The 72,089-nt window shown below is 46.1% G+C and overlaps 1 protein-coding gene and 1 pseudogene across 1 annotated transcript; both read left to right on the forward strand.

Moving 5' to 3' along the window:
- The first annotated feature begins 19,815 nt into the window (after positions 1-19,815).
- Positions 19,816-37,592, forward strand: LOC120677859 (annotated as a pseudogene).
- Positions 37,593-59,375: 21,783 nt separating this feature from the next.
- Positions 59,376-60,146, forward strand: LOC120677860 (uncharacterized mitochondrial protein AtMg00810-like). Its single transcript, XM_039959063.1, has 2 exons — positions 59,376-59,665; positions 60,026-60,146. The coding sequence occupies exons 1-2, from the start codon at positions 59,376-59,378 to the stop codon at positions 60,144-60,146; spliced, it is 411 nt and encodes a 136-aa protein (XP_039814997.1).
- The last annotated feature ends 11,943 nt before the right edge of the window (positions 60,147-72,089 follow it).

Below are 72,089 nucleotides of genomic sequence, written 5' to 3' on the forward strand. Positions count from 1 at the left end.
GCGCTCAGAGTGGGTGTTGCACATTCATGCCTCGAAGGCCGAACAGATCTCAGAAGATTGAACGTTTGGAGCTCTCCTATTGCTAGAAGAATCGATGGGATGATGATTGGGCTCAATTTTGGTTTTATGCCAAGCTTGCCTTCCCTGGTTTTGAGGATGCAGCCGAGGTTTCTTATCCTTTGGCCTCGAAGGTGGAATTAGTTGAGCACATTAGCCAGGCTGAGTTTTAGAAGTCTGCGGCTGGATACAAAGATTGTCTAGACACATTTTCAATAGTTGCTGCGTTGATAGGTGGGAGGGACTTGATTGAGGAGTTTGTTTGCGCAAGGATTTGGCCTTTGTCTGCTGGATGGGATCCTAGTTCTTTTGTGAGTGTTAAGGTCCACAATTCGAAGGAGGCGCTTCCCTTTCCGAAGGTAGATCTGGTCAAGCCGCCTGGTCAGTCTGACGAAGCTATTGTGGCATAGGTCGAGCATAGAGCGGCTGAGCTGGCCAGACCATATCTGTCAAAGGAGTACGATTCTTTTGTTGCTTGCTGTTTGGGGAGTTGCCGGGTGAACCGGTCTCTGGTTGTGATGGGCGTGAAGTATGTGGACCGAGAGGAGCCTAAGAAGCCCGAGAGGAGAGGGAAAGGGGCTTCGGGTGAGGAGCCCGTCACAAAGAAAAGGAAGATGTCTTCTGTAGACATCGGCTCTTCGAAGGCTACCTCGAAGGTTTTGGTGACAAAGCCGCCTCGCCCTCCTCCGAAGGTCATGCCGAAGAAAGGTAACCGCTTGACTCGGTACCTTCGGAATGTTTCTAGTAGTGAGATGTGTAGTGAGTCTTTTTTACGGGAACTTGAGGAGATCATGAGTCAATCTCCCCTTCGGGGGGAATCTATGGAACTTTATCTTGATTAGTTTGGGTCTCTCCTTTCAGGCCCGGACAGTGTTGGTGAGGTGGTCGTGAAGCTTAACCCGTCAAGCAGCGTGAGCCTGAGAAGTGTTAGCTTGCTAGATTTTGATGAGGATGGTGCTAACATAGACCTATTGTGCTTGTTGGTGAGGCTAGTACTGGGCCGAGCCCTATGCCCTCGAAGGTTGACGCGAGGGTTGCTGTTGTGCCGGCTGCAACTTCTAGTGCACAGCCTTCGGAGGCGCCGGGAGGTTCTGGCGAGAAGACTGACGCTGCTGCTGCTGAAACTCATGAAGGTTTTGCGAGGGCGGAAGCGGGGTTGAAGGGCGATTATTCGCGTGATGAAGGACAATATTGCTTCAATGATCTAGGTGGGATTCTTCTTCCTCGTCCTGTTAATTTTCAAGGGCCTGATATTGACCCTTATCTTCCTTGGGTTCGTGAAGTAGATGTTTCCACCATGATGATGACGCTGAACCACGAGATCAAGTTTGGGTCCACAGAGGTTCCTTTACCTTCGCAGACCGCCTCGGTCGTGGAAGGGCTGTTGTTGGAGAAGGAGCTCTTTGATGTCGAAGGTAATTTTGTTTGCTTTGGTGAAATGTATGTGGTAGGTTGTGTAACGGCTGTGCTTTTTGTAGGTTTTCAGAAGGAACTCGAGGCTTATGGTACTGGTGATCTTGGCCGAGTGGTTGCGGCGATGAACGCGAAGGCTCTTGTGGCCGGAAGGGTTTTGCTTCGAAGGGCGAAAGCCGAGTCGGACAAAATGCTCGAAGGTTCAGCTGAAAGACTTAAGTTGGTGACTGAAAATGATCGATTAAAGAAGGAGATCGCCATACTTCAGAATCTTGACGATCTTCGCAAGAAACAGATTGAGGATCTAGAGGAGAAGGTTAGAGGTTAGGATATTGTTCTAGCGGAGGCACAGAAAGAGCTGGACTCAAGGGAGGAAACCATCGAAGGTTTGCGGCAGGAGATCGTCAAGGGGGTTGACAGTGTTAAAAAGGCTGAAGGCCTTGCTGTTCAACTTTCTGCCGAGTGCTCGAAGAAAGACAAGCAGATTGAGAAGCTACAGGAAGAAGCTCAAGAGAACATGCAGTTGCTAAATGATGCGACTAATGAAATTAATGAAAAAAGTGATGCCATCTATGAGGCTTACATGGACGCTCTTGCGACCTTCGGATCTGAGCTTGAGCCTTTGGCGAGGTCCGAAGGTCTGGGAGTTTCTGGTTTGCTGGATTGGATGCTCCAAAAGCTTGCTGTCCTTGGGAATATCCTGACGAACATTTCTGATAATTCTGCTGTTGTCTCGTGCGAGAACGCTTTTGCGTTGCTTGAGCACGAAGGTTGCCAAGATATGAGCAAGATTGCGGACGCTGGGTATCAATTCCCCGAATCTTCGGAGTTGCAAGCTTGTTCCAGCCGCATTCAGGCGGTGAAAAAGGCTTTTTTGCAAAGGTTTTGGCTGTCAGCTGGGCGTCAAGTTGTACGAGACATAGCTCGCCAGCGCCTCGAAGAGGTGAGGGCGATACTCTTTGGTTTCGCTTTATTTGTTGATCATTTTCTAACTGCTTGTTCTGTAGTCCAAGCGAGCTCGTGAGGCCGCGAAGGGAATTGTCAACGAGGGTGTGGAGCCTGGAGAACTTACTGGGACATCGGGTCAAGCTGGAGATGAGGACGAGGAGGAAGATAACCCGAAGGTTTAGGACTGTAGTCTTTACGAAATGAACTTGTTATTTTGTGATGTGAATTCTGATGTAAATATTCCCACCCTAGTCAGGCGGTTGTGCCGGCAGGTCGAACAATTTCTGTGGCGCCGCTTCGGGTCGGGCGCGATGGTGTTGCTGCGCTCTGGACAGATTGGGAGCATTTCAGCTTCGCCCACCTGGGTGCGAGTGTTGCCGAGTTTTTGAATGCTAGCGGTGCTAGGAGTATCTGAACTGTGACGAACGATATCTTAGTTAGGGAAGATACTATTGATCTTATGTAAATAGTCGCTATGTTTGCTATGTTTGTTCTGCTGTCTTTTTTTTCGCGGTTTCCTGCACTTGCTTTGTGCGTGGCGGCTGTTTTTGTTGGCTTCGGCTGCCGGGCTTTGAAAAAACATCTCCCTCGAGGGTTCGTGGTGGTTAGGGATGAGCGAAGGCTATTTGGGCTTCGTAACCACATGCTTTAGACAGCATGGGCAAATTATTTCTAAGGGAAAAACGTCTCCCCCACCTTGCACATGCTAGTCGAAGTTGTGAAAGTCCGCGTGCTTTAAGCGGCACGGGCAATTTTACTTGAGAAAAACATCTCCCCCACCTTGCACGTGCTGATTGAAGCTGCGCGAAGGCTCTTGTGGTTTGTTATGCTTTAGTTTTTAGTGTGAAGGTGTTGTGGTTTTGACGCTAAGTCGACAACCCCTTGCCTTTTGGTGCTTGTTGCACTTGAGTTTTAAGGCGAAGGTGTTTTGGCTTCAACCTTTGGTCGGCAGCCCCTTGCCTTTTAGTGCTTGTTGCACTTAAGTTTTAGGGTGAAGGTGTTGTGGCTTCGACGCTATGTCGACAGCCCCTTGCCTTTTAGTGCTTGTTGCACCTTAGTTTTAGGGCGAAGGTGTTGTGGCATCGACGCTAGGTCGACAGCCCCTTGTCTTTTAGTGCTTGTTGCACCATAGTTTTAGGGTGAAGGAGTTGTGGCTTCGACGCTAGGTCGACAACCCCTTGCCTTTTAGTGCTTATTGCACTTAAGTTTTAGGGCGAAGGTGTTTTGGCTTCGACCTTTGGTCGGCAGCCCCTTGACTTTTGGAGCGAAGATTTATGCCTCTTTTAGATAAGTATGCTGGGCTCGAGAGGGAAGCAAGCCTAGCTGACTTAGTTTTGCAATTTTATATCGAGCGATGGTCGAAGTTTGCGATTTTAACGTTGCTTCGACTGTTGAGAGCTTCGGAGATAGGGGAAAACATTTTCATTCATAGTGATGAAATTTACAAAGGGTCCGCCTCATTAAAAACCTCACCTCCTGAATGGAGTCTCCTTTTGTGAGGAAAAGAGTACGGCCCAAAGGTTCAAAGAAAAAGAAATGTAAAAAGTTCCTAATGAGTCTGGACCTGCTTATAGATTCGCAGTCCAACCCTTTTTACAATTGGCTAGATGTAATACTTTTTGAGACTGTCAGCATTCCATGAATGTGACAGCTCATTGCCTTCGGAGTCGGCCAGGTGATATGACCCAGGCCTTTTGCTGGAGATGACAAGGTATGGGCCGTCCCATTTTGGCTCCATTTTCCCTGCATTTTCTGCGTTTGGCTTGCGCTTGAGGACCCAGTCTTCCACGGAGATGTTCTTTTTGATCACCTTCTTATCCCTCCATTTGGTCGTTTCTTTCTGGTATTTATTCAGATTAGAGGCCGCTTGTAAAATGTCGAGCTCTATCAGGTCTGAGTCGTCCGGAGGTTCATTGCCTTCGGGTGCAGAGATTGCCCTTAGACTCTTGTTCTTGAGCTCTTCTGGGCTCATAGCTTCGGCGCCGTACAGGAGCCTGAACGGGGTGAATTTGGTGGTTCTTGTTTCGGATGTGTTGTGTGACCACACAACCTTCGGGAGTTCATTCACCCATTTGCCCTTTTTCTGGTCAAAAAGGCATTTTTTGATGCTTGTGAAGATAACGCCATTGGCGCGTTCCACAGCCCCGTTAGATTGGGGATGGTAGACTGAAGCGAACATGAGTTTAGTTCCTATGCTTCGGCATAACTCTTTGAATAGCTATGAGTCGAATTGTTTGCCGTTGTCTACCGTGACTTCCTTTGGAACTCCGAACCTGCATATGATGTTTTGCCAGAAAAATTTTCGAACTATTTTGGAGGTAATGTTTATCAGGGGCTTAGCTTCAACCCATTTGGTGAAGTATTCAATGGCCACCACTGCGTATTTGTAATTTCCTTGTGCTGTGGGCAGAGGGCCTACAAGGTCCATTCCCCACCGCTAGAGGGGCCAAGCAGGGGCTATCAGTTGCAAGGGTTCCGAAGGTTTGTTTGATTTTGGGCTCAACTTTTGGCAAGCTTCGCAAGTTTTGACACTTTCTCTGCGTCTTTCAGCGCAGATGGCCAGAAGAAACCCTGCTTGAATGGCTTGGCTGCGAGAGGTCTGATGCCTATGTGGGATCCGCAGATGCTAGCGTGGATCTCTTTCAGAAGTTCGATGCCTTGATTGACTGGGATGCATTTTATCCAAGGGGTTACTACCCCTAACTTGTATAGTTCGCCATGTGAAATCACGTAGCCTCTTGCTCTTTGGGAGAGTCTTTTTTCTTTTGCTTCATCAGTGGGCTTGTAGTGTCCCCGAAGGTACGCAATTATTGGCACCCTCCAATCTTCGCTAAAGATTGTGTTGATTCTGCTTTCTTTCTTTGGCCTGGTCGAAGGTGTAGAGATTTCTTCGAAGAAAACATCTGGTGGAAGTTGCTGCTTTCTGGCCGCTGCCTTTGCGAGCCTGTCGGCTTCGTCATTCTGGGCACAAGGGATGTGGATGATTGTGAAGCCCCTGAAATGTTTTTCCATTGCCCTAACGGCTTCCAAATACTGGATGAGCTCAGGTTTCCTGGCTTCGGATTCTTTTTCTATATGGTCTGCAATGACCTTCGAGTCTGTCTTGATGATACAGTTCTGGTGCCCGAGTGCCTTCATTTTGCGAAGTCCGAGCAGAAGAGCTTCATACTCGGTTGTATTGTTTGTCAAAGGTGCCGACTGATCGAAGTTGAGACGGGCCGCGTATCTTATTTTTGCTCCCGAAGGTGATTGAAGGATTGCTGTAATGCCGACACCTTCGTTCTGCCAGGCTCCGTCACAGTGAAATGTCCATGTTTCTGTGAGCTCTTCTTCCTGAGCTTCGGGCGATGTCCAGTCTACTATAAAATCAGCCAGAACCTGGGATTTGATTGATGTTCTCTTTTCAAAGTCAACTACCAGTTCTGATAGTTCCGAAGCCCATTTTGCTATTCTTGGCGAAGCTTCTCTATTGTGTAGCAGGTCATGTAGGGGTTGATCGGAGATGGCTATAATTCTGTGAGCTTCGAAATAGTGGCAAAGCTTGCGGGAGGCCATGATAACTGCATGGGCTATCTTTTCAAGTTCTGAGTAGTGTAGCTTGGACCCAGCCAGAGCTTCGGATGCAAAGTACACTGGGTGCTGTTTACGAGTGCCATCTGTCTCTCTTTCGACCACTAATGCGGCACTAACAGCTTTCTGAGAGGCCGAAGTGTAAAGCAAGAATGCCTCCTTTGTGTCTGGGGAGGTTAGTTTGGTCATGCTCTGGAGGTATTGCTTGAGGGAGTTGAAAGCTTCTATCTGCTGCTCGCCCCATTCAAATTTCTGGGAGCTTCGGAGGACCTTGAAGAACGGCAAGCTTCTGTCTGCCGAGCGTGGGATAAATCTGTTCAGGGCGGCGATTCTGCTCGTGAGTTTTTGCACGTCCCTTATTGATTGTGGCTCTTCCATGTTGCAGAGGGCTGCGATTTTGTCTGTGTTGGCTTCGATGCCTTTGGTTGAGACCAGGCATCCTAAGACCTTCCCCTTGTGGACCCCAAACACACATTTTTCAGGGTTAAGACTCAGGTTTGCTTTCCGAAGGTTCGCGAAAGTTTCTGCAAGATCTGATATGTGATCTTTTCGTGCTGCGCTGATGACGATGATGTCATCGACATAGGCTAGGATGTTTCTTTTCAATTGTGATTCCAGAACTTTGGAGGTCATTCGTGAAAATGACTGGCCGGCATTTTTTAGACCTTCGGGCATTCTTACGAAGCAGTAAGTGCCGAAGGGGGTTATAAAACTTGTTTTCTCATCGTCTTCCAATCTCATCCAAATTTGGTGATACCCAGAGAAACAGTCCAAGAGTGACATCAGCTGGCTGTTTGCGGCATCATCAACGATTTTGTCAATTCGTGGGAGGGGGAAATCGTCTTTTGGGCAGGCTTTGTTTAGGTCGATGAAATATATGCACATTCTCCATTTGTCATTCTTTTTCTTGACGGGCACTGTATTCGCGAGCCAAGTTGGGTACTTAACTTCGCGGATGACCTTCGCATCCAGCAAGCCTTGTACCTCCGCCTTGACGGCGACAACCTTTTTATCGGACATCTTTCGTGGTTTTTGCTTTTTTGGATTTACACTGGATCTGATGTCGAGACGGTGCTCAACTATATCTCTGCTGACTCCACGAAGGTCACTGGCTGACCATGCAAACACGTCCTTGTTTTTGTTCAGGAAGTCGAGTAGTTTTTCTTCTTCTTCGGATAATGTTGCACTTATCGTTACAACTTTATCCGGGAGGTGCTTGTCAAGGGGTATTCTTTTGACTTCACAGCCTTCGTTGAAGGTTACTTTCTCTTTACTGGGCTTTTGAGGTTTGAGGACATGTACATTTCTTTGCCCCGGAGCTACTCCTCGCTCTATGTCCCTGGCGAGCTGCTGATTGCCGCGCACAGTGATAATGCCTCTTGAAGCCGGCATTTTCATGCACAAGTATAGTTGGTGCACAACTGCTTCGATTTTGTTTATGAGCCTCCGTCCGAAGATGGCTAGATAGGGGTAGTTCATCTCGACAACATCGAAGGTGATGTGTTCGATTCTTAGATTGGTGATGTCACCGAAGGATATAGGGAGTGAAATTTTTCCGAGGGCCTCGACCCTTTTCCCTCCGAATCCAATTAACGGAATTTCGGCTGGCTAGAGGAGGTTTCTATCAATGTTCATTCTATCGAAGGTGCTTGAGAAAATTATGTCGGTGGAGCTGCCAGTGTCGACCAATATTTTTTCAATGGTCCAACCTTGAATGTTGGCTTCGATGACCAATGCATCGGTGTGGGGGTAGCTATTGAGGCTCATATCCTCCTCCGAAAAGGTCATCGGCATGTGAGACCAAGGTGTCTTCTTTGCCGGGCCATCAACCAGGATGCTTTGGACTTGTCTGAAGTAGTCCCTACGCTCCTTTTGTTTTGGAACTCTAGGGTGGAGCCTCCAAATATGGGCATGATCAACTCTTGGCTTAGCCTTCCTTGCTCCCGCCTCATGTTGGGGTTCTTCGGTCTCCTTTCCCGAGCGAGTTTGAATTGCCTTTGCCGTCTCCGGAACTTGAGGTTGCCCCGGCAATTTTCCTTCGTTGCTAGATAAGCGTCCGGTGAGCTGGGCTACTTGCGTTTCTAGCATCTTCATCATGTTGAGTACTTGAAGGTTAGAGCTCCCGACCTCCGTCACCTTGCCATCAATGTTCTCCAAGATCTTGTCCATAGCCTTGAACTTGGTGACGGTGTCCTTGTTGATCTTTCCTTGCTCCTCCATGAACTTCTTCAATTCTATACGAAGAGGCACCGAGTTTTGAATGGAAGAGCTTGCATTAAATTGAGGTCTACCTTACCCGTAGCGGAAGTTGGGTTGCGGGATCCATTCTCCCTTCTTCATGTAGTCGAGCATCTTGGCTTCCTCCGGGCAATTCTTTTGGACATGGCCGTACTCTCCACATTCTTCACATGTAGACCTTGCTTCGGCCGCCTTCAAATCAATAGCTTGGGCTTCTCTCTTTTCCACTTCCATCTTCTCCAACCTTCTCATGAGCGAATCGATCTTCCCTTCTAGCACTTCTTCTCGTTCCACTTGCAATACACTCTTCGCGGCGCCCACGGCTTGGAGTGGTTGTTGGCGCCCCGACGATGCCCATGCGTCATTGTCCGCCACCTTCTTGAATAGCTTGAAAACTTGAGTCGGCGTGAGCTCAATGATCGATCCTCCTGCCGATGCGTCAATAATCCCCCTTGATGCAGAAGTGAGGCCTTGATAGAACTTCTGGACCACATCTTCCCTTGAGAACTTGTGATGAGGTACGGCGCGGATGTAGTCGTTGAAGCGCTCATAGGCTTCCGCAATAGTCTCCGTCGGGGCTTGCGCGAATGTAGCAATCTTGTTGCGCAAAATTTGGGTCTTGCTTGGCGAGTAGAACTCCGTCATGAACTCCTTCATCATGGACTCCCAATTTTGCACCGTGTGTGCCGGTAGAGAATGAAACCATTGCAGCGCTCTCCCAAGTAGAGAGAACGGAAAGAGCCTCGCTCTCATTTGATCTTGAGTCATCCCTTGCATGTCGAAGGTGCGGCATAGTTGGAGGAACGCTTGAAGATTTAGATTAGCGTCTTCTTTTCCAGTGAAGGGCGAGCTTTGCACCATCCTTATGATTGAAGTCTTGATCTCGAATGGAACTCCGATGTTGTTGAGATTTTGGATCGGCAAGTCCCGAATGTCCGGAGTGCATAGCTCTCCGATCGTACGCTCCTGCTCCGGTAGCACCATCCCTTGGTTAAGTGGCGCCTCCTTTAGACTTGTTGGTGGAGTCGCTTTAGGTGAAGACGATGAACCGGCGACTTCTTCTTTTGGATCTACTAGTTCCAGCTTCCTTGATCGTGCTTCTCATCTCCTCTGCCTGTAAATTTTTTCTGGATCATCCACAAAATTTTCGAGTTTGCTGGAGAGGCTCCCGTCCATCTCCTGTTAGGGGTTAGTGAAAAGAAAAATATATACGAGATCTAAAAGATGAATATACAAGATCTAAAACATAAAAAAAATAAAGCAAACTCTAGATTAGATTGATTTTCGTGGAATAGATCCATTTTTTTAGTTAGCACAAAAAATAAGAGATCTAAAAATGTCAAAAAGAAAAATCAAGAAAAAGAAATATTTACGAATGCAAGTAAGATTGGATCTTAAATCGATGGTTCCCCGGCAACGGAGCCAGAAAGCTTGTTGACGCTCCTTAGCGCCCTGATTTGTATACCGCAAGCGCACGGTTCGTGTAGCTTTTCCTTTAGAGTATTCCCCCAAGGTTTATCAATCCACGGAACCAAAGATACAAGAAACAATCTACTAACATAGAGATTCCTTTGTGTTGAGATGGTGAAAAACAAATCTAATCTACTAAAACGACAAACACCGACGGTAGCAAGAGAAAGTTAGAGATAACCAATCTAGATCACCTAGATCATGCATATGTTGTAGTTCCAGCTAGATGTACTGAAGCAAGATAGATGTGAATCTCAATGAAAAGCATCTTTAAACCCAAAATCTCCAATCCGATCCTTCGATACCCCCATCTACTAAAGAAACGTCATGTCACGACGCCCCCCTTTGGACGAAAGCACCCTGAAGCAAGTCGAACCCCCTTTGGTAGTTCCGCCATGAACCTCTAGCCACCATGACTACAAGATCATGCTAAGCGATCTATCTCGATAATAGATCTAGGATGAAGCAAACCCAAAGAAAAGAACGAAACCGAAAGAGAGAACATGGTCGCTAAACATTCGGAATCACAAATAACTTCACCATGAATGATTGTACATCACAAGATCACAACCGGGGCCCTACCTTGATCTTGATGATCCTAGCTCTAGAACTCCGACGTGGTCTTCCTTGCAAGGTTCCCACGTCGGCTAGGGAAGCCCCTAGACAACTAGCACGACCCTCGGCTCTCCGAGAGGTGTCCCTCTATCTTCTCTGCTCCTTGGCATCGTCTCGCAAATTGATCTCTGCTTGAGCCTCGGGGAGGGGTCTTTAAATAGCCCCAAGAAACCCTAGGTCGAAGGGGAGGCCGAGAAGGCCTGGAAAAGGCCTGGGCCGGCTCAATGGGCCCAGGCCGGCCGGCCTGGCCCATTTCCTTGCCGCCTCGCGTCCTCCTTTCTCACCAAGTCTTCTGGAGTTTATGCCTTTCACGATTGCACCCCGTGAGATATCTTCGAGGAAAAGATAGGATGGAAAATCCTTCCTTAAATCTCTCTTTGCTTTGCTTAACCCCGAAGTATCTTGATCTTATCTTGTGGGCTTTGTCCTTTGGGCTTCATTGGAGGGTGGATGTGCATGAATGGGCCTCTAGTCTTCATGGCCTTTGATCCTTTGTTCGGGCTTTGGCCTTCGTATTTCTTCGTGTCATCGCGTGATCGTGGGCCTCGTCATTTCATGCTCCAAAATTGGTCAAAAACCTGCAAAAACGAAGTACCTCCATAATATATGTGCAAATGCGAAAACGACCAATAATCGGGCCGAGGTTAGGATGGTTAGTGATTTTGATATTAAATTCATGCCATTATCAAAGTTAAACAGGGGATAAAATGGATACTTAAGGAGCACCAACAGCATACAAGTCAATGAGTGTTCTAGGTGGCTCCCTAGACAGATGCGAGGCTAGCTGTCCGGGTAGTAAGCCAGCGATGCACTTGGCAATTGCGTCCTTTTCCAAAAATTTGGAATCAAAGCTTTCTTTTGGATGAACCTCCAGAAGTAATCATAGAGGGGTTCTTTGTCTCCTTGGAGACGAAGTTTTCTATGGTGTATGGGTCGAGTCTCCTGAAGCCTTGGAAGTCTTGTCTGAGCCTCGCCTTTAGCTGAGGTCAGCTTGTAATGGAGCCCGAGGGTTGGTGAGAGTACCAGTTTGCTACTGGACCTTCGCAAGCCATGATGAAGGATTTTGCCATGATAGGGCCATCACCGCCAGCCGAAGCTATGGTAGCTTCGTAGGCCATGATGAATTGAGTTGGGTCTTCCGAGCCGTTGTATCTGGGAAGCTACATTGGCTTGTAGCCCAGTGGCCATGGAGTATGCTGCAAGGCTGCAGAGAGTGGCGAGTTGGGGTCATATGTGACAGCCGAAGGTGGGACGTAATGGTCTTGGAGGGTATAGTTGGTTCGGATGTTGTGGATCTCGTTCTGATGGGGGGCTCCCAACGGAGGTTGCTGTACATTATTGGTATGAGTACTCGCGCATTCTTGCTGCATTCTGTCAATTTCTGCTTGCATGGCTGGTACTTTGCTCTTGGCTTCGGCCAATTGGTTTGCTCGGTTCAGAGCGTTTTGTTGGACAGCCAGTTGTTTGGCGAGGATATCTTTCTGTTTTTCCAAGGCCTGGAGCTGGAGGCTCAGGGCGGTGAGCTCATCTTGGTTGGACCCTGAGGGATCTGTACCTTCGGGAATTCCGTTGGGTGGGTGGTTGTCATTTGCTGGGGGTTGTGTGGAAAGGTCTTCCTGAGAGGTTCGGGAATCATGTTGGGCGTCGCCCACGGGTGGGTCTGTGGCTTTCCTCTTTGTTTGTGCCATCGAGGGTTGGTTTACGAGCTGGGAACACGGTGGGCGCCACTGTTGGGTTCTTCGCTTCTTTACAACCCAAGCAAAATGCATACACGAAGGTGGAACTGAGCAAAACAGCAGAGTTTCGCCCTCATGTAAACATGTGTCGAGTTCAGGTTGGTTAGGGGATATTTATACCCCCAACCTTTATTACATAATGACCTCAATGCCTCTACCTGCCCAGAATATTCATAGAATATTCCGGGCCGTAGGTCATTTTACAGGTTGCAATGTACAAATTGTCTACTCTATCCGATTCGTGCTCGGGACGCTATCCCAAAGGTTCTCTGCAACCTTCGGGTTAGTGCCGGACCTTCGGGAGCCTTCTTGGTTCTTTGGAGAGTCTCTGAGGCTTCGGGTCCTCGGGGTGACCTTCGGGCTCCGAGAATCTTCGGTTTCATCCGAAGACTTTCGGCCGCATCACTTGACCTTCGGCCGGAAGGGTGACCTTGGGGCTATGGCGACCTTTGGTACCTTCGGCTTCCGTCCTGCAATCTAGGGCAACCTCCGGTATGTGCGGTGGTGATCCCCAACAATATGTACCCACATTTTAGTCCTTGTTAGCTCTAAGATAAATTGCAATGCATAGTAGGTATCTCCTTTCATTTTGTAAGGGGACGTGTCTATCTGTCACTCGAGTGAAATCCCGACTCTCCTCGTTTGATTTTTTGGACCGTCGGATCAAAATCCAAAGATTCTCCTCAATCTTCTACCTCCACTCTACCTTCTTTCTAGGCTTCTTTGCCCCTGCCGCCGCCCATAGGGTCTCGCCGAAGCTCCGATGAGACCCTAGTCCGTCTACGGCAGCCCCCTCCACCCTCCACTACCCCCACCCTGGCCTTGTGCCACTACTGTCACCACCGTTGTCGCCCCCACCCCTACCTGGCACAATTGACCTCCTCCACCACTCGGGTTGGCGGCGCCACCGCTGCCAGCCTCACCCAGGGGCGGAGCCAGAAAGTCATTTTTTCCATTGTTAGGGGGGGCCAACCATACAAATTTATATAAAAATTTAACCAAAATTTAAATTTCTAGTGTAAATTTTTGGATCATAGGGGGGGCCAGGCCCCTGCCCGCCCCCCCCCCCCGCCCCTGGCCTCACCACCCCGTGCCCACCACCTCAACCTAGCAGGCCTGCCGCCACCGACCTTCATCTATAAACTCTTGGTGAACTCTCCAACCAACCCAACAACTCAAATCTCTAAATCCCGAACCACTAATCTCATAGGAGTTAATCCACCTCGCCGGAGCTCGAATTCAGCTCTCACTCGGGTTCAAAAAAAAAATCGAGTAGAGATGCTTCATATCACTCAGTAGGTGAGTGATAGCTTTTCCTTTTTGCAATGAGGGTTGCCTCATGAAAATCTATATTCGGCAACAAAATTCAAAAGAAGTTTGGCCGAGAAACTTTCAACATCCGAAACACATGTCTATATTGTGAAGTTGGAATCCCACGGCCTCACGGGCCTTCACCGGCCGAGCGAGGCCAGCAGCGTAACCCGGTCCATCTCGTACCCACACATCTCCCCCGGCGATGCCGGCTCGCCGCAAGTCGCGACCCTCCTGAACTGCTTCGTCTCGACGTCCACCGTGTAGACGTGCGTGTCCGGGTCACCGCCATTCCTGGCCGTGAAGATGACGAGGCCGCTCTTCTCGCAGAGCCACCGCAGCCTCACCGTGTGCACCCTCATCAGCGCCTGCTTCATCGTCCACTTCCAGTCCAGCTTTTCGCCCGTCAAGCTGGCGCCGCGGATGTCTCCGTCGCCGTCGCCGCCGCCGCCGCAGTAGGCACGTATCGTCTCGCTGTCAGCTTCCACCCGGAGCATCCGCCCGTCCGGCGTCACTCCCAGCAACCGCTCCGCCTGGCTCGAGGGGCGCTGCCGCGCAGCGGGGGAGAAGCCGGCCACGGTGTGCCGCGGCGGCGTCTTGCTGCCTTTGCTCTTCGCCGCGGCGGACGCCGCTGGCGGCGGCTGCAGCAAGGAGTCTAGCCGCAGAGCCACGGCGAGGCGAGGCCAGAACACGACCCCGTGGTGCACGACGGCGGCGTGCGGTCGGACGGCGAGCTGGTTCCTGCCTATCCTGGCGCCGGTCACCACGGCTTCCGGCCCCCAGCTGCCCGCGTCGGAGGAGTAGCACCGGAGCGCCGTGAAGCTCCGGCGGTTGTAGAGGAGGAGCACGCGGTAGGAAGCGTGATGTGAGGCGCGCCGGTCCTCGCCGCCGTGTTCGTCAGCCGCGGTGATCACCGTGCACGCGTAAGGCCCGGTGGGGCTGTCCTTGCCGCGCAGGGGCGGGAGCACGTCGACGCCGCCGCAGCCGGCGGTCACCGGGTTGCAGGCGCCGAGCCTGACGGCGTGGGTGGCCCTCGAGCTCGCGCGGCGGCGGAGGTCGAGGACGAGGCGGCCGTTCCGGGACGCCGCCACGCGGGAGGCGCCGCCCACGAGCGCGGCGAGCGAGGGCTGGATGCTCGCGCCGGCGACGGATAGGGGCACGAACCGCGGCGGCGCGGCGGAGGCGTCGGTCCGGGACTGGAAGAAGCCGAGCGCGAGGCTCCGGACGAAGGGGTCCGAGCGCGGCGTCGCGCGGCGGCAGATGAAGGCGGCGTCGGCGGAGACGAGGCGGCGCCAGCGCCGGCACGTGGCCGCGCAGCAGACGAGGTCGGCGGTCGCGGCCGCGAGCGCCGAGAAGACGAGGAGGAGGGCCTCGTCGCTGAGCGGTAGCCCGTCGTCGTCGTTCCCCGCCGCGGCGCCGCCGCCGCCTCGGCTCTCCCGCTTGAACGGCTCGCCGCGCCGCACGGAGAGCCGGCGGCTGGCGCGCGCGGACTTCGTGGCGGCAGCGGTGCGACGACGCGCTCCTCTCCGTGTCGGCGGCATGGTCGGTGGTACGGTGGTCTAGGCGCTAAATTGGCGACGAGAAGAGAAGGGTGCTTGGATGGAATCCGCTCTCCAAGAATTCAGTTCACTCTAGCAGTATTGACGATTCCTCCAACGAATTCCAATCCGGGCTTCGTTTCGATTCCGTCGAGACGAGGACTCGGGCTTGTTTAGATCGAATCGGGGTCTTGTGAATGGGATGGCCCCAATGCTACCTTCACAATTCTATTTAGCCTTTTATTTTTTAGCTCAAAATTAAATAAGATTATGATTTTATTTTTTTAGAACCCGACCTTTATATTATCTAGACAAAAAGTTAAGACTCTTTGCCACCCGTACTTGTGATCAGGATTCCTGGGAGTTCGCAAAAAGGAATAACACACTGCTCGGGCTAATTTAACCATGTTTGTTTGCAGATGGGGAAGGAAATTAAAGAAATCTAAGGATTTTTTCCCTCTTTTTTCTTGTTTTAGAAGCGGCCGGTTTGTTTGCAGATGTGGAAGCAGATTAAAGAGACAAGATTTTTTTTCCTTTTTTTAAGCGGCCGGTTCGTTTGCAGATGTGGAGGAAAGAAACACAAGAATTTTCAGGTCTGAATCCACACGGTTGCCACAGCTCTTCATCCAGATGAACCTCGAAGCTGAACTCTGGGTAGTAACAGGGGCAAATAATCTAGGTTGCTTGTCTAGTGAGTAGCCACTCAGATGAAATAATTCATCCAGATTAAGTTCTTAGTTATCACACATACAAGTACCTCTGTCTATACATTTCCAATTTGTACCTTACAATATGTACAACAGTTAGATAGCAGCCGTCTATATAAGTTCCCATAAGCAATATAAGCTGATGTGACCACCATTAAATAAGAAAAGAGTGTGTTGCTGTCTATTATCTCGTCTACTGCTCTGGTTCGTGCTCCCATGCAAAATAACATCAACTAGAGTAAGTCTTAAATATTACATAGACAGCTAAACAAACAACAATTGTCTAAACTGTTGCAAAGCTGTCTATTTAACTGTCCGCGTATATCAAATATACATCAGTTGTTTAACTGTTGTACATGCCCTTACTAGGGATCCCGTAAAGCACATCGGCGAGTCAGACTAGGCACGTTGGTGAAGCCCATTATACGTAACGTAACAAAAAGATGTAAGTTCACGAATATGACATATGCCAAGTAGGCACTATACTATTTCCATTGAAATACAAATGAACATTCCTAAGCAATAGCATCAAAATAAAGGAATTCAAAAAAAAAGAGTATCCTAACTACAGCTTCCATGAATTTCTAAAGGTCAAAACCGTCACCACAAACAAAGAGTCGAGCGGGTCACTAGGATCAATTTCCCCCACAAATCTCATAAAAAACCATCAAATTTGAAGTGGATTTGGCTACACCTAAGACTCTTTGGGCCTAGTATGTGTATGTTGTGGAGAGAGAGACTTGCGTCTAGCCGGCCTGATAGTAGACCTTAAGGATGGATATGGATAGCTGAATATCCGACCATATCCGTATCCGCAAAGAAAAAGTGACTAGTGAAATAATTTTAAACTTATCTCTATACCTAATTACTTAAGGATGTACACTATTTAAATTATTTAGAAACCTAGATGACTAATAATATATTTATTTAAATTAGTAATGATATAAAATTAACTTTAACTATTTAATATATTTATTTAATGACAAAATTATTTTATATGAGTTAAATTAATTATTTATTTAATGGTGAAATCTTTTTTATATATCTTAATAATTAATTATTTAATTATTTTTTATACAAACTGCGCGACACCCTCGGCAGCAACCAAATCCATCGCTTAGCTTGCTGGATTAGGCACAATATGTCATTCATGAAGGACTAAGGCCCTCCTTTGCAACGCTGCGAAGAGAGAGAGCGCGCGCGCAAGGCTAGTTATATTTTCAGACGAATTTTAAACGCTAAAGGTAGCTCTGTTCTTGGGCAGGCGGATTACATGGCAAGTTTCCAGGTTGGCTACTAGTAACACACCATAATTTTGCTTTCTTACAAAAAAAAATTATGTTTGTTGGCGACTCCAGAATAAAATAGTTCGGCCATGACACTTTCAATGCTCATTTCCGCTGGAAAACAGACTGCTGATTTCGGCTAATTCAATAGTATTCTATGAGAGAGAATATGCTAGAACAAACTAAAATAAGCTCAAGCTCATGGTTTTCAAGGACCCTAGGGCAAACCAGACACCATGAGCTCTTTATGCCCTTCACAATGATGTGGTGTTGCTTTTAAAAAAAGAGTCTCGAAATGAGTGAATATATATCAACCTCAGATGAATGGACATCAAAGCTATCAAATGTGCTTGGAATACACATCAAATAAATAACATTGATTTTAGTTTTTCTCTTCCCAGACCTGAGATAAGCTGTGAGCGGTAGTTGGCGAGCAGAGCTGACAAGGACAATGAAATAATTTTTAATAGAATTGGCACTTGGGCAAGTTCTTGCCCCACTCCACATTTTCTTGGCATCGCTTGAAATAAGCATCGCCTTCCACTATATGCAGAGTAATACCTCAATCCTCTCTCTCCTTTCTTAGCATCACTCAAGCCTCATGTTGTGGAGGGTTTTAAGCCAAATATGTTTCATTTAAGATAGTAATTAAAAGGAAGATAGAAATTCTAATAATATACGTAATTCATGTGGAAGTTCAGAAGGCCTATGTGACTAGCTGCGTGCCTAGCTTCCTGCTTGTATACTCCGAGTTAGATTAAATATTACTACCTATTAAATACAAGATCTTGGACCCCCTGCTCCGTGGAGCCTGGGTGGCCCTGGCTGCCCACCCCTCTAAGCTGGCCCTGGAGAAGGGACAGAAGGGAGACTATATATACCTTGAGGTGGAAGCAAAGCTGAAAAGAAAAGAACGAACCAACCAACGACAGAATCTTCTCGCCTTCATTGTCATTCCATCACTTTAGCACAAAACAGTAAACAAACAATACTTTTCTCTCAGCACATCAGTATCTGTGTATCACTCTGTTCGCTTGGCTTGTCAGTCAATCAGCCAGCAGTACTTTTCTCTCACATCAAATCAACAAAAGCCACCAACCACCAGCCAATAAGCAGTACTTTTCTCTCATAACAAATTAGGGCTTTGCTACGGTACTCCGAAATGACTGTGGACCGTAGATCTTGATGGTTAGAATGAAGTATTACCTCCTAGGAGGTAATAGTATTTATATATTTTTAATTATAAAAGTAGAAAAAATATAGGAACTAACTTCCTATTGGATCTAACCTCCAAAATCATATACCGTGACTGTTTCCACGTGACACATTGATATGTGCATGTAACGAATTAATTTGTGCAGGAAGAGCCATCGGCAATACTATCATGTTTAGAATTGAAGCGGCCATTGCATCTCTAGCTGAGTAGCCGCCTGCGGAGTGATCACAATTTGGGCTATTAGCTATGCAAACGTAACACGTACATATGTGCATGATGGCCGTTTATATATTTTTTCATTGTTTTTTGTTTAACGTGAATGCATTGACATGGGTTGATACTTGACACTTTAGAGGAAAATAAAATAGACACTTGACACTTTAGAGGAAAATAAAATAATAGGTGAGTTGTAATATCCTTTCCCTAATGTGACATGGGTGTGTTGTAACATTTTGTTCCTAACATGATATGGGTGAGTTGTAACAATTTTTCCTAGCGTGACATGAGTGTGTTATAATATGTTTTTTGTAATGCAATATAATAACACGTGACATGAGTACTAACCCAGTGTTTGATCAAGGAAATAATAGATACTTAACGTGTTATGCATTATGCATGTGACCCTGTTTTTATAACATGATTCAAAAAAAAGAAAAATATGGCATATGAATGTTACATTTTTAAGATACATGTGACCCGTATACACGTGACAATTGTTTTGAAAGATATAAATAATTTGTTACTTTTTGAAAGGTACACATACATGGAATCAACTATCTGATTTTGCTCGAAACCTACAGCCAGATTAGATTTAGATCTAACTGAAACATAATATGTTTGTACACTTTTTATTTTTCCAACCGGCAACAAATAAATGTGACATATACTACGTGTAGATTCCATTCAACAACCTCCGAGCAAACAAGGGGAGCAATCCACGCCAGATTCCACCTGCATGCATGGCTGCATGCATGATAACCGAAATAGCATGTAATATCTTTTTTACATTTAATTAATTGGTTTGTCTCTTCTAAAATTCAAGGGTCTAGATTTATTGAAGCTCTTACCTCCTATGAGATAATTGGAGTACCGTAGCAAAGCCCAACAAATTAGCACCAGCTACCAGCCACAGCCACAGCCACCAGTTACAAGCACAGAAAAAGGTGGCTCTCTGTAAGCCTAAATTAATAATGGCAATAGCGTCCCAAGACTGTTTAGCACAACTGGACTCTAATCTAAAAAAAAGAAGATAAAAGTGAATTGGGGACACGCAACGCAAAGCAAAGCATCACCCCTTGCTAGCATCACCCCTTGCTTGACCTGTTGGTGTTGGAATGCAAACAGACAGCGAGCAAAGCAAAGCATCACCACTTGCTTGGCCTGTTGGAATGCACAACAGACAGCGAATGAGCCACTGACCCACTGTATAAAGGAAACACTACAAACTCCCCCTCTGGTTTATTTCTCTCAGCCGAAACACTTGGCAGCGAACAAAGTACAAGAAGTTGGTCCAGCTACTCTTGCATCCGTTTCAAGCTGCCGGCGTCTCTCCACGCAGTCGCAAGGTGAGAGAATTCAGTACGTATACACCCTGTGGCAAAAGCAAACTGGATCTTCTTGCACTGTGAATTTAGGTACTTCATCAACAGTTAAGCTGCTGTTTTTTTTAGCTGATCGATCTGACGACGACTTCATGGGCTACACAGGGTTTGCAACCAGCCATGAATGTGGCGACGGGGGCCCTGGGCTCCCTCCTCCCCATGCTCGGCGAGCTCCTCAAGGAGGAGTTCAAGCTGCAGACGGGCGTCATGAAAGACATCGAGTCCATCCAGCGAGAGCTGGGCAGCATGGACGCTGCCCTGCGCAAGGTAGCGGAGGTGCCACGGGACCAGCTCGACGAGCAGGTCAGGCACTGGGCAAACGAAGTCAGAGAGCTCTCCTCGACGGCGATGACATTGTTGACTCCTTCCTAGTGCGCGTCGTCGGCCATCAGCTCACCGAGCATAGCTGGTTCAAGCGGCTCATGGAGAAGATGGCAAACGTGTTCAAGAAGGCCAAGGCTGAAAGCGATCGGGTGCTCTAGACTAAAAAAGGGAGGGGTGAATTAGGCATTATTAAAACCTTAACTTATGGCTCCAACTAGTTTGCACAAAACTTAAACTAGATCAATCTATCTAGATGTGCAACTACGGTTCACCTTAGTGTGAAACCCTCATCCCAAAAGAGTTTTGCAACCTATAGCCAATCCTAGCAAGATACTACACTAAGAAAGTAAATACACACAAGTTGCAATATGAAATGCGGAAGCTTAAATGGAGAGATGAGAGGAAGCGAACTCTCGACACGAGGATTTATCCCGTGGTTCGGATTGCCACAAAGGCGCCCCTACGTCCACGTTGTTGAAGCACTCATGAAGAGTATCGCTTCCCGGCAATCAAGTCTCTTCTGTGAATACAACCACGGTCACTTTGATCCCGATCTTCACTAAGGGAGATTGCCCACGAAGGAGGGGTTTCCGTCCCCCGCACAATGTCGTCGACGCCGCTCCACACCAAGCCGGAGGGTCGTTGACTTGCCGGCGAGCCACCAATTGCTCCAAGGGGCCGGCGCACCGTAATACAAGTGTGGTTCACTCTAGAACCAGCCACAAGGATCTCAACCTTACTTGTTCACTCACTCAAGAGCTAATCTAGCACTCACACTTTACAAAGCTAGTGCTAAAACCTAAGGATATGATCAATGAGCTCTTGTATGGCTTGGAGGTGTTTTTGGGTGTGTGTATGACTTCTAGCAACTTCAGCAATCTTCAAATGGCCGGGGGAGCACATATATATAGGACTCTAAGTCGAACTAGCCGTTTGTAGCCGTTGGCACAATTCTGCGTAGGCATCGGAACTTCCGGTGAAGAGGCGTCGGAACTTCCGGTCACTCACAACAACTGAAGCAGCCGTTGTCTTGCTGACACAGTTGCAGCGACTCCAGAGACCATCGAATGAACCGATGCTATGGGGGTCGGTTCAACCGGTCACAACAGCAACTGGACTAGCCGTTGGACTTCTCTCTTCTGCTGACGTCATTACACCGGTGCTCTGCTCCGATGGACCACCGGTTCAACCGGTGCTGAAGACTTGGCTCCTGCGTGCTTGACATCGTCTCTGGAACATAGTACATCCAATGCAACGACGCCTAGCTTGACGCTGTCGGTTCAACCGGTGACTTGGCTATCTTGACTTGGTCTTCGCTTGATCTCTATTTGGTGCTCAGATTTGCACCGATGCCAGGGCGTCGGAACTTCCAACAACCATCGGATGCTCCGATGCTGCATGCATCGGTTCTTCCAGTGCTCCTGTTTTCTGCAGAACTCATCCAATTCAACGTTTCTTTGAGTTCTTTCTTCATGTATTGCTTTGCATGGCCTTTTTACTTTATCCCTGGGATCTAGAAATGTTCACTTAATAAAACTATTAGTCACATTGATTGTGTTATCATATAATCACCAAAATCACTCGAAATAGCATAAATGGTGCCACGTTCGTTACAAAGGCTCGCCGTCAGATCGCCACTGCAATTCGGGACATCAAGGCCCGAGTCCAGGAAGTGGCTAACCGGCGTGATCGGTACAGGGTCGCCGACAGTGTTGGCACAACTTCACCTGTGCCGACACCTACGGCGGTTGACCCTCGCCTATTGGCTCTGTACAAAGATAAGAAGGAGATTGTTGGTATCCAAGGCCCAATGGACGACATCATCAAGAGGCTCACTGATGGTGACGACGATGATGCGTCAAAATGCCAACTCAAGATTCTCTCCATTTTTGGGCCTGGAGGCTTGGGTAAAACAACTCTTGCGAAAGCAGTGTATGATAGACTCCAATGGCAATTTGTTCGCAGGTCCTTTGTTTCGGTGGGTCGTAATCCTGATGTGAAGAAAGTTCTCAAGGAAATTCTCCTTCAACTTGACAAGGAAAAATATATGAATTCCAATATGGTGACATTTGACGAAAAGCAGCTCATTGACGAAGTGCGTGGACTACTCGAGGACGTGAGGTACGTAAGAGATTTACAACTCTCTATTAGTAAGCTACCTCCCATTGAAGTTTTCACCAATGAGCCTCATCAAATTTGGTAAAGAGCCCATAAAAAAAATTGGTAAAGAGCCTCATGGAAATTGCCTGTATACTTCATTTGCATGGTGGCATCCAACTTACAACATGCATGTATGTTTACATGGAGTTTGTTTTTTGTGTACTAGTGCAATGGTAGTCTAAGTGGGTAATTTATAAGCACATACAGATTATGTATTAACAGTGGTCTAAGTCGGTAATTTATAATAAGCACATACTTTATAGTCATTTAACTTTTATTGCTCACGCATGCTTGTTCCATGATATACATGGTAGCACACAATATGTACGTTTGCTTGTATTGGTTATTTTAAATATTGACAGTAGTAGAAAAGGTAATATAATTTAGAAGCATATAGATGTATAATTTATGGTTATATTTTCATAATAGCGTATGTTGGTAATTGGATGTAAACTTGAGAGGCCATTTAATTTATTTTAAATAATATCTTAGGTTAGTAATTTAGATGCAAAATAAAGAGTTACTTTAGAATTTTAGCTTATCTATCATAGACAAATGCAAATTTTAGGGATCACTTTATATTATTTTTCAAAAGAGTAAAATGCATCGTGGGCACTTGAACTTGCAGCGCTGTGTCAAATAGATCCATGAATTTAGAAACCAGACATCTAGCCTCCCGAACTTGCGGACCCGTTCACCCCAGGTCCAGCCCGGTTTTGCATGGCTTGCATGGTACTGTGCGGCCGGGATTTGCTACAATGACCCCGGATTGCTATAGTAATCGCGGTTTTGTTTTTCCCTTTTCTAATTTATTTCGGCTGAATCTTCGAAAAATCATAACTCTTCGATACGACATCGGATGAAGATAGTTTTTATATGAAAATTGTAGCCCTCGATGAGATCTACAACTTTCTAGTTTTGAATTTTTCATTTGATGATGTTAAAGTGCTCAAAAAAATTATATAAAATTACAGCACCATAATAATCGCGTACTTTTGCTTGTCGCACTAGAAAATTAATATATTTTTTTTATTTGTTGTCAAATGAAGACACTTGTATACTAAAATTTTAGCACTCTAAAAGATCTAGATTCTTATAGTTTTAAGTTTTTATATTTGAAGTTGTTAAGATGTCGATAAAACAGTATAAAGCAGTATATTAAGTACGCGAAAGATGTTGAGGCTTTATACTGTTTTATCAATATCTTAACAACTTCAAATGTAAAAACTCAAAACTACAAGAATCTAGATCGTTAAAAGTGTTAAAATTTTGGTATACAAAGTGTCTTCATTTGACAACAAACAAAAAATATATTAATTTTCTAATACGATAAGCAAAAGTACGCGATTATTATGGTGCTGTAATTTTATATAATTTTTTGAGCACCTTAACATCATCAAATGAAAAAAATTCAAAACTAGAAACTTGTAAATCTCGTCGAGGGCTACAATTTTCATATAAAAATCATCTTCATCCGATGTCGTATCGAAGAGTTATGATTTTTCAAAGATTCAGCCGAAATAAATTAGAAAAGAAAAAAACAAAACCGCGGTTACTGTAGCAAATATGGGGTCACTGTAGCAAATCACAGCTGCACAGTGCCATGCAAAACTGGACTGGGGTGAACGGGTTCGCAAGTTCGAGGGGCTAGATGTCTGGTTTCTAAGTTCATGGACCTATTTGACACAGCGCTACAAGTTCAGGTGCCCACGGTGCATTTTACTATTTTCAAAATGTCAATGTGGGAAATTTAGAATCAACACAGATCCTATTAAGTGATCATTAGAGTCTACCAAATTAATTGCATGATGTTTATGTTTCTTTGGGAAATTTTAAAATTAATTCCATATTTTCTAACACGTCCCATAAGGATTAATGTACAGGCTAAAAAAGAACCATAATAGTAATAGTAAGACAGATGGTGAGTGGTGCATGACTAAGAGCATCTTCAAAAGACTAGGTACATCCCTAGCTAAAAATAGAGCTTTTTTTTAGACCAAAGACCTGGTCATGGTCCTGCTTATATTGAAAGCGAGAGTTCAGGCTAGTGAAACCAGCACAGTAGCGTCAACAAAAGGCTCAGAAGCCAAGCACCTGAGCGAACACTACAGACAAACAGGGAAAGCAATGCTGACGCAGCAGCAGCGGGAGACAACTACATCAACTAAGAAAGGATCAGAAGACTTCTCCCATATCCACTGTCAGCAAATCAGCCGAAGCCCTTCCTTCAGTCTTCCGAGTGTCTTCTCCCGCTCTATCAGGTCCTTCGTCGCCTTCAGCTTGATCCAGTGCTGCAGAAAGCCGATTATTTTGTGAGGTAGCACATTAGGAGAAGAGATCAGTTTATTAGAAAACACCCAATCATTCCTAGTTTTCCACAACACCCAAGTAACCCCGGCCAACAAGAAAATAAGAGCTCTGCGTTGTGCCCCCCTCCCCCTAGGTGGCTGAGGCATCTCTGAGAAAAACTCCACCAATGATGTAGGGCTGGATGTCCACCCTAGCACATCTCTGACCCAACTCCAGGTGAACTGAGAAGTGGGGCATCTGAAGAACAAGTGATCCAGGTCCTCAATTACTCTGCAAAGTTTGCATTCCTATGGGCCATCCCATTTCCTGTTCTTCAGCTGCACTGCCGTCTGGAGCCTATCATGATAAAGCATCCACAGCAAAATTTGAATCTTCAGTGGTAATTTAGTGTTCCGGATATCAATCAGCCGTTGATCTCGGCAGCCAGGGTCGGTCATAAACCTGTAGAGGGATCTGACCGTGTACGATCCTTTGGATTCAAGCGACCAGCTCACCCTATCCTGCTGGTCTGATAGTTCCTGGCGCCCAAGAGATGCTTGCAGCTGCAGCCAATCACTAGCTTCTGCTTCACCAAGGTTCCTTCTGAAACAAGGGCACCACCCTCTCTCCGCCACCTCCCAAACCAAAGACTGTTGGTCAGAGCAGATGTTAAATAATCTCGGATAGAGGGGTTTCAGGCTGCAGTCGCCCAACCAAACATCCAGCCAAAATCTAGTGGTTCTGCCATTCCCAACTAGTTGTGTCCTCCCAAACTGGTACCAATCTTTAGCTTTATGTAGCCCCTTCTAGAACTGCGAGTTATTCTTGTGGCGTTTCTGAAAGAAACCGTTATCACCCAAATACTTCTTCCACAGCAGATTGATGCATGGGCTATCCTCTCCACACTCAATCCTGAAGATCCATCTAGAAAGAAGTGCAATGTTCATAGCTCTGGTATCTATGAATCCGAGCCCCCCGAATTCCTTCGGCTTATCCAACGCATCCCACTTGATCATATGGTACTTTTTCTTTTTGCCAACTCCCTGCCAAAAAAATCTGGCACGCGCTGTGTCTAAACATTGTTGTGTACCCTCGTGGAGCCAGTACATGCCCATTAAGTACTTAGGAATACTCGTGAGACAGGAGTTTAAAAGAACAGCTTCCCCCCATAAGATAACTGACCACATTTCCAAGTCTCAATTCTCTTTTCCACTTTATTCGCAGGCCCACTCAGACTATCCTTAGACAGTCTATCTTTATCAATAGGGACTCCTAGGTACTTCATAGGAAATTTACCTATTTTGCGGTTAAAAACTTGGGCAACCGATGTTGCATGATGAGTGTCCCCCCCCCCCCCCCCCCCCCCCAATCACAAACACCTCACTTTTGTTATAGTTTATTCGTAGTCCAGACATCTCTTCGAAGCAAAAGAGAATGAACTTTAGATTGGTAATGTCTTGAGCAGTGTCTTCAATAAAGAGGATCATATCGTCCGCGTATTGTAAATGGGTCAAACCTCCCTCAACCAGATCCGGCACTACACCCGAAATCACTCATTTATTCTTAGCCTTGATCAGGATTCCTGAGAGGGCGTCAGCAACTAGATTGAACAGCAAAGGAGAGAGGGGATCACCCTGACGTACCCCCTTATATCTTCTGAAAAACTCAACCAGCTCACCATTCAAGTTGATGGCTACTCTACCCCCCGACAAAGCAAGCATCACCCAAGCAATCCATTTGTCTGGGAAGCCTGTTTTGGACAACGCTTCTCGCAAAAAGCTCCAACTAACTTTGTCATAAGCTTTTTCAAAGTCTAATTTTAACACCACGCCTCGTCTATTTCAGACCTTCAAGTGGTGTAACACCTTGTGAACCATGACCGCCCCATCTAAGATGTTTCTACCAGGGATGAAGGCAGTTTGGCTTTCACTGATCACCTTACTAGCCACCCTAGTCAGCCGGATCGTGAGCACCTTTGTGATAATCTTGTAGATGACATTCAATAGGCAGATTGGGCGAAACTGCTTGATATTTTAGCGCCCTAGAGTTTAGGAATCAGCGTGATAATTCCGTAGTTGAGCCTAGATAAGTCAAGTTCCCCCCGATGCAGAGTATTGAGCATGTCCATAAGGATCTCTTTAGATTGATCCCAAAATTCTTTGAAGAACAAGGTGGGAAAGCCATCCGGGCCAGGAGCGGAGTTGCTTTTCATCTCCTTCAGAGGAAACTCCAGCTCCTCCATGCTAAAGGGTCTGATTAAAGAAGCCTTGTCCACCTCCGATAACTTGGAATCAGCCCAAAAATCATTGGAAAGTTGAATTTCTGATTCAGGTTCACTACCAAACAGATTTTTGTAGAAGTTTGTGATATGTCATTTCAGCTCTTCAGTTTCAGATATGATATGCTCTCCACTCTTCTAGAGACTTGATTGTACATTTCCTCTTGCGTCCATTCGCCACCCCATGGAAATAGCCGGTGTTAGCATCACCCTCTAAGAGCCATTTTCACCTCCTCGTCTCTGCCAAAAAAATCTCCTCTTCTTTGTAGATTTCTAACAGAAGCTCTTCATAGGAGTATCTCATGGCCCATTCTTGAGCTGACAGGTCTCGTTTTTCCGCTTCCTCATCCCAAAAGTTGATATTCAGCAAAAGGTTCTGTTAATGCTTTCGCTGTTCACTACCCACATTAGCACCCCAACCTTTCAGCACTTTCCTCAGACAACCAGAAACCTTGTGCCAATAATCTAAAATATAACTGTCAGTTCTGTGCGGCCATTTATTCACCACCCAATCGTGGAAACCGTCATGTGTCAACCAAGAGGGTTCAAATCTGAAGATTCTTAAACGCCAATTAACATTATCTCTAGAGTCCACTAACAGCGGATTGTGGTCCGATCCAATTCTAGTAAGAACTTGAACTATGGAAAGAGGAAAAAACGCCTCCCAATTACTAGTCACCAGAATTCGGTCCAGGACCACTTTGATGGGGATTGATTGGTTGTTGGACCACGTATAACCCCCCCTCCCCGATTCTGTGCAGTTCCCTCTAACAGATATCTACCCAGTGGATTTCTCCTCAGCCCCTCGGACTAAGTTGAAATCCTCCCTGATAAGAAGCGACTCATGGGCCTCCTCCACCACTAAATACATTTTACCTAGGAAGTCAGACTTTTTGTTATCCATGACAGGACCGTACACATTCACCAACTCCCAACAGGAACCAATATCTTTCTGTCGAATGAGCACACTTTGAGAGAAAGATCTATTTACTTCCCTAATCACCTCCAAATTGTCCTCCTTGACCCCAAGAAGAAGCCCCCCTGAGTGGCCAGATGTCGGGATCCAGGACCAATTGAATTGGAGGCCTCTGTAAAGATTCGCAAGCTCCCTGTCAGTAAAATTCTTTTTCAAGGTTTCTTGCAAGCAAACCCCCTCCACTTGATATTTATGGACCATCTCCACAAGCTGGGACCTTCTCCCCTTCTACCCCAAACCTCTAATATTCACACAAGGAGCCTCATTTCCTAATACTGGGATCAGTTTTGCCCATTCCTTCAGTTTTCTGGTTGCCCAGAGGGTCAACTTCTGAAGTTAGGATAAGCTCCTCAACAAGCACACTCTCTACCAATTTAATGTGTTCCTCATTGAGAGGGAATTCCTCCTCCTCTACCTCCTCCTCTATAATCTAGATTGAGTTTTCTTGATCAGCCAGATTGCTGGCAGCAGCTGCCAAGGCCGCTTGTGCTACTTCTCTGGCTTTCAGCAACTGTATTCTTTTGTCAATGGTATTAGGAAGCTCACTCAAACAGATACCACTATCAAGGGCCATAGTGTCCAAAGAGGAATTGTCAATAGAATTGAAAAGTGACAAAGGATGAAATGTTACCTTCACTGTAGGCAGCAGCCACTCTCTTCTCAGCTCTGATGTGTGTAGGCATCCTAGTCCCCTTGGATCTCGAGCTCGCCCTCATAGCCATGATAGGAGCAGGTTTAGGAGGTTTTGGCTGATCACTGACAGGGATAGGGGCAGACAGGTCCTGAGACAGTATCTCCCCACCTCCAAGATCAGACTGCTGGCTAGGGATCATGTCCAGCTGAGGGGGCACCTCTAATTGCTCCATCTCCACCTCCATGTCGAACTGCCCTGCGTGTTGAGACTGGTTTTGGGAGGCTGGGTCCAATTCAGGTGTAGGAGAAACAGGGGGCACCTTTGAAGGTGATCCATCTGAGCTGTAGAGATGATGGTGTTGTTGGGAAGCATACTCTCCACCCGTGCGCCCTCCCTGTCTTGATCCAAGACTGCCCGTTTGTGTTGCTTCTGTGGATCAGCACCCCTACTGGTCTGAGATGATTGGGAGTGTTGGACTCTAGAGTCGCCAGCAGGTTTATTCTATGAGCTAGTAGCATACTCCTCAAGCAAAGGGGTGTACCTATTAGACTTCTCCTCCTCATCTTCATCATCTGGATCTTCACCTTCATCTAGGGTCTCATGGGGGTCCCTCTCCTCCCCCTGTCTGAGTTTCTTCTCCACCTTCCAGGTGATTTTGTAGCCAGCACCATTGAAGAAAACACTGCTTGAACAATTGATTGCAGCAGGATCTTTGCACCAGACCTTCACCCTTATAGGGCTATCACCTGAGAGGCTTTTGGCATCCACCACCTCCGGGTCACCAATTAGATAAGCCACCTCCTCCACTGTCCTTTCCTGTCTAGCCCATTTAGGGTACTCGTAGACCAAAACCCAAGTTTGCAGCAGAGTTGAGAAGGAGCCAGAAGCAAAAGAGGATCTCTCTACAGAGACTTTCAGGTCCGAGCTTTACATTGGAACTCCGTGAATTTAATCAACAAATCCAACTCAGCTTTGAAAGGAGCAAGGAATTCATAACGACCATTGGCAACTTTCTTCACTTTCCAATCCTAGGTTGAGCTGATTAAGTAGTGCAGTTCAGTTGTTACTTTTTCTAAAGAACCAACACCTTCCCTGATAATCATGACCCCTACCAGTGATTTTTGGGCTTCCTCTTCCTCCGCCATCGGCACCTTCACACTATAGAACATCTGGTCAGGGTGACCAAATCCGCATAACTTCAGACCTTTGTTCACTTTCATCTGAGGGCAATTAGCAGACATATGCCCCGAGTCTTTGCAATTGTAGCAAATCGGTCGGTTCTTGTAGTCGGAGCACAGATGTCCAATTTGATTACACCTGTAGCACAGAGGCTGGTTTAGCTTCTCAGCATCACGATCATCCCTGTGCTGGGGGGTAGCCTGAATCTGACGCCTGTAGGAGCGGTCTGGATCTCGCACAAGCTTGTGACATAGGTCTTCTTCTCCTAGGATTCGCGGATCCCCTCTTTCATCAAAGCGCCTCTTGCCCGCCCTGTTGAAATCATCCAATCCATGAAATCCGACTGACTGACCCCCCGCCGACAGCCCACCCTGACGTGATGCATCAGATCGGGGGACCTCACCGCCGCGGTCAGCGCCACTCTTGCGGTCACCATCATCTCGGTTGTAGTTCTGCCTGGGGAAGCCACCACGTCCCTCTTGCGACCACTGATCCTCCTATCTCCCCCTCTGCGACCCGAGAGGATTGCATCCTTGCTGGAACCTCCTGTCCATTGCAACCTCCGCAAAAGATCTTGAGTCGATCTTCCGAGCAGCTACCCACTGGATTCTCCTTGATGAGGCCCCGAATCGTCTGATTTCCCCTTTTCTGGCTGGGAATCGCTCAGCATCTGGGGCAAGAGCCCTATCTTTCTGGATCCAGAACCATCCCTGGGAGGAAGACAGGTGGAAAGAATGCTTAAAGAGATCCTCGACACATAAGCCAAAGGGTAAATCCTCCGTAATGGGCCTGCCAGATCCAACCAGCCCACCACACCCCTGATGGGCCTTCATCGTCAACCTCTGGACAGTGGAGCATGTCCCATCTGCCTCCTCTGCAGCAACTGATGGAGGATCCTTGGAGTCAACACTGTCAAGCAAGGCATCTAGATTACTAGCTAAACGGTCTAGATCCAACAGCACAAGATCAATCTCCACCAAAGTCGGTTGTTGAATCGCATCCTCCGCTCTCAGGGGTGAAAACAGGGCTTGCTTGATTTCCAGAGCCTACCGCTTCTTCTCTTGCGCCCGATCCCACTCTGTGATTCTCTTCCCATTCGGATGGAAGAGCCTTGGGATTGCTGCTCTGCTCCAACCTTCGAAGGTTTAATCTGGGGGCGAGGTTGCGCAAGGCTCCCTCCAAGCGATGGAAAATCCTCCGCGGATGGAGCGGCAATCATCAAGCGTCTCTGGGCGGGAGGAAAGGGCGGCGAATCCCACACCACATCGGGCTCGCTGACACCATGTGCCATCGAAGACTTCCAGGAATTGGGAGAGTTCTTCACCCGCCAATCATCCCGCCGATGGGCAGAGTACCACGCCTCACCCCCTGCATCGCAACCCATCTGTAGGGGAGAGGAACGACACCAGGACCGGGAATGGGCTCTCCTACTTTTGGAGGCGCGAGGAAGCATGCCGGCGGTGATCGCCGGACTTTGTCTCTCTAACTTTCTCTCTCTAACTTTCTCTCTCTTGATGAAGAGGATCACGATCAAGGGCACACCCTCTTGACATTAACTAGCCACATCAGAGAGGGCAATAATTCAATCCAAAAAAATAGAGCTTTGGAGGGCTGCTATTCCTAAATTAGATGGTAAACCAGCAGAGTAGCCAAAACTGGACTCTACCTGTTCAAAAAGGGCCCATGTCATCTCGTTCTACCCTCCTCCCGGCGCTTGCCGTCGCCTCGCTCATCATCCTCCTTGCTGCCGCACACCGACCTCGTCCTCCCTCGACGTCTACCACTCCAGCGTTACCGTCATCGACCCGCCATCGGCGCCCCCTTGGGGCTCCGCCCAGACCACGCTGATCTAGCAAACATGTATCCCATGGGTTGTGTTCAATCGTTTGGGCCATAGACGCAAGCATTTTCCCATGGTCAAATATTGCACATATATTCAACAAAAACCTACTTGAACTCAAATTCCAAAGTGAATTTGATACTTAAACATATGTCAATATCGAAGTGAAATTAATAAGAACTGGGGTTAAAACTATTGAAACAGATGCATGTGGATCTTTCTTTTCCTCGTTTTAGATTATGGATCTAAGTGATTGATATACATGTTTCTCATGTTACAAATAATGTAGATCCCAATGCTAATTCATGTCTCTTTTGTTGTCATGTGGATAGGTACCTGATCGTCATTGATGATGTATCGGATATAACAACATGGGAAATAATAAGATGTGCTTTGGTGGATAGTAATCATGGAAGTAAAATAATCACAACTACCCGTATTTTCGAGGTTGCTACAAAGGCCAGTGATATCCACAATCTAGAACCACTTTCTCCTGATAGCTCAAAAGAATTATTATACAGAAGATTATTTGGTGGAAATGGAAAATACCCTGATGATAAATTACTCGAGGTATCTGAAAAACTTCTACATAAATGTGGTGGTGTGCCCTTAGCTATTATTACAATAGCTAGTTTATTGGCAAGTAAACCAAAACATGATTGGCCTAAGGTATACAACTCTATTGGTTTTGGCTATGGGGAAAATGAGGATGTTCGTAACACAAGAAAGATACTGATGTTTAGCTATTATGATCTTCCTTCTTATCTGAAGACTTGTTTACTGCATCTATGCACATTTCCAGAAGATCATTTAATCAAGAAAAGAAACCTAATATGGAAATGGGTAGCAGAAGGTTTTGTTAGGGAGGAATCAGAAACAGGGTTATATGAGCTTGGAGAAAGATACTTCAATGAGCTCGTAAATAGAAGCATGATCCAGCCAGTACAGAAACGAAATCTTTCCAAGATATATGGTTGTCGTGTTCATGACATGGTTCTAGATATGATCTGTTCAATATCAAAGGAAGAAAACTTTATTATTAATATATTGGATAGTCATGAGGAACATACCTCTTCACAAAGCAAGGCTCGTAGGTTAGCCATCCAGAAAAGAGATGTACAGCAGCATGACCCTCTAGACAACATGCATATGCCACACGTGAGATCATTTAATGCCATCTTGTGCCGTTTTAGTATGATGCCATCACTTTCAAACTTCAAAGTTTTACGTGTCTAGCTATGGAAAATTGTGCTTTTATGGGATATGGTTCCTGGGATCTTAAGAATCTTGGAATGTTACTTCAATTGAGGTTTCTGGGACTACGGGGCACATCAGTACGGGAGCTTCCAAAAGAAATAGGGGATGTGTTTAGTTCCAAAATTTCTCTCTCCAAACTTCACTATTCACCTATCACATCAAATCTTTTGCCTCATGTATGGAGCATTAAATATAGGTAAATAAAAAAACTAATTGCATAGTTTTGATGTACACGACGAGACGAATCTTTTGAGCCTAGTTAGGTTATGGTAGGACAATAATTACCACAAACAAACGAAAATTGCTACAGTGTGCTACAGTGTCCGATGTGACCCTTCTTACCACCATTTTACGAATCTAAACACAGCCAGGGAATCTAATGCTTTTACAGACATTGGACTTGAAAGATACTGGTATAGAAGAACTGCCACAAAGTGTTGGTCTACTAAGACAACTCAAGTGCTTGTACATTGAATGTGAAGTTTCAGATTGGATAGGGAACCTGACATCCCTGCAAGAGCTACAGTTCAGAAATTACAACATGTCACCAAACTTTATGAAAGAGCTAGGGAAGATGATACAGCTGAGGGTCCTCAGGATTGTGTTGATGTCCTGGTTAGATGGGACTTGTCAGAGAGTTCTAGTGGAATCTTTAGGAAAACTGCACATTCAGTTCCTCGAATTTAATTATTATTGTGAAGAATCAACGGGTGATGAATCGTTTGATGAGGCAGCTTGGGAAGGCTTTGTGCCCCCTCGAGAACTCGTAGAGTTGATCGTCCTAAGTATAAAATTTCCTAGAATGCCAACATGGATTAATTCCTCCCTTCTTCCAAACCTTCGCCTCCTAGACTTGGGTGTCGAGACTCTTGATGCGCAGCACCTAGAGATCCTTGGAATGTTCCCAGACCTCCTTACTCTCAAATTGTGGTCACCACAAAAATTATCCTTTGAAGTCATGGGGAATAATGGTACATTTCCCGGATTGAGGTACTTTGCCCAAGAAAATGTAATCCGCAGCTTTCTCCAGGGAGCTATGCCGAACCTTCAATCTATTCTGGTGGCGGTCAAGGTGCCCTACAACAACTTTGACTTTGGTAGCTTGAGAAACCTCACTTGTCTCGAGGAAGTCACGGTTAAAATGTACTATGGCTGGAGAGCTCATAGTAGACTGGAGGAAGCAAAGGCAGCAGTGAGGCATGCAATAGACAACCACCCCAGCAGCCCCACTCTTCATCTTCGCCCTATTAGGTCTGTTCGGGCAAGGATTTCGGCTGATTGTAGGAGTACTCTTCTTCTAATTCCATCCCATTACTAACTTAATTCCTAATCTCTTTCTTTCGTTTCCATTTAGGATCGTATGAATGAAAAAGAAATTAAAGCCAGTAAACCTCAGCCGTACCCCCTCCCCCCCCCCCCTCTATTAGCGTAGCTCTCGTGTAAACTTGTGTTTCTCAGTTTCTGTTAGTTAGAAAGTTTGTTTCTTGCAGGTGCCAAGCCGTACCCCCCCTCTATTAGCTGTCGCAGAGCTCAGCCTCCGGCTTCACCGGCCTGAGTGCGTCTTGTAACTGCGCCACGATGTCTTCGTGGCGAGTGGAGTCCGCGTCGCGCGGCATGACCCGGCGTGTGGGATGGCACACGCATTCCTCGGATCATGACGCGCGCCTGCAGGTGGAGAACGTGCCCTTGTTTCCTTTAGTTTGTTTTAGCTTCTATAAATAAAAGCTTATCAGAAAACGTCGCAGTTATGCGGCACAAAAACCTTTGTGTCTTTGTTCAATCCACAAGCTTGTGTTCTTGAGAGTTCATGAGAGCTGAGTGCTCTTGGCCGGAGCAATTCCGGCTGACATTTGGCCTCAGAGCTACCGATCCCAGCCTGTGATGTCTTTGCGGACAGAGCTGCCACGAGGCGGTCATTCGCACACCCCCGCCGCGTCGCCGGCGCTCCTCCCTCTCGCCTGCGCCACGCCGTGGTCGGCGTCCACCCGAGGTCATCATCAGGCGGACCGTGAAGGAAACCAGCAACGCCACGGTCCAGTACCCCGTCCTGACCCGCACCAATTATCAGGAGTGGGTTATGCTGATGCAGGTCAACATGGAGGCCCAAGGGATTTGGTACGCCATCGAGCCGGAGGAGGGCGACATCATCAAGTACCGCGATGACCGACTCGCCATGGCGGCGATCCTGCACTCCGTCCCGACGGAGATGCTGGCCACGCTCCGCAGCAAGCGCACAGCCCAGGCCGCATGGGAAGCTGTCAAGATGATCCGCGTCGGCGTGCAATGCGTCCGGGAGTCCAACGCGCAGCAGCTCCGGCGGGAGTTCGCCACGCTGGTGTGGAAGGACGATGAGACGGCGCAAGACTTCGCCGTGCGCATCACCGGACCAGGGTTCACCTTACCGGTGGGAACCGGTCCGGTTTGACTGGTTACCGGTCAAACCGGTCCGGTCCGGTTCCGGTTTGGACCGGTACCAAACCGGCCCAAATTCAAAATTTAAATTTAAATTCAAAAAAATGAAAAATTTCTAAAAAAATTCTAAAAATACTTCAAGGTGCGACGAATCTAATGGTGTCAAATTTTCTCAACAATTCGTTCATTTAGTATAGTTTGCGGGGATTTGAAGTTAAATAAAAAAAACGTGCATACAAAAGTATACAAATACAATGTAAAAGTAGTACAAAAGAGGGTTGGAGGGTTCAATTAGACTAAAATATGTTATACAAACATTTATTTAGTATACTTTGCGGGCATTTGAATTTAAACCAAAAAAGAAAAAAAAAATTGAATTTGACAGGTTACCAGTCAAACCGACCGGTTACCGGTCAAACCGGCCGGTATACCGGTACGAACCGGTTGAACTGCGCCATTTGAATTCAAATTTGAATTTAACCGGTTTCTACCGGTAACCGGTCAAACCGGTCCGGTAAACCGGAACCGTAGGCCAGCGGTTACCGCTAACCGGTCGGATATTTTAACCCTGCACCGGACTCGCCAACAATTTGTGCATCCTCGGCGATGACATCCCTGACGTTGAGGTAGTCCGCAAGATGCTCCAAGTCACCCCTGAAAAACTGCCCCAGGTGGCGATCTCCATCGATACCCTGATGGACTTGGAGGCCCTCCCGATCGAAGACCTCATCGGGCGTCTGTGCGTGGTTGAGCAACGTCGCAAGCCGCCTGTTGACGCGAGATGATCACACACCAAGCCCAGGAGCCCCGTACGCCAAGCCCGGACTGCACTTGATTTGAACCAAGGCGTGCCAGTCAATTTGACATGTAAATTGATAAGAAAACAGCAAACCGACAAATTCAAGAGTGTATCGGCTGGATTTCCGAATCACTCTTACGCGGGGTATCGGCAAGGTCCTGCCGATACAGAAGACGATAAAAGATCGGGTATGATGAGCGTGTAATAAAAGCGATCTATAAGGGATCGGCAATGAGCTGCCGATGCCGATGAGTAACTAGACGGCTAGGTCTAAAGCCAACACGTACCGGGTAATAATGTACAAACCCACGAATATATGGATCTGGACAAAACTAAGCTTATGATTCGATCCAATCGGCTTTACAGGGTTTATCGTGATAAACAAGGAGCTTACAGCCGATTAAATAGATCACTAAGCCGGATAGTTTGTGAATTAATCTAAACAAGAAAACAGCAATGCGCCCGAGATCAAAGCTTAGATGAATTTGATAAATTTTGAATAGATCTGAACGAAGCCACAGCGATGCGCCCGGAAGCTAAAGCTCAGATTTACTCGATAAATGAAAACTTACCAGCAAACCAAGTCGCACGAATGTGAAGCGTCCTTGATCAGCTCGAAAGAACTCGCAGAAACAAAAAGATGGCGAAGCCGCCGACGAGAAAGTAAATTGCAAGTAGAGTAAAGTTTGTTTGTTTGGATGTGTATCAATTTTTACAATAGTCCCGGGGCTCATATTTATACCCCACGCTAACACAATCCTAGCCGATTACAGCAAAGCATGATTCTATCCTTGGGAATAAAAACGACTTCTAAAAATAAGATAACTCTTGCCAAACCGAAGCCAAAATATCTGGTCAATTTTCTCCCTTCGGTCAACAAGATTCATCTCCCCAGTCTTGGGCTATAAATCACCCCATCGGCACTGTAGTCTCTTCATCGGCCAGAGCTCCCTTTGCCTTCTTCTTCCTCAAGCCCCAAAAACCCTAGCCTCCTTTCTTCCATCTGATCAAATGGCCAGCAACAAGCGCGTCGGTGAGGGATCTTCCGGTGCTCCTCCGCCGCTCCGTCCCCGCCTAGGGTAAGGCACTTATCCTCTCGCCAATGCTGCATCTTAGATTTCCATCTGACCTCATCCCTGCAGAGACGCCGCCATCGAGTTCCCCCGCCAACTTCCAAACCCTAGACGAGGGTACCTAGGGTTATATCCGCGACCTCCTCCGCCAACTCGCCGAAGCCCACCGCGACCTCGACCGGGTGCAGACGGACCAAGTCGTCGTCCGCGGCCAGCTCACCAACGCCGACACCAAGGTCGCAAGTAAGTCCTCTGGCCATGTCTTCTTTGGTGATTCTCTCCAAATCCTTTTGCCCTAAACTCTTCTTTTCCCAGACTTGGAGTCGCAGGTCCAGACCCTTCTGGAAGCTTCCCGAGTCACCATAGACTCGGTGAACGCGAGGGGGAGCACCGTTGCCGCACGCCTCCAGAACGTCCCGTCTCGCGTCATGGAGGTCGCCGAGCACGGGGTCCAATATGCGGGCACCTCCAGGGCCATCGTCGTCGTGTCCACCATGTCCGGGGCGGACTACCGGCAGTGGGAGACAGTCTTCCCCGAGTGGGGAGAGGCGTGGAACGCCTTCGACGAGCTGGTCGATGATCTCAGCCTTCCCGCCGACGCCATCGTCGCCGACGTGAGTTTGGAGGGGGTCGTCAGCAACCTCTTCAGGGCAGAGTCAGATTAGGTTGTAGCATGTAACAGCCTATCTGGCTCTTTTGTAAATATAATTAATGAACTGGCTTCCCCTCACTTGTTTCTGTTCTTGTGCTAATTTCTGCCTTGCAACTATCGCACCGAACAAATCAACACATCATGACCCAAAATTGAATCAGAAAATCAAATCAAATCCGAATCATATGTTTTGGATTTGATTTTTGACCTAAGGGAGATATATGTCATATCGGCCACGAAAAATACTTGAACGCATTACGATACGATCAAGCCTTTTCTTATTTTTGCACTAAAGGCGATACATTTTCTATATCGGCTATTTCAAAACCAACCGATCTCCTTGCGTAATCGGCTATGCATCTACCCATACACTCGGGTAATATTTCTTCAAATATTTGCCATTAAGTGTGCTGAAAAATTCTCTCCTTCCAATGTTTCCAGAATGTATGCGTTCCCAGGAACACATCTGCTAATTTTATATGGCCTTTCCCACGTTGGAGACCACTTGCTGAATTTGGGGTTTTTTGTTCCTATCGGCAAGACCAGTTTCCACACCAAGTCTCCCCTATCAAAAGATTTGGCTTCGACTTTCTTATCATACCATCGGCCCACTCTAGCTTTGTTAGCCTCGATATTGATGAGAGCGTTCAGCCGATGCCCAGCCAAATCTTCTAACTCATTCTTCATCAATGTAGCATAATCTTCGGCTGCTAATTGATCTTGGAATGTAACTCGTCTAGAACCAAGTCGAGTTTCCCACGGGAGTACAACCTCATGACCATAGACCAACTGATACGGAGATACTTTGGTTGCTCCATGACAAGACATCCTGTAGGCCCATAAAGCTTCACTAAGAGTCATATGCCACCTCTTTAGCTGTTCTTCAATTTTCTTTTTAATCAACTTAATGACCCCTTTATTGGAAGCTTCTGCTTAACCATTGGCCTAAGCATAATACGGAGAAGAATTCAATAATTTAATTCCCATACTTGCAGCAAACTCTCCAAATTCCTCTGAAATAAACATACTGCCTTGATCGGTCTTAATAGTCTGTGGAGTACCAAACCGGTAAACAATATGTTCCTTTCACAAATTCAATCATCTCTTTAGATGTCACAGTCTTCAGAGGAATCGCTTCAACCCATTTGGTGAAGTAATATGTTGCTACTAGTATGAACTTGTGATTCTTGCTGGTTGGTGGATAAATTTGCCCAATTAAATCAATTTCCCATCCTCTAAATGGCCACGGCTTAATAATAGGATTCATAGCCGATGCCGGTGCTCTCTGCACATTTACAAATTTCTGACACCCGTGACAACTTTTGTAATAAGTGAAGCAATCTTCTAACATGGTTGGCCAAAAGTATCCATTTCTTCTGATTACCCATTTCATTTTGTATGCTGACTGATGTGAACTGCAGACGCCCTCTTGTATCTCTCCCATCAAGACCTTAGCTTCCTCTTTGTCAAGGCATCTGTGTAAAACTCCGTCAATCATCCGATAATATAGCTCTCCTTCAAGCAACACATATTTAGTCGCCTGAAATCTGATCCTTCGGCTTACTTTCTTGGAGGGATTTTCCAAATACTCCACAATTTCTCTCCTCCAATCATCGGCAGGTAATTCCAAAGTCATCACACCTTCTATCGGCTGATAACCAGAAGCATGCTGTGCCAGCCGATTAGCATATCTATTATAAAGCTTGGGTACATGCTCTATGGTTACCTTTTTGAATTCTTTCAGCAATCGGCAGCATTCTTCATGATAGACTCGCAGGATATCATCTTTACATTCATATATGCCGATCAACTGATTAACCACCAGCATGGAATCCCCAAATATTTCAACAACATCAGCTCTGATTTCTTGCAATAGCCGAAATCCCTTAAGCAAAGCCTGGTATTCAGCCTGATTGTTTGTAGCAGTAGCTTCTATTGGAAAAGACAACTCAAATATTGCCCCCCGAGGCGGCACCAAGACAATGCCAATACCAGATCCAACTCCACATGATGAACCATCAAAGAACAATGTCCATGGAACTAGATCAACAATCCCCAATTCTGGCCCACAGTGCTAGACAACAAAATCGGCTATAACTTGTCCCTTAACCGCTTTGGTCAATTCGTATCTTAGATCAAACTCAGACAAGGCTAGAATCCATTTCTCAATTCTCCCACTCAGAATCGGCAACGAGAGCATGTATTTAACAACATCATCTTTGCTTACCACAACACACTCAGCCGATAACAGATAATGTCTAAGCTTGGTACAAGAAAAGTATAAGCAGAGACATAATCTTTCAACAGGAGAATACCTGGTTTCAGCATCCAAGAGTCTTCTACTGATGAAATATATCACGCGTTCTTTTCCTTCAAACTCTTAAATAAGGGCCGATCCGATAGCACGCTTATCAGCCGATAAATATAATTTAAATGGCTTGTGCTTTTGTGGTGGAACCAACACAGGAGGCGATGTTAGATATTGCTTGATTTCATCCAACGCCTTTTGCTGTGCTTCACCCCATACAAATTTCTGATCGGCCTTCAACTTCAATAGAGGACTGAACGGCTGTATTTTACCGGATAGATTAGCAATAAATATCTGAATAAAATTAATCTTGCCGATCAACGATTGAAGTTCAACTTTCGTTTCTGGAGCCACTACTTTGTTAATGGCTGCAATGGTCTTCTGACTGATTTCAATTCCTCTTTCATGAACCATAAACCCAAGGAACTGACCAGCCGACACACCAAACGCACACTTGTTAGGATTCATCTTCAACCCATGTCTTCTGGTACACTCCAAGGCTTTGCGTAAGTCGGCCAAATGTTTCTAATATCCCCTGGATTTCACCACAACATCATCAATATAAATCTCAACAATCTTGCCGATGATCTCATGGAAGATGTAATTCATGGCTCTCTGGTATGTTGCTCCAGCGTTCTTCAACCCAAAAGTCATGACAATCCATTCGAACAAACCAACATGCCCTGGACATCTGAATGCGGTTTTATGAATGTCTTCCCCAGCCATGAATATTTGATTGTATCCAGCATTCCCATCCATGAAATTGATCACTTTATGTCCTGTAGCAACAGCATCCACCAACATATCGGCAACTGGCATTGGGTAACCATCCATCGGCGTAGCTTTGTTGAGATTCCTGAAGTCAATACATACACGCAGCTTCCCATTTTTCTTATACACAGGAACCACATTGGATATCCACTCAGCATATCTGCATTGCCTGATGAACTTTGCTTCTATTAACTTTGTGATTTCGGCCTTTATATCTAGTAGGATCTTAGGAGTGCACCGCCTTGAACCTTGCTGATGTGGCCGATACCCAGGTTTGATGGGCAAATGATGTTCAACAATAGATCGATCCAAACCTGGCATCTCATAATATTTCCAAGCAAAACAATCTTTGTATTCCCTTAACAGCTTCACTAATTCTTGCTTATACTCGGGATCTAACTTAGCACTAATAAACGTCGGCCTTGGTCTATCTCCATCTCCAATGTCTACCTCTTCCAATGCATCGGCCGATGTGAACCCGTGCCCCAACTTCCCTTCATCTTCTAGGAACTCATCCATTAGGAACGGTTGGGAGAACCGACTGCTTGGATTGGTAGAAGCATGGAAGCTATGTTAACCGATGTTTCTGATGATCCTGATTGCAACCGTTCATCGGCCTTTGGCTTGACATGCTAAACTTTAGATCTGACTCCCCTCCTAGGAGCCTCTCTCCTTTCTTCTTCCTCCAGTGCCTCTGTCTGACGCAACCTCTGAACTCGTCTCTTCTGTGATCTGGTCAAACCTCTTAGGCACCATCGAGGCCGATCAATGTTGTCATGAACAGGCTCTCTCTCTGGATCTCTGTGGTGTGGATATTCATCAGGAACTTGAGTAGCAGCAGCTTGTTCGACTCGCTCATCGGCAGAAATCCTTCCTCCTGTAGGATCACGTAGCATGGTCCTGCCCCCCCCCAGCCGATCATGTACGGAGATGCGTCTATCATCTACTCTCTCTCTAATGATCGGCCCTCGAGGCCTCTGGTGTAGGATCAGGAACACTGGCTAGAGGGGGATGAATAGGCGGTTTAAAATCTAAAACCAACAATACTAGAGAAATTTAATTAGTAACAAAAAAAGCCCTACGTCATACTACTACTAACTCTAGTTGGGTTTGCAACCTAGGGTGACAAGATACAAATCAAGCTCTAGTAAAGTAAATTTCTCAAAGTAAAGGAACTAAACAAGATGAGCAAGAGATGTAACCGAGATAGACACACGAATTTATCCTGTGGTGTCGATGACTTGCCGGTCACCCCTAATCCACGTTGAGGTGGATTCCAAGAGTCAACCGCTTCTCTATCAAGAACTCTCTTGATCTTGAGCCGGCTTGAATCAAGGAACCGCTCCACACCTCGATTCCACTAGAGTCGCTCTTCACCACTCCGGTGAGGTGAGCACAAAACCACTCACAACCAAAATCGGGGCTCCTCAACAATCTCCTTGGAGGTTGTCCACGAAATCCACTTCTCCAAGCCGTCTAGGGAGCGGCAACTCCCAAGAGTAACAAGTCATTGACGCTTGCTTGAAGTTTCCCTAGGGCCACAAAGCTCAAACTCTTGATGCAATGCACTAGGATGCTCTCACACTCTCAAGAATGCAATCTCTAAACAAGTGTGTGTGAGAGAGGGATGCCTTAACTCTATAGTGTCAAGTATGCAGTCCAAATGGCCAAGAGAATGACCCAATGGCCGGGCATTGGGTATATATAGACATCCCCTCAAAAACTAGCCGTTATACTCTTTTCTACGAAGTCGCGGACCGTCCGCGGTTCAAAAACCGGACCGTCCGCAGTTATAAGCCAGTGAGTCAGAGTGCATTTAATGCGTGTCAAAACTAGCCGTTAAAGCCCTGGCGGACCGTCCGCGCCCCAGGGGCGGACCGTCCGCAGTTATGTGTTCCACACCACCAGAGACGAACATCGTCTCTGGTACAACTTTGAAATTAGCCGGCGGACTGTTCGCGCCCTAGGCGCGGAGCGTCCGCCGTTCAACCTTGAAAACCAACAGAGACAAAAACGTCTCTGGAACAATCTGTCAAATAGCCGGCGGACCGTCCGAGCCCCAGGGGCGGACCGTCCGCCGCACAGATCATCGCCCCAACCAGAGAAAACACCCTCTTTGGTACATTTTGAGTTAGAGTGGCGGACCGTCCGCCCACCTGGGCCGGACTGTCCGCCAGCAAATTTAAATTCCCACTCGAGTTCAACAGGCTCTCTGGTACGGGTGCGGACCGTCCGCTCCACAGAGGCGGACTGTCCGTACTTGTGCAGTCAGCTCTCAAACTTGATCTTTTTCAAATCTTTTCAAAACGTCGTTAGCCCTCATGCATGCATCTAGACATTTTGAGCAAAATGGCACTAAAGACCCATCAAGCACGAGTACACAACCCCTCTTGATAGTATGGCTATCTATCCAACAAATCCGGTCAATTTTCATCCACTAAACGCCATGTGACCGGTAAAATACAAAAGTCCTATTTTATACCTTTGCCATGAGCCCGAGCTTTGCATATCATCTCCAAACTCCACACGTTCACAACCAAATTCCTTTCATCCGTGGATCAACCTATGCTCATTATCTCAAATAAAATTGTTAATCCAAAAATCGTTGTCATTAATTACCAAAACTCGAATTAGGGATCTAGATGCTTTCAATCTCCCCCTTTTTGGTAATTGATGATAACACTAAATTTTGGAGTGATAAAAGTGTTCAAGTCAACTTTACACACAAGGCATAAGGTGGACTTGGAATTGAACTTTGGAAGAACTTACTCATTTTTCTTGAAATTTTCCTAAGTTCGATGTGTAGAAAGAACTCCCCCTTGATATGTGCTTATAAATTTGAATGAATACCAAGAGCACATATATATATTTGAAAATTTTGACGGAGTTTTCCCTACAAGTGGAAATCTAAGCATACAAGATACAAGATATATATATGATATGAATTTTAGCTTGGTTAGCACAACCTCACAACCACAAGATGAACAAGTAGATAAGAGTAACACAAATCAACATAGTTCATCACACATTACAAACCAAATGTTCAAATCCAACCACAAATCACAAACCGAGTTCATGCATGACATAAATCATAAACATGTAATGCAATAGTTCAACACAAACAAACACAAGTAGCAAGCGGAAGCCGAAAGCGAATGATCTCCATGTGAAGTCCATGAGCTCCCCCAAGATCCAAGCACTCCAAAGCTCCTTCTCCTCCTTTGGCATCAATTGCCAAGAAGGTCAATCCATCGGCGGTGGAGGAGGTGGTGGTGGGTAGAATGTCTGGTGCGGGTAGAACTCTGGAGGCGGCACTGGAGCCGGGAACACTGAGTAGAAGTGGTCAGAAAAACCGGTGAAGGCTGTGCTGAAAGTGTCAAAGCGCTGCTCTAGCTACTGCTGCCTCTGCTCAAGCTGCTCAAACTGCTCAGAAGAAGGCAAATCCTCAAAGCATGACTCAAGGGCTGCTATGTCTGAGTGTAAACTCTCCTGAACCCCTTGCATCTGAGCCATCATGGGCTAGAACAACTGCTGCTGCATGTTCTGGAAGTTGAGGTTCATGTGACTCTGCATCTGACTAGCCAACCCCTCAATCTGAGAGGACATGGTCTGCTGCATGGATGCAAAGTAAGGGTCAAAGTAGCCAGCTGGAGGAGCCCACTGCTGCTGTACTGGAGGCTGTGGTGGTGGCATGGCATGCTGAGCTGCAGCTGCTCCCATGTGAGCATCATCTTCACTATCATCACCATCTTGCCCCTGTGCTTCAGCATCCATATCATCTCCAGGGAAAGGAGTCAAAGGCCTCAAAATAAAAACATTGTCATTCTTGAATGGCCTGAAAGGAGTGTGCTTGCTCTCACATATCCCTCTGAAGCTAGACTTGACCTTGATGATGGACATAATATATGGAGTAAAATACAAGTTCATCTCCATGTTAAGCCTTAAATCTGCAAGCTGATCCATAATAAGAGCAATGACATTTATTCTATTTCCGTTCATGACATGAGATATCACATTCCAATAGAGCCCTCTAATCTTGTCTTTGTTTCCACTCTTTGGCATAAAGGTGACTCTTGCAATTTTATTGATCACTACAGGATGATGCTTAAGACCTTGGGTGCATCCAAACTCTCTATCAATCCCCACATTAGCAGGCTCATAATAAACAGAATAATCATTTTCATCTAGAGGATTTTCCAATACGATGTTCATACTTTGCTCATTTGTGATAAAATCATAATCTAACTGGTTTGCAGCAGCAACTTGAGCAAAGGTAGCATAATATATTCTCATCCCAGTTTTCCACCAAATCGTTTCTTCTTCCATGCTAATTTCAAGAGTTGCATAGAATTGTCGAATAACGGTCTCATTCCAGTCACACCTATGCTGCAGAAAATTGACTAATCCCATTTGCTCAAACCTATCAACTAGCTCAGTCATAACTGGTTGTGATCACATATGGGCTAGGTCTATGATTTGATGCTTAAAAACTGTTTTCCTAACCATATGACCAAAGTAGGCATCTTGTTGTACCTGAGTATGGAAGTAGAGGATGTTTGTGTCACTTTGCTGATGAAATTGATTGATTGACCTTGCATTAGAATAGGACTCAGCCTTCCACTGTCTGCTAGGAAGACTCAGTCCCATGAGGGCTGTGATATCATCCTCCTCACCCTCAATGTCCTCCTCTGGCGAGTCATCTCCAACACCACCAACTGAGGATGTTGCAGCCATCTCACTGAGATTAGGATCATAGTCCACATCATCGGAATCATCACTGTCTCTTTGCATCTTTGATGCTCTAGCTTTCTTGATTTTTGATGTGGTTGCTTTGAGAACCTTCCGAGGTGGCCTGAGATCAATAATCAATCATAGGATTTATATATTCAAGTATAATATCCAAGCCAAGCAAGATCATCACAAGAGAACAAGAATCAGCCATTCTGTGCACTGGCGGACCGTCCGCATGAAGGTCGCAGACTGTCCGCGTCCATAGCTGATTCTGCCTAATGGTGGACCGTCCGCCAGCCAGGCGCGGACCGTCCGCGATGCATCTGTTTATGCGCAGAGAGCAGAAAATCGCCCCAAAACTTGATTCAATCACTATTTGAGTTCTAGATCAAATCCACCAACCAAATTTTAACCATAGCATCTCCTCATCACTAGAAACAAGATCCCCCAACTATTTTCTTGAATCCATGGCCCAAAAATAGATTGGCGCACCCAAACCCTAACCTCTTTCATGATGAAATCCAAGAACATAAGGAGAGGAATCATTGAAATACCGAGAGGACATGATGGAGAATCACGAGAAGAGTCCAGAGATGTGCTCGGACCGTCCGGGAACCACGCCAAAAAGCCTTGACCTTGTCGTCTCCCCCACGTGCTTGAGAGAGAAAGAGAGAGAGAGCCTTTTGGAGGTTTGGTGCGGGTTGGTGGGGAAAAGGAAAGGGACACTCCCATATAAGTCAGATCTGGTCGACCCCACCATTCTATCCAGGCGTGGACTGTTCGCTCAACCTTGGCGGACCGTCCGCCTCGGAAAATTTTTGATCCAATAGCCTCCTGGAACTGCCTCTGGTGAACTTTTCCCAACACTAGCAGACTATCCGCGATTCCATGACGGACCGTCCGCGCCTTGCTCAGAGGACGCCCCTTCGGTGTATTCGATGTTAACCGGATGCACCGGTGACAAGCGGACCGTCCGCGGTCCATTTGCGGACCGTCCGCCACTATAAAATTCCGGCTGACAACCTTTCTGCAGAGCCTCTGGAGAGCATTTTTCATGAACTGCGGACCGTCCGCCTCTTACCCGCGAACCGTCCACGCTACCAAATTTCAGCCTACCCAGAATTTTGCCAATATTCACCATTCCAACTTCAATTTGGGATCATTGCTCATATAAAAATCTAAAAATCTCAAAACTTGCATGAAAACCTTCCTTCCAAAGACTCATATGAGCAAGTTACAACAAGAATTCAAAAATAAATCGAGTAAAATCATGAAAACTCATAAATGGCTCAAAAATGCTCCAAAAATTTAGAAAAAGAAACAAAGAATGCATGAAAGAACCATATGCCACATGCGCTAGTTTTCAAGCCACATTTGAGAAGTCAATGATATTAAGCTCATTTCTCAACTTGCAAAACCGAGATTCATCCAAAGGCTTGGTGAATATATCCGCTAATTGATCATCAGTGCCAATTCCATCAATCTTGATATCACCCTTGTTCACATGATCTCTAAGAAAATGATGACGAATATCAATATGCTTGGTTCTTGAATGTTGCACCGGATTAGTTGCAATTTTCACGGCGCTTTCATTATCACACAATAATAGAATTTCATTAAACTTCACACCAAAATCAAGAAGAGTTTGCTTCATCCATAATAATTGTGCACAACAACTTCCGGCTGAAATATATTCTGCTTCGGCGGTTGAAAGAGCCACGCAGTTTTGTTCCTTTGAAGACCAAGAAACAAGAGACCTTCCAAGAAATTGGCAACCACCGGAAGTGCTCTTTCTATCAACCTTGCACCCCGCATAATCCGAATCCGAGAATCCAACCAAGTCAAAATGAACACCCTTGGGATACCATGAGCCAATATTAGGAGTATATTTCAAATATCTCAAGATCCTATTGACGGCGGTCAAATGACATTCTCTAGGTGCGGCTTGAAATCGTGCACACATGCAAACACTAAACATGATGTCGGGCCTAGATGCGGTCAAATAAAGCAAACTACCAATCATAGAACGGTAAAGCTTTTGGTCAACCGGGTTACCTCCCTCATCTAGGTCGAGATGCCCATTGGTGGCCATAGGAGCCTTCATTGGTTTTGCATCTTCCATACCAAATTTCTTCAAGATATCCTTCACATATTTTGATTGACACACAAAGATGCCTTCCTTGAGTTGCTTGATTTGAAGTCTAAGAAAGAAACTCAATTCACCAATCATGGACATCTCAAACTCCCTAGACATCATTTCACCAAATTCCTCACAAAAATTTGGGTTAGTTGAACCAAAGATAATATCATCAACATAAATTTGACAAACAAACAAATCCTTACCAATTGCTTTAGTGAACAAGGTAGTGTCAACCTTACCAATTTTGAAACCCTTAGAAATAAGAAAATCCCTCAACCTTTCATACCAAGCTCGTGGAGCTTGCTTAAGACCATAGAGAGCTTGTATACATGATTAGGCTTCTTGGGATCTTCAAAACCGTGAGGTTGCTCAACAAAAATAAGTTCACTAATTTTGCCATTCAAAAAAACACTTTTCACATCCATTTGAAAAAGTTTTATGTTGTGAGAGCAAGCATAAGCTAATAAAATTCTAATAGCTTCTAATCTAGCAACGGGAGCAAAAGTTTCACCAAAATCCAAACCTTCGACTTGAGTGAAGCCTTGAGCCACTAATCTTGCCTTGTTTCTCACAACCATTCCATCTTCATTTTGCTTGTTTCTAAAGACCCATTTTGTGCCAATGACATTGTAATTCTTGGGCCTCTCAACTAAATCCCAAACTTGATTCCGGGTGAAATTATTCAATTCTTCATGCATAGCATTCACCCAATCTGGATCTTTCAATGCTTCATCTACACGGTTAGGTTCAAGAAAAGATACAAAAGAATAGTGTTCACAAAATGAAGCAAGACGAGATCGAGTTTGGACACCCTTACTAATATCACCCATAATTTGATCCACCGGGTGATCCTTTGCAAGAACATGATGTATTCTTTGAGGAACAATGGGCTCTTGAGTTGATGGAGAAGGTGCACTAGATGAACCCGCTTGATCTTGTACTTGAGAATCATCATTACTTGAATATTGTACAATTAGTTGTGCTTCATTATTTGAGATAGAGGTTGAAGGATTTATTCTAATAGAAATAGAAGGACCATCTTCATCCTCATCTTCTTCTCTTGGTCTAACATCACCAATTGACATGTTTTTCATTGCATTTCTCAAGCCATCACTTCTCACATCATCAAGATTATCTTGTTCATCATGAGACCCATTAGTTTCATCAAACTCCACATCATAAGCTTCTTCAATAATGCCATGAGTTTTGTTGTAGACCCGATAAGCCTTGCTACAAGATGAATATCCAAGAAGAAAACCCTCATCATATTTGCTTTGGAACTTTGACAACCGAGTTCCTTTCTTGAGAATATAGCATTTGCAACCAAACACTCTAAAATATGAGATATTTGTCTTCCATCCAATAAGCAACTCATATGGGGTCTTGTTATGAAATCTATGGCAATATAATCTATTAGAGACATGACAAGCCGTATTAATTACTTTGGCCCAAAAACTATCCGAAACATTGTACTCGGAGAGCATTGATCTTGCCATATCAATCAAAGTTCTATTTTTCCTCTCAACAATACCGTTTTGTTCCGGAGGGTACTTGGTTGAGAATTCATGCTTGATTCCTTTCTCATCACACCATTTCTCAACTTTTGTGTTTCTAAACTCACTTCCATTGTCACTTCTCACTTTCTTCACCTTGAGCTCAAATTCATTTTCGGCCCTTGTCATGAATTTCTTGAATATGTCATATGTATCGGCCTTGTCATGAAGAAAGAAAATCCATGTATATCTTGAGTAATCATCCACTACCACAAGACAATAGCAATTCCCACCAATGCTTCTATATGTTGTAGGACCAAATAAATCCATATGCAATAATTCCAATGGTCTCTCGGTTGACATAACACTCTTAGTGGGATGAGCATTTGTAACTTACTTTCCGGCTTGACATGCACTACATAATTTATCTTTTTTAAACTTCACATTCTTCAAGCCAACTACTAAATCATGTTTTATGAGTCGGCTGAGTTGTTTCATGCCAACATGACCTAGTCTTCTATGCCATAACCAACCCAAAGATGATTGAGTGAACAAGCAAGTAGACAAGTTTGCCTCTTTAGTAGCAAAATCCATAAGATATACATCTTTATGTCTAAATCCCGTAAAGATGTGATCTTTTCCATCCAAGCTAGTCACCACAATATCATCTTTAGTGAAACTACACTTATATCTAAAATCACAAAGTTGAGTGACCGCTAAGAGATTAAACTTGAGAGAATCAACCAACAATACTTTTGAAAGAGAATGATCACTTGAGATAGGAATTGTACCAACTCCTTTGACTTTGTCCCGGCTATTGTCACCAAAGATGATGTCACTATAGCCAACCACATTCTCATATAGAGAGGAAAACATCATTGGATCTCCGGTCATGTGTTGAGTGCATCCACTATCAATCACCCAATGTCTTCCTCCGAAAGTGTAATTCACCTACAAAAGAGAAGTAACTCTTTTAGGTACCCAAATTTTCTTGGGTCCTTGGATGTTAGTGACCAAGGTTTTAGGCACCCGAATGGCATTCTTTTTAGAACCATATATAGGCAACCCAACATATTTAGCACTAACACAACCCTTAGAGTCTTTCATTAGAACATAGCTAGAATCAAAGGATACGGCTTTGTTGTTGGTGCAATTCTTCTCATTATGGCCCAACTTTTTGCACTTCTCACAATATGGCCGTCCATCTTTCTTGACAAACACGGTCTTGGTTTCATAAAAGGCATTTTTGCCTTTCTTTGGGATATAACCAAGACCTTGCCTATTCAAGGTGAACTTTTGACTTGACCAAAAATAATTGAATTTGGCTCTACTATCATAGCACTTGCTCAAATCATTGGTCAAACAAATCACTTTCTTCTTTAATTTCTCATTCTCCAAGATAAGTGACTCATCACGAGTAGATTTTTTACTTGTGCTACATGAGGGGTTAGTAGAGTTAGATATATGACAAGACTTGCAAGTTTCACTACTAGTCTCCATGCTCGACTTTGTGATTTCGGCCTTTATATCTGGTAGGATCTTAGGAGTGCACCGCCTTGAACCTTGATGATGTGGCCGATACCCAGGTTTGATGGGCAAACGATGTTCAATAATAGATCGATCCAAACCTAGCATCTCATAATATTTCCAAGCAAAACAATCTTTGTATTCCCTTAACAGCTTCACTAATTCTTGCTTATACTCGGGATCTAACTTAGCACTAATAAACGTCGGCCTTGGTCTATCTCCATCTCCAATGTCTACCTCTTCCAATGCATCGGCCGACGTGAACCCGTGCCCCAACTTCCCTGCATCTTCTAGGAACTCATCCATTAGGAACGGTTGGGAGAACCGACTGCTTGGATCGGTAGAAGCATGGAAGCTATGTTAACCGACGTGGCTGATGATCCTGATTGCAGCCGTTCATCAGCCTTTGGCTTGACACGCTAAACTTTAGATCTGACTCCCCTCCTAGGAGCCTCTCTCCTTTCTTCTTCCTCCAGTGCCTCTGTCTGACGCAACCTCTGAACTCGTCTCTTCTGTGATCTAGTCAAACCTCTAAGGCACCATCGAGGCCGATCAATGTTGTCATGAACAGGCTCTCTTTCTGGATCTCTGTGGTGTGGGTATTCATCGGGAACATGAGCAGCAGCAGCTTGTTCGACTCGCTCATCGGCAGAAATCCTTCCTCCTGCAGGATCACGTAGCATGGTCCTGCCCCCCAGCCGATCATGTATGGAGATGCGTCTATCATCAACTCTCTCTAATGATCGGCCCTCGAGGCCACTGGTGTAGGATCAAGAACACCGACTAGAGGGGGGGTGAATAGTCGGTTTAAAATCTAAACCAACAACACTAGAGAAATTTAATTAGTAGTAAAAAAAGCCTTATGTCATGCTACTACTAACTCTAGCTGGGTTTGCAACCTAGGGTGACAAGATACAAATCAAGCTCTAGTAAAGTAAATTTCTCGAAGTAAAGGAACTAAACAAGATGAGCAAGAGATGTAACCGAGATAGACACACGAATTTATCCTATGGTGTCGATGACTTGCCGGTCACCCCTAATCCACGTTGAGGTGGATTCCAAGAGTCAACCGCTTCTCTATCCAGAACTCTCTTGATCTTGAGCCGGCTTGAATCAAGGAACCGCTCCACACCTCGATTCCACTAGAGTTGCTCTTCACCACTCCGGTGAGATGAGCACAAAACCTCTCACAACTGAAATCGGGGCTCCTCAACAATCTCCTTGGAGGTGCTCCATGAAATCCACATCTCCATGCCGTCTAGGGAGCGGCAACTCCCAAGAGTAACAAGTCATTGACGCTTGCTTGAAGTTTCCCTAGTGCCACAAAGCTCAAACTCTTGATGCAATGCACTAGGATGCTCTCACATTCTCAAGAATGCAATCTCTAAGCAAGTGTGTGTGTGAGAGGGATGCCTTAGCTCTATAGTGTCAAGTATGCAGTCCAAATGGCCAAGAGAATGACCCAATGGCCGGGCATTGGGTATATATAGACATCCCCTCAAAAACTAGCCGTTATACTCTTTTCTACGAAGTCGCGGACCGTCCGCGGTTCAAAAACCGGACCGTCTGCAATTATAAGCCAGTGAGTCAGAGTGCATTTAATGCGTGTCAGAACTAGCCGTTACAGCCCTGGCGGACCGTCCACAGTTATGTGTTCCCCACCACCAGAGACGAACATCGTCTCTAGTACAACTTTGAAATTAGCCGGCGGACCGTTCGCGCCCCAGGCGCGGACCATCCGCCGTTCAACCTTGAAAACCAACAGAGACAAAAACGTCTCTGGAACAATATGTCAAATAGCCGGCAGACCGTCCGAGCCCCAGGGGCAGACCGTCCGCCGCACAGATCATCGCCCCAACCAGAGAAAACACCCTTTCTGGTACATTTTGAGTTAGAGTGGCGGACCATCCGCCCACCTGGGCCGGACTGTCCGCCAGCAAATTTAAATTCCCACTCGAGTTCAACAGGCTCTCTGGTATGGGTGCGAACCGTGCACTCCACAGAGGCGGACTGTCCGCACTTGTGCAGTCAGCTCTCAAACTTGATGTTTTTCAAATCTTTTCAAAACGTCGTTAGCCCTCATGCATGCACCTAGACATTTTTAGCAAAATGGCACTAAAGACCCGTCAAGCACGAGTACACAACCCCTCTTGATAGTACGGCTATCTATCCAACAAATCCGGTCACTTTTCATCCACTAAACGCCTTGTGACCGGTAAAATACAAAATCCCTATTTTATACCTTTGCATTGAGCCCGAGCTTTGCATATCATCTCCAAACTCCACACGTTCACAACCAAATCACTTTCATCCGTGGATCAACCTATGCTCATTATCTTGAATGAAATTGTTAATCCACAAATCGTTGTTATTAATTACCAAAACTCGAATTAGGGGCCTAGATGCTTTCATCTGGTCAAAATGTGGCTTATTGTGCAACTGGTCTTCACGATAGAAACCGTTGCACTCTGGACAATTATCCACTGTCGGCAGAGTCAACCCTTCTTCCCAACAGTACACAAAGAAAGGACATCTCCAATGCCCCTCATGTCATCGTGCAGACTCTTCCCTGTACTGTCTTCTTTCTTGATCACGCTGGAATTTGTTCAGCAGCATGTGAGACGTGACCTTTTTCTTTTGAACCGCTGATTCTTCTTTCTGTTGTGGCTCTTTACCTTTGGCTTCATCGGCCGTTATCTGTGTTTTGGGATCAACAGCCCCAGATTCCTTGGCCGATTGTAATGTGAGCATCTTCGTCTGTAATGCATTCCCTTTCTTTCCAACATCCACCATGTTTGCTGGAAAAGGATGCCCATCAATCTTCATCGGCTTTTTGGGTGTCTCAAACTTGAGCCTTCTCTGTTCTATAGCCGATTGTATCTGCTGACGAAACACTTTGCACTCATTGGTGTCATGAGACGTTGCATTGTGCCACTTGCAGTACTTGATATTCTTTAACTCTTTATCTGTCGGGATTGTATGATATGCCTTCAACTTGATCTGCCCCTCTGACAGTAACAGGTCGAAGATCTTGTCAGCCTTGGTAATATCGAAACCATACTTTTCGGGTTCTTTGTTACTGAAAGGACATGAGATCGGCTTCTTATTGTTCTGAACCCATTCAGTCGATCCCACCATCTGATCATCATCTGAATCAGAAGTATTTGAGCAGTCAACGAAATTGACTTTCTTCTGAAAGTTGCTTCTCTTCTACTCATACGGTCTTGCCTCCCCTGTCATCTTGTTGGCCATCTGACTGATGCTATAGAACTCCTGAGAAGAATACTTCTCCTTGATGTGTGGCAGGAGTTCTTGGAAGGCAACCTCTGCAAGCTGCTGATCAGATGGAATCAAACTAAAGCACCGGTTCTTGACATCTCTGAACCTCTGAATGAAGGCAGCAACCGATTCATCATTCCTTTGCCTCAGGTTGGTCAAATCGATCAGTTTCATCTCTTCTATACCAGAGTAGAAGAACTGGTGGAACTATTTCTCCAGATCGGCCCAGTATATAATGGAGTTGACTGGCAACGTAGTGAACCACGTAAAGGCCGATTCAGACAAGGACATAGAAAATAAACGCACTTTTAATGTGTCTTGCTGAGCCGCTTCTCCACATTGTATGATAAATCTGTTGATGTGTTCCACTGTGGAGACTTCCCCTTGTTTAGAAAACTTGGTGAAATCTGGAAGCTTGTACTTGTGGGGCAATGGCAGTTGATCATAAGCAGCTGGATACAGAGTTCTATACATCAGATTCTGCTGCTTTGGCTTCAAACCAAACTGATCTCTCATCACCTCAGCAATCTTAGACGCCCAGTCGATCTGTTGACCACCAGCTGATGCTGCCTGTGGTACTGGTGGAATCAACGGCAAGGCTGCCGATGCTGGCTGGATGTTTGGTGTGGTCATCGGCTGAATAGCCGATGCAGTCTGTGTGACTTGCTGAGGGGGTTGGTTAGATGGTGATTGGTAAAGCACCACCTCATTGCCATGACTGCTCTGTGTTGTCCTCTGACTAGGCTGTTGCTGTGTTACAAGAGGCACGTTTACATGAGGCACGTTTGCTTGGACTTCTGTAGGAGACTTGGGTTGCAGTATCATCGCTAGATTCTGTAGTTGAGGTGTCGGCCATGGGGCCGACATGTTGCTTGGGCTTGCTGGCGAAGGTACTGATGTAGGTGTAACCGCCGTTGTTAAGCTGGTGCGGTATCTTGAGGCTGGGTCAGCTGTGGAGCCGACGCATTGACTTGCTGATTCATCGGTTGAGAAGCCGATGTACTTGGTTGTCCTGTTGGAGACGGAATCATAAATTCTGGAGGCATACAAAGTCCAGTAGTTGGATCCCAACCAGCTGGGTATATATCCTAACATAAAGCCTCCCTGTGTATATGTAGCCATCGGCGTAGAATTGGTGTACACAGGAGGAAACTGAGTTGACGCTACAGTACTAATCGGCTGTGCATCTACAACACCCTCATCAACCTGAGCTTGAGGATTAATCTGTGACGTCCCAGTAGCCGATCCAGTAGGAGAGAAGACCATCTGACTAGCCTGATGACAAGCCGATCCCATAAAGCCAGGCGTTCTCCTATTTTGTAGGGTCTTGAGCACAGCGTTGTGGACGTAGTTGGCCATGATCGGAGCATGATTCACAAAAGCATGTCCGATTGCCTGATTCATCTGATGTATCATCTTGTCCTCCTTCTGTGACTCATTGTAGGGTGGAAGAGTAGGAAAATCATACTTTTTGATTATCTCTCCACTCCAATTGGTGTTGTAGGATAAGAGGCATTGTTGCTCGTAAGCATCCAGGACCACCCGGAGTTCTGCCTTTTGTTCATCTTTCAGCTTCTCCTTGTCGATCGGGATCTGGTTCCGCTCTGAAACCTATGCTTTCTTGTTAGTTGACATCTTGATGTTTCTTGTCCCACCGAGCATGCCAAAAGATGTGTTGACGCGAGATGATCACACACCAAGCCCAGGAGCCCCGTACGCCAAGCCCGGACTGCACTTGATTTGAACCAAGGCGTGCCAGTCAATTTGACCTATAAATTGACAAGGAAACAACAAACTGTCAAATTCAAGAGTGTATCGGCTGGATTTCCGAATCTCTCTTACGCGGGATATCGGCAAGGTCCTGCCGATACAGAAGACGACAAAAGATCGGGTATGATGAGCGTGTAATAAAAGCGATCCGTAAGGGATCGGCAATGAGCTGCCGATGCCGATGAGTAACTAGATGGCTAGATCTAAAGCCGACACGTACCGGGTAATAATGTACAAACCCACGAATGTATGGATCTGGACAAAGCTAAGCTTATGATTCGATCTAATCGGCTTTACAAGGTTTATCGTGATAAACAAGGAGCTTACAGCCGATTAAACAGATCACTAAGCCGGATAGTTTGTGAATTAATCTAAATGAGAAAACAGCGATGCACCCGAGATCAAAACTTAGATCAATTCGATAAATTTTGAATAGATCTGAACGAAGCCATAGAGATGCGCCTGGAAGCTAAAGCTCAGATTTACTCGTAAACGAAAACTTACCAGCAAACCAAGTCGCTCGAATGTGAGGCGTCCTTGATCAGTTCGAAAGAACTCGTAGAAAGAAAAAGATGGCGAAGCCGCTGATGAGAAAGTAAATTGCAAGTAGAGTAAAATTTGTTTGTTTGGATGTGTATCAATCTTTACAATAGTCCCGGGACTCATATTTATACCCCACGCTAACACAATCCTAACCGATTACGGCAAAACATGATTCTATCCTTGTGAATAAAAACTACTTCTAAAAATAAGATAACTCTTGCCAAACCGAAGCCAAAATATTTGGTCAACTTTCTCCTCTTCGGTCAACAAGATCTTTGACCGTGGCACACGATCATCCTCCCAAATCCACCGATCGTACAACGCAGAATGTTTTCTCCTTTGCAACACGCCTTCTTGACACATGCCAAAATCTGGTGTCAACACCGCCCCCCATCGTCGACAGCCAAGGCCGCCTGCTCCTCTATGAAGAGGACTGGATGGCCAAGTTGAAGATCCAGAGTGGCGAGCTAGGACAAGGCAGTTTTGGCAGCTAGGGAGCAGCAAGTGCGGTGGCAAGCCACGCAAGCCTCGCGGTGGCGGCGGCAGCGGCGGTGTTTGCGAGCGGGAACCCTCGGTGGGAGAAGGCTTGGGCCAAGCCCGGAAGACCGACAGGTGCCTCTATTGTGGTAAGAAGAGCCACTAGGCCAAGGATTGCAGGTCCAGAAAAAAGGCGGAGGCCCATTTGGCGCAGGGTGAGGAGGACTCCGAGCCCACGTTGCTCACCACGCCGCCGCCTGCAGACGTCCAAAACACCGGCGACCGCCGTCCTCTCCACATTGTCGAGGCGAAGGTCTTCGTCTAGCTTGACGGCAGCGACGTCTTCTCTACATTGTCGACGCAAAGGTCTTCGTCTAGCTTGACGGCAGTGACGAGACGCTCTGGCACCTGGACACTGGCGCCACAAACCACATGTCCGACTGCCGCTCCGTTGTCCACGACATCGACACCCAGATCCGCGGCGTCGTCAAATTCGGGGACAATTCCGAGGTGCCGATCGAGGGCGCCGGCACGGTCATCTTGGGGGGGCATGACCGGTGAATACACTCCCATCACGGGGGTGTACTTCATCCCGAGGCTCACCACCAACATTGTAAGCCTCGGCCAACTCGACGAGAGCGACAAGAAGAAGCGTTTGCTCGTCAGGGTGAGGCGTTCTGCGAGTCGCCTCTACACCCTGTGGGCACGGATTGCCCGGCCTCTGTGCCTGGAAGCTTGGCGTGATGATGGGTCGTGGCTCTGGCATGAGCACTACGGCCACCTCCACTTCGACGCCCTCCGCAAGCTCGTGAAGGAGAACATGGTTGAAGGCCTTCCTCAAGTGGGGCACGTGCACCAGCTGTGCACCGACTGCGTCGCCACCAAGCTCATGAGGAAGTTGTTACCTACACAGGCAAAGAAGCGTGCAGACGGACTCCTCGACTTGGTCCATGGGGACCATTGTGGACCCATCACCCCGGAGACACCAGGAGGGAAGACGTTCTTCCTCCTCCTCATCGACGATCACAGCCGCTTCATGTGGCTCTCTGTGTTGGCAAGCAAGAGCGAAGCGTTGGCAGCAATCCAGCACTTCTAGATCAAGGTGGAGGTAGAGACTGGGCACCGGCTGCACGTTCTGCGCATGGACCACGGGGGTGAGTTTATGTCCATTGCATTCGCAGAACACTGCATCAAGCACGGCATCAAGCATCAACACTCCGCTCCCTACACGCCACAGCAGAACGGCGTCGTCGAGCAGAGGAATCAGTCCGTGCTCCCCATGGCGCGCAACCTGCTCAAGGCACGGGGCCTACCAGCTGCGTTCTGGGGGAAGGTGGTCACCACGGCCGTGTTCCTCCTGAACCGAGCTCCTACCAAGGCACTGGTGGGACTAACCCCATTCGAGGCGTGGCACAGGCGGAAACTAGACGTCGAGTTCCTGCGCACATTTGGCTGTGTGGCACACGTGAAGGAAGCTCGGCCTCATCTGAAGAAGCTTGATGACAGGAGCCGTCCCATGGTCTTCATCGGGTACGCCTCAGGGTCCAAGGCTTGGCGCTTCTATGACCCGATGGCGCACCGCGTGCACGAGTCCCGCGACGCCGTGTTCCAGGAACATGCGAGCTGGGACTGGGCCAAGACGAACGACGACAGGCTCGAGCGCGGAATGGAGTTCATCATCGACTACACAATATAATGGAGGAGGTCGACAACGAAGATGCTGGTGCGGCTGCCTCTCCGTCGCCAGCACCGAACGTGGGCACGCCGGTGGCGTCGAGTACAGGCGCACACACTCCGGTGGCTATGACTCCAGGCGCACCAGCTGCAACTCCTGCACCTCCTGTCTTCGTCACGCCACCATCAGATGCGGATGAGTACCTTGACTCCGACAACGACGACGTCACGCCAACATTTCGCATCGTCGACGATGTCCTCGGCCCAGCCACGCCACCCGAGCTCGCACCGCGCAACCTCGACGCTGAACTTTACCTGCAAGTCGGTGAGGAGCCTAGATCATTTGCAGAAGCCGAGGGTGATGCGTCATGGCAGAAGGCGATGGAAGAGGAGATGAACTCCATCATGGCGAACAAGATGTGGCGCCTGGAAGCCCTTCTGGCCGGCCACCGTGCGATCGGCTTGAATTGGGTCTACAAGCTGAAGAAGAACAGTGCCGGGGAGGTCGTGAAGCACAAGGCAAGGCTCGTCACCAAAGGGTACGTTCAGCAGCAAGGTGTTGATTTTGAAGAGGTCTTTGCTCCTATGGCACGGATTGAGTCCGTGCGGCTGCTGCTTGCGCTAGCCGCTCAGGAAGGGTGGCCGGTGCACCACATGGACGTGAAGTCCGCTTTTCTCAACGGGGAGCTGCAGGAGGAAGTCTACGTTCGCCAACCTCCCAGCTTTGTCGTCAAGGGACAGGAGGATAAGGTGTTGCGCCTCCACAAGCAGGGGCGGAGCCAGGAATTTGTTCAAATTTCAAATTTCTAATGTAAATTTGGGAACCATAGGGGGCAGGCCCCTGCCCGCCCCCCTGTCTACGCCCCTGTCCACAAGGCGCTCTACGGGCTTCGTCAGGCACCACGCGCTTGGAACGCCAAGCTCGACGAGACGATGCGTGGGCTCGGCTTCAATCACAGTGCATCGGAGCACGCTGTGTAGGCACGCGGCCATGGAGCGTCTCGACTGCATGTCGGGGTGTATGTGGATGACCTCATCGTCACCGGGAACGACGACAACGATATAAGCCGCTTCAAGCTCGAGATGCAGTCCCAATTCGAGATGAGCGACCTCGGTTTGCTCAGCTTCTACCTAGGCATCGAGGTGGACCAGAGGAGCAACGGCATCTGCCTCTCCCAGGCAGCGTATGCACGCAACGTGCTTGAGAAGATGGGCATGGCTGGGTGCAACTCCAGTCACACGCCGATGGAACCAAGACTGAAGCTCAGCAAGGTGAGCAGCTCCCCTCCGGTCGACGCCACTGAGTACCGAGGGGTGGTTGGCTCATTGCGGTATCTGGTGCACACGAGACCCGACATTTCCTTCTCTGTCGGGTATGTAAGCCGTTTCATGGAGCACCCTACTGCAGAGCACCTCGCTGCGGTGAAGCGCATACAGGGTTCACAATATCGCTCGAAATTTCGCAGTATACCCGATATTTCGGTTTTATCGGCGGGGTCCGATATTTTTTTTACCGGCCGAAATTGATTTTTTGAATATTTGTTCCACTAAAAAATAAATTAAAAAAGTAAACATAAAAAATAAAAAATAAAAATAAAAATAAAAAATCCCGATATTCCCGATATTTCGGTTTTATCGGTGAGGACCGATTTTTTTTTCCCTACCGGAATTAAAAACCCTGAGCGCATACTGCGCTACATCGCTGGCACGATCGACTATGACTGCCATTACAGAAGGACTGGTAGAGAAGCCAAGCTGCTCGGGTACAGCGATGCTGATATGGGTGGCGGCTTGGACACCCGGAAGAGCACCACTGGTGTTCTGTTCTTCTTCGGTTCATGTGCAGTAAGCTAGCAGTCGCAAAAGCAGAAGGTGGTGGCGTTGTCATCATAAGAAGCGGAGTACATTGCAGAGACAACAGCTGCTTGCCAAGGTGTCTGGTTAGCACAGCTCCTCGCCGAACTCGGGAGCGAGCAGTGCAGGCCATTCAAGTTGAAGATGGACAGCCAGTCAGCGATAGCACTCAGTAAGAATCCTGTCTTTCATGAAAGGAGTAAGCACATAGATGTTCGATTTCATTTCCTTCGTGATTGCATCGGCGATGGGAAGATGGACATTGATCATGTCCGCACTGAAGAGCAGCTGGCTGATATACTGACAAAACCACTTGGGCGAGACAAGTTCTGTGAACTGCGAGTCCAATTGGGAATTGGCAAGATCACCAAGGAACATCAAGTTTAGGGGGTGAATTGTTAGCGTAGCTCTCGTGTAAACTTGTGTTTCTCAGTTTCTGTTAGTTAGAAAGTTTGTTTCTTGCCTTAGCTGTCGCAGAGCTCAGCCTCTGGTTTCACCGGCCTGAGCGCGTCTTGTAACTACGCCACGATCTCTTCGTGGCGAGTGGAGTCCGCGTCGCGCGGCATGACCCAGCGTGTGGGATGGCACACGCATTCCTCGGATCATGACGCGCGCCTGCAGGTGAAGAACATGCCCCTTTTTCCTTTAGTTTGTTTTAGCTTCTATAAATAAAGCTTATCAGAAAATGTCGCAGTTATGTGGCACAAAACCTCTGTGTCTTTGTTCAATCCACAAGCTTGTGTTCTTGAGAGTTCTTGAGAGTTGAGAGCTGAGTGCTCCTGGCCGGAGCAATTCCGGCTGACACCCTCCTCGCCGCCGCTAGAGCAGGGCACCGGAAGCCAGCGTGGCTGCTAGGAAGGCAATGGCGAGGCCTTTTCCCGAGCAACTGCGACCGTCTGCGGTGGAGACAGTGGTTCAGGGCACGGTGGCTGGATCCCGTTTCGCCGCGGCCGAATCTGGGCTGTTGCGGCGGTGCTTGGCGGTCCTGTTGGGCGGTGATGGCAGCCCGCTGCGGGTGGCGGCGTCTCCCGGTGGGGGTAGCTTGTTCGCCCCCGCCCTAGGGTCGCCGGGGCCTTGCCGCCCATCTTGCCCGGTCATCTCGCGCCGGCGGCTGTGTCGATAGCCAATGGCGCGGGTCCTTGGGAGCCCAGATCTGGTGCCTCCATGTGCGGATCTGGCGCCTCAATGTGGACCCATCGTTCTCAGGTCGGGCTCCCACTACTTTCCGTTGGGTGGACTTTCGGTTTTCGACGACGGAGGGGCTTGCTCCAGGTTTTCTTCGATTGGATCAGCGGTTGCGACTACTTCTGGCGATGACATCTCCGAACGTTGTCTGTGTTTTCCATATAGTTCCAGAGACTTGAGTTACCTTGGTTTCAATTCGAGGAATCACTTACTCCGAAGACGCATTCCATCTGTACATGGATCTGGTGGACCATGTACGTGTGCCTATTGGCAACTTTGCAGCATGATCATCATGGAAGAAAAGGCTACAGATGGCTTGCAAGTCATGGAGTTCGTGGCCGGTCGAAGTTGGCCAAGTCTGACCTATATTATAGAATTGGCTTGGTAAGCTCGGTTTGGTTTGTTAAGTTCTATCATAAGTCCAATCACATCGCACATTTAAACACCAATTAGATGTTCTAAATATAGACTTATTACAAATCTAATTTTATAAGTCGCGACTTAATCATGAGATGAATCTATTAAGTCTAATTAGTTAATAATTTGACAACTAATTGCTACAATAATCATCTGTTAATTGTGTATTAATTATACTTAATAGATTCGTCTTGAGCCCTAATTGCAATTTATGCAATTATTTTTATATTAAGTTGACATCTGAACATTCGAATTGACATCCGAACATCCGATATGTGATAGCTACTTAAAACCCCAAATGAGGCAAAGAAAGGGGAAGCAGCACTGAATGACTTCATCTTCGTCGTACTAGGTTCGGTACTCATTCCTCGACTCCGCGAAGAAATTCCCAGGTATGACCTGGGCTAGTTGTACCTGGCAATGACCTTGCTGAAGGCATTGTTTGGATTCCGAAAAATTGCTCTCTCTAGGGTGCAAACCTATGATCTGACCTTAATTGGTTGGGTCACTGCAATGACGGTGTGTGTGTGTGCCGTTTCATCGCTGGAGGCGTTGTCTTCAGGAGCCTTAATCACAGTCCAGATGTTGCTATGGTTGTGAAGGGACTGAAAATGAAGTCGTGTGTAGTTTCCTGCATCATGATTTATTTTGTTATGTCGTTATTTTGTTTGCTTTAATGTTTCGAAGGCTGTGCGTCATGATCTTAATATGATTGTATCACCTTGATGTAATTGTCTAAGATTAATAAAGCTTCACATTTCTATAAAAAAAAGGAAACCTCATAGAGCTAAGTGAGAACGCAAGCTAGCTGTGCTCTAGAATCAGTTCGTCAATCCCTTATGCATATATGCCGGTACTATAACACCCAGGGTGTTTAATGTCTCAAGATGGTCATTAAGCTCATAAGAAAGAAATTTGAAGTCAAATAAGGTATTATGAGCCAAGTTGCTAATTTGGATGAAATTTGACCAAAAGTCAAATCTGGAGCTTTGAATTTGGAAAAGTTCAAACAGAATATGAGATGTTCAGTTTGAAGTATTTGAAACTTAGTGGCACCAATTAAATTATGGAAGTTGGTGACCTGAAGAAAACAGTCTGAAACTCTGAAACAGTTTCAGTTAGCTCTATTTTGTAGGTTGTTTGTAACTATTTTTGCATATAACCTTTGACCACAAAGCTGCATAATGGAATGAACTATCTTGGACAACTTTTGACGGCAGTTCTTGTATTAAGATAAGGAGTTTTACATATTTAAACCTGAGCTCAAAGATTGCTAGCTGGGCTGTTTCTGAATTCAAATGCAAGCTGAAAATGGCTATCTGAAGGCTGAAAACAATAATAAATGGTTGCGTTTGGAGGTGAATAAGGTAACATTTATATAGAAAATTATGTATAAAAAGTACCAAAATGGAAACTTGGATGTTTAGGCTTTGCAAAGGTACCATTTTTCTCTCATGAAAAAGGGTCGGAGGGTGTTTATATTTGAATACAAAAATAGGTAACCTGAATGCATTTGCTGAATTTCAGAAAGTTGCCTAAAGCAGCTATGTCCAGAGTATTTTTTGGCTATGATAGAGACTGAATTTGAACTTGTGCCTGAAATAATATTTGTAGGATAATATCATGTCTATAATTTTGTTGTTGGGACATTTTGTATTTTGTGAATAGGATTATGAGGAAAATTGATTCAAATCAGCAGGTTTGAGGAAGCTTGTATGAAAACAGCCTGAACCTATCATGTTCATAGCCATTTTCCACCATGTTAGAGGCCGAATTTGAGGAGTTTTCTATAATCAAAATTTTATAAAAAATGTCAGGTATACAACTTTTATTTTGTCCGATTTTGAAGTTTGGTAGTAAAATCTGAAGAAATCAAGGCTGCAAGATTCGGGTTTGAAAAGAAATGAGACAGCACAGTAGACTAAGCAGAGCTCGAGCCTTGCCACGCAGCTGCTTGCCGCTGATCTATTGCGGTACAATTTTTCTTCCATCCACGCATCGAGTTGAGATCAGGCCAGCGTGGGATGGATCCGCAGGAGGTGGCAAGCGTTGGGAGGTAAAAAAATTGTAAATGTACTACCCGAGCATATCCAATTGCTCTCTCTCCCGCCATTTGCCTTTCTCGGCCCGAGTTCATCTCGGCGTTGATTTCGACCCTGTCGCTCGTCCATTCTTCAATTCCTTGCAGCCATAAACTCACCAGCAGCCCAAAAGCCTGTTTGAGTTGATCCTAGGTCCGGCCGTCCACCACCGCAGTCGAACGCCGTCGTGCTCGTTTCTGTCCTCCGACGTGCGGAGAGGCTACAGTTCGTCGGTGAGCTCTAGGTTCTGACTTCTGAGCATTGAGCATTGTGGATCATATGTAGGAGGTCCAGAGGTGTAGATAGAGGTCGTAGGTGGAAGGGCGTGGTTAATCTGCTCCGTGCCCGGCGTAGCCGGAACGCAAGTTGCCGCCATGGCCGAGTCGCGGCCATGGGGCGTCCGTAGGAAGCTCTACTCCGTTGGGGCTGGGCTCCGCGTGTGGGCCTGGGTAGGACCCTGGGGTTGTAGGGATGCTGAGGAGCTGCGATTAGGCCGGTCCTCGCCATGGCTCCGCGCGGCGCCGGAGCAGCACCTCGCTGGGGTCTGCCGTTGTCTTCTTTATATTCTCAAAAAAAAAATATTACATCCTCATCATTAATATTCTCTTCTTTATATTCAGTTTTCTCGCACTCATTTATACTCTATACACATCCTCTATATCAACTGCCACGCCATAGGACCCACATGTCATAATTTTTTCTTTTCTACCCTCCCACCCCGTCACTCTCTCTCCTCCCTCCTCTCTGCCCACCCCTACCCGCACCGCTCCGGCCTTACCCCCTCCGCCATCTCCCACCCGCGTCGCCCCCGCTCCTCCGTCCTCCGCTGCTCCAAGGCGGCCATGGCAGCCGCGGATGCCCTCCTCCATGCTCCCTCCCTCGGCGGCCAAGGCAGCCATGGTGGCCGTGGCAGCCCTCCTCCAAGCTCCCTCCCTCGTCGGCCAAGGCGGCCCTCCTCCATCCTCCTTCCCATGGCGGCGCGGCAGAGGACGACCCCAGCGGCAGCATCGGCGAGCTCCGTTGAGCTCCTCGAGCCTGTGCGCGGCGAGGGCCTCCTCCCTCCCACCCCGGCTCCTGCGCGCGGCGGGGTGTAAGTGCATCTAGGCCCTAATGGATTTTGGTGAGTTGATTGACAACATGATTAAAGGACTAACGATATTATTGAAGTTGTCATGAGCAGAGATTTATTTGCAAATCAATTATTGTCATTAGCTCATGTGATTTAGAATCAAATAAAAGGCAAATATTAGTGAAAGTCAAACATGCTGTGAAGAGAAACAAGTGTTCATGCAATGACAACAAGTGGTTTTTATATAGATGGCTTGGCATAAATTTAAAAGGTGTTTGATTAAAAGAATGATAACAAAGCAAGACACATGTATGAGATTATTTCTTATTGAAGTCATTAATGTTTGGAGGAAGCTTGAGATATGGAATATTATATATGAGATCAAGCTCAAGCAATCAAATAGAAAGTTCAATTGGAATTCACTTTTGATGTGCAAAGCTTAACTTAATGTGGCAAGGGTAAGTGATGAAGCCAACCGAGATGACTAGTGCGAGGGACTAAGCAAGTTTTGGTGAAGCGACGGCTTACCATGTGCGAATTGCTAGGGTGAAGTTGCTAGTATCCGTGGGACTTTCGAAGTATCATATCCAAGCTATGTTAGGAGAAGCAATGCAATGCATCAAGTATATTATAGAGTGACTTGGATTCATGGACATATTTTCCTAAGAGTTGGAATCCCTAAGTAACTAGCTCAAGTATGGATTTGTTCATGAAAAGAGAATGCAATGTTGAAATCCCAAGATTGACAAGTCAAAGTATGGCAAAACTAAAGTGATTCAAGGCTCAAGTGATTGAATTGTATTTCATATTTAATTTTGAGTATAGGTATATGTCGTACTATCAAGAGGGATGCAATATTATTTATTTGATTCAGTCAAAAGTGCTCATAGATAACCCATAAGAGGATCCTGAGAGAAAACCTCTGAGAACTAACATAGAAATACTTGAATGATCAAGTCTTAACTTGATGGATCAAGTAGGGTCTTCTAAACAGGGGTTTGGGGTTCTCTAACTCTGACCGGTCTGGGGGACCGGTCTGACCGATCAGGGAGAGTAACAACTAGTTTCAGCCGGACCAGTCTGACCGGTCTGGAGGACCGGTCTGACCGGTCTAGTCTGACAGTCTCAACGGCTAGTTTTTGAATGATGGGTATTTATACCCCTTGGCCCTCTCTTGTGTGGGCTGCTGGTTCCTTGCATTCTTCTGAGGTTCTTGAGGCATTTTCTTGACCAGCTAGCTCTCCCCAACACTCTTTGTGAGTTGTGCTAACTAGATTGCATATCCTTGGATTGGGTTGAGAGATTGAGTGAGTGTGAGCAAAGTGACCTTTGTGAGAGCTACATTTCGAGCAGCTGAGAGCAACCATATCTTGAGCACTCTTGATTCCGTCAAAAATTTGATTTGCATTTCTTACTCTTGGAGGTGAGCCTCCTAGATGGCTAGGCGTCGCCGGCTAGCTCCCGACGGTGTGGTGAGCAGCGGCAAGTCTGTGCGAGCGTGATCTTGCCCCCTTGGTGAAAAGATTAAGATAGTGGAAAGGAGGAGTGGTTGAAAAAGACCCAACTCAAGGGATCGAGTTGCAAAAGACTCAAGCCCAACGAGTTCTTCAACGGAGACGTAGGATTCACTTTGGTGAATCTGAACTTCGGGAAACAAATCCTTGTGTCTCCTTGTGGTTTGCCTCACTACTCACTTTTCTAGCTTTACTTTGTGCTTCCGCTTCGATCTACTTGGTTGTGTTGTTTTTGTATATGCAGGGACTAGAAATATATTTGATATCACCTGCAAAGATACTGCACTAAGTTACATTTGTGCTAGAGTGAAAGAGGGGATAAACTCTTATTTTGGGCAGGTTCTGCATAGGACCGGTCTGACCGGATGGCTTCTGTTTTTTGCGGTTAAGTTTTTGACCGGTCTAACCGGTCTGTGTACTGACTTTGTTTTTAAGTGCTGAAATTTGCAGAAATTTTAGAACGCCTATGCACCCCACCCTCCCCCCTCCCCCACTCTAGGCGACATCCAAAGATCCTTTCAATTGGTATCAGAATTTCGGTCTCCGGATTGAAGCTTCACCGCTTGGATTATCTCGATGTCGACCCTTTGTGAGGTATCCTTTGAGCCACTCCAATGCGATGGCTCAAACTACTATTCTTGGTCAGCTCATGTTCTTAATGCTTTAAGGACTTTAGGTCCTTCTTATGAACGGATTGTGGAATCAAGTATTCTTCCCAAGAATTTTGACAATTTGTCAAAATTGTCAAACAAGGAAAAAGAATGTTGGTTTCGCAATCTTTGTGTCACTAACCTCTTATTTGAGAATATGGATAAAGAACTTTCAGATCTTATACATCAAGAGGACAAGCTACAAGTGACACGTGTTGATGCTCATCGTCTTTGGAAGTTCCTTGAAGCTATATGTGAAGAAGATAGTGACGATGAGGACCAAGAAGAAGAAGAGGAGTCACTAGAGAAATGCTCTACTTCAGAAACATGCATTCATCCTCTTATGACTTCTCCCGAAGATCAAGGAGCAGAATCAACTGAGTCTGCTGGTACCCAGGTGGAACCGGTCAGACCGGTCCTTCTGACCGGTCAGACCGATCTGCCTAGGGACAAGCGCAGACAGAGCAAGAAATGCTCCTGAAGGCGATCAAGACAAGCGCAACCCTCATCTAGATCAACATCTTCAAGAGAAGTTGATCGCAAGTGCTTGATGGCCAAAAGCAAGAAAATGATCAAGGAAGATGAAGATAAAAAAATTGGAGCAATCAAGGCTCTAACTCTAGATCTTGGAAAGATCAAACTAGAGCAAGCTTTCTTGATCCAGAGGTATCATAAGTTATCCAATAATTATGCTAATGCTACTAACTCAATTGCTTGTGTAGCATCATTGGATAAAGAAAATCAAATGCTCAAAGCTCAAGTTGAAAAGCTCACTAGTGAGCATGTGGCTCTACAAGGAACTCATTCGGAACTTGAAAAGTCCTATGAGATGCTTGTGGATTCACACGTGTCAGTACAAATTGCTCATGAGGTTGTAATAACATCGGTAACACATTATCAACCTCCCACACACACATGCACATGCTCACAAGTTCAAATTTTATTATCTTGTGATAAATCGTGTTGCTCCCAAGCAACAAATTCTTGTGTTGAGCATGTTGCTGTAGATACTTGTGAAGACCTCATTAACTAAAAAGACGATAATTCCAAGAAAGAGGTCATACAACTAAAATCTAAGCCAACCAAGTTGAAGAGCAAGGCTCAAGTGCAACCTTCTCAAGATAACCGTGATCACATGGTGAAGAAGCTTGAGAAGGGTTCAAATGACACTTCCTTTACTCCTCAACAAGGTCAAGCTAAAAGAAGCAATCTTGTTCAAAGGCAAAAGTCAAACATGGAACACTTCACTTGTTCCATGAATTCCAAGAACAAGATCAAGCTTTCAGGAAAAGAAAAGTGTCGTGCAAGAACTAGGGTATGCTTCAAATGCAAGGAAAAAAGGACATCTTATTGCAGCATGCCCCATTCATCAAAGTGAAGTGGGATCTGACCTGACCAGTCAGACCGGTCACCCTAGACCGGTCAGACCGGTTGGTGCTCAGAATGCCCAACTTCACTTCTACAAGCGCAATCAAGATTCTAACTCATGGGTGAAGCCCAAAATGAGGCAAGTGCAGAATGTCAAGGATAATTCTAAGTCAAGAAAAACCAAACATCGCACTTGCTACACATGTAGAGAAAAGGAACACTTGGGTAAAGATTGTCCCAAAGGTAAATCACCCAACTCAAGCCTTGTTCATTATGATTTTACTAAGTTTAGGAAAGACAAAGCTGGTACTTGTGCTATTAGAGTAATTAACTTTCCTCAAACTAGCATAAGGGCCATTTGGGTTCCTAAGCATCTTGTGTCTAACTTGTATGGACCCAACAAGGTTTGGGTACCAAAAGGTGCTTGCTGAGCTTGTAGGACCATGGAGATGCATTGGAGGCTTGGTTTGCTAGAAGAAATATTATATCTCAAAATGCAACTAAGTGCAAGTCAACATTGGAGAAACATTCACTTCAATGACATCTCATTAATAAGAGTAAACTGTCACATACTTGTTACTTTCAGTTCTTTGTGAACAAAAGTGTGTCACAATTCTTGTAGTTGTGAAACACTTGAAAGTAACTTTGTTTCAATCCCTAGCTATCCATTACTTTGTGCCATATGATGCTTTTAACATCTCTCTGGTAGAGAGTTTGTCTTATGTTGAAATGCAGAAAAACAAATGACTTATCATTTGCTTTCGACGAGACAAAATTTTAGAAGCAATGCTTGATTGGAGATGATATTTATACTGGTCGAAACTTTCTACACAAGGTCGGAACTTCCGATCATCACCGGAAGTTTCATCTCTCCTCCGGTCAAGGGTTCTCGGGAATCAGATTATTTTTGTCGGAATTTCTGACCAAGTGTCGGAACTGTCTCTGGACAGATCGATCTGACTGGCTTGACAGACCGGTCTGGCCCAGAGCAGTTCACCTAAGCATTTTAAAGTGAGAAATGATGCTATGGATTATTATGTGAAGAACTATCTCACTTAAGGCATGAGTATGGGTACATAAAAGTGACAGTAAGTATTGCAAGCACAATTTCAATACATATAAATTATTTGTGTGCTTTGACCAAATTTGTAAATGAGTCTCCTCATATTCTTTATCGAATAAAGTGCTTCCTAGCTAAGATATTCAAAATCTTAGGCACTGATTAAGGGAGAGCTCATTCTCAAATTTGTGTCACTCTTGGGACTCACACTTTCTTCTAGTGAACTTGTAGTCTCGTAAAAGAGAAATAGATAACTCTCAAAACGAGTATGCTATCTTGTGCTCGAAATAAAAAGTGGTCCTATATTTGTTATTTGGTTTGTTGCTAACTCTTGCATAGCTACTCTCCATAATATAGTTTAAATTTCTTGAGTTAGACTTTTGTGACCAAGTTAGTGCATATGAACTTGCCCTCCACATATCTTTACATATGCACTAAGAGTTGAGGAATTTAGCCTATATTGTGAGGTTTTATCTTTATTGATCCCAACACCTTCCACACTTTAAGGATCACTAAAGTGAAACTAGAAGCATGTGCAACTAACCTTGTCTATTCTCTTGATGCTATAATTATAAAAATTCTTTGAGAGCAAAGGAAATTGGAACTAATGATAAATATTGCACAATGCTTATCTAAATGGCAAAGGTATGTTTCGTAAAACTCAAGTTTTTACCTTTGTGCATCTAGGCCACTTAATCTTGCGAGTGTGTGCATTTATGTGCCTTGTGTGACATAGGATAGTTGTTTTTTAAAATTCCACTAGCATGATAGGAAGTGTGAGTGCTTAGGATAGAATTTGGTTTTTGGTCTCTATGACCCAATTGAGTCATGTGTGACTATAGTTTTACTTAATTGATTGTTGGCTAGTCACAAATGGTGAAATTAACTCAAGTCCATGAAATCCAAATATATCTCTTCTACTCTCTTGGAAGTATCAAGAAAAACTTGAAACCATGGAATAATGTCTATATCTATCAAGTTTCAAAGTTCAATTTTCCTCATCAATTCTTCTAAGAGAAACATTCATTTGAGATGATATACTTGAGAGACACGCTTTTCACTCTCAAAACACTCTTGCAAAATCTTTCTGTACAGGATCGGATCATCCTGAGTTACCTCGGATGATCCGGCCAGACAGTGATTTTCAGCACTGAGTAAGTCTGGATGATCCGACCTTGGTCCGGATGATCCGGGATCCATCAAAAAACACACTTTTTAGCTGCCAGGGGCCGACTGGTCTGAGCGCTCTGTCCGACCAGTCTGATCGGTCATGCCTGGCAGTTACTCTTTTTACCCCCTCACGGGTAAAATAGTAAAGATACCCCTCATTCATCCCCCCACCGACGCCCCTTCGTCCTCCTCTCTCCCTCTCGCACACAAGGCGCCCCATTGGCGATTTGGAGTTTCAACCAAGGAAAAGGAGATCCCTTTGTGGGATTTGGATCTCATCACCAGCCTGACCGTGTTCCCAAGCCGGTCTTTCATCTTCTCCTTCAAAATCACGCTCTAAAGGTACTCTATGGCTTGTTTTGCCCCGATCTACTTTTCTAGGCCATAGATTCAAATTTCCTTTGGTAGAACATCTTCTGCAATCCTATAGAACCTATCTCTAGAAGATCAAACACTTTTGTTGGTTCTTTTGGCTGATTCCACGATCTAGGGTTGGACTGGCATGACCGGTCTGACCGGTCTGTCCAGTGGAACCCTAAATCATGGATTCGTGGAAAATAGTCAACACATCTTGTCATAGTATTTTTCACACACATATATATTCAGCTGGTATTCATCTAGCTGCTCAGATTGGTCTTTGGAGCCATTGGCTCTGTTCTGGAGGCGACTGGTTTGACCGGTCTGACCGGTCTGCCCAGAACAGACACAATTGCTTCATGTGTTGTTCTTATCAATCTTTATCCAAATCCAATCTTATCTTGTGTCCTTATACACCTATTGCATATCTTTTTGAACCCAGGATTAGGAGCAAAATGTCTGGCCACCGTGAGAAAAGAAGCAAGCGTCAGCATGATTCATCGAATGTTCACATGGCTGATGATGATGAGGGTGGCTCAAGCCAACTAAATGTGGTCAGTGGCAGGCAATTGAGGTCTAGAAAAAGGTCAGCAGCTGATGATATAATTGAGGAAAGTGATGGGAGTTCCTCTAGTGACGATGAAGTTGAAGATGAAACATATAGAGTGGAGCATAGGGTAGGGAAAGGCCCAATATAGCAGGACAACAGTGAGGATGCTGAGGATGAGGAGGAAGAAAGTGAGGAAGATGATGATTAAGCAGGTGGTGATGCACCTGTAATCACTAGGTCGTGATATCCCTTTGGTCGTGCACCGACAAACTATTTTGGGGATGACATGACAGAAACAGTGAAGAGGCTGAGAGGTGAGAATCCCTATGCTGAGGCTAGGAGTGCCAAAGATCATAGATTCTGGAGCACATTTCAGCAGGACTTCTATACCACTGTTATTTTAAAGAAGTCCAAAATCACTCATGAGGCACAATATGTGGATTGGGAATATATGGCCAGGAAGAACAATGCCATATTCAATGAAGTGATGGCCGAGTGTGCAAATAAGAGGATAAAGGTACT

Source organism: Panicum virgatum, chromosome 6N (genome assembly GCF_016808335.1).
Source record: "Panicum virgatum strain AP13 chromosome 6N, P.virgatum_v5, whole genome shotgun sequence".
In the NCBI taxonomy this organism is placed as follows: domain Eukaryota; kingdom Viridiplantae; phylum Streptophyta; class Magnoliopsida; order Poales; family Poaceae; genus Panicum; species Panicum virgatum.

What these genes read in the sequence shown, in the direction of transcription:
- LOC120677860 (XM_039959063.1), top strand. Translation starts at nt 59,376, where the DNA reads ATGCAGTCCCAATTCGAGATGAGCGACCTCGGTTTGCTCAGCTTCTAC. An exon ending in GACATTTCCTTCTCTGTCGG is followed by an intron (nt 59,666 to 60,025) that starts GTATGTAAGCCG and finishes CTGCCATTACAG; the next exon opens with AAGGACTGGTAGAGAAGCCA.